Source organism: Panicum virgatum, chromosome 6K (genome assembly GCF_016808335.1).
Source record: "Panicum virgatum strain AP13 chromosome 6K, P.virgatum_v5, whole genome shotgun sequence".
Lineage (NCBI taxonomy): Eukaryota > Viridiplantae > Streptophyta > Magnoliopsida > Poales > Poaceae > Panicum > Panicum virgatum.
In genome coordinates this window covers 30,379,630-30,451,718 of record NC_053141.1, presented here as the reverse complement: position 1 = coordinate 30,451,718, position 72,089 = coordinate 30,379,630, and the positions used below count along the sequence as shown (strand labels likewise).

Here is a 72,089-nt window from a genome sequence, read left to right as displayed (position 1 = left end):
CACAAAAATTGTCTTTTTCAGTCATTTTCATCTACTGGTTCGACGAAATTAGATTTCGTCTGACGATAGGACGAAAATATTGTATTTTCGTCCTGTGGGTAGACGAAATTTAGATTTCGTCTGTGTTGACTGCCAATTCTGGCAGTTTAGAGGCTGACCGGTCGGGCCGACCGGTCAGGCCGGTCTGTCCAGTTGTAATCCGAGTAGGCTTCGTTTTATTTTGGAAATTCTTGTATAAACCGACTTGGAGAGGGGTACGACTTCCCCGGCCTATAAATATAAAGGCTAAGGCTGATTGAGGTATTCCCAATCGAATCAATCAAACTATCGCATTACTTTTTATCTCTCAAATCCTAGTCTTTTCCAACCCTAGATTGCTTTCTTCCTTCGTCTCTACAGCGTTTGAAGACGTTCTGAGTGGCCTGCCGACCTCAGAGCAACCCTAGCCGCGCAAGCTCCGACGGGGTCCCTCCCGAGCTCGTGTTTCTAGGTCTTCGCGGTTCTCTGCTCTACACCGGTCCGCCAGGGCATCGCTGGTTCAGATCGTTTTGACGATCTCCTGCGCGTTCTAGTGCATTCGAGTGTGTTGGCGCGATTCTGTGTCAACACACTTTTTGGCGACTCCGCTGGGGATAGATTAATCTGGTTTTAAAACCGATCTAATCTACTCCTTGAAGAAGATGGGCTCTTCAGAGATCGACAAGGAAATCATCATCACGGCAACAATGGAGGAGCTCACCGAAGAAGAGCGCAAGGCCTATCTTCTTGTGGAGGAGCACGTCAAGGCACAATTCTTGCAGGGCTTCAAGAAGGATCGTGGTGGCCTCATCAAGAGGGTGGAGGAGTTCGTACTGCCATCTCTCAAGCTTAGCAAGGATAAGATTGAGGAGATCCCCAATGTAAACCTCTCTCCCTCTGATATGTTTTATAGAATGTCATCTATGATGGATCAAAAGATTATTGCTGCACAAGCTGCTGCGGGTGATGTTTTAATTAAATTGAGTAGTGATGTTGACGCACTTAAAGGTAAACAACTCATGTCAGATCCTAACTCATTAAATCCGAGTTCGGCTACCCCTGAGTTCACATCTGAACCACTCTATGGTATGCCGCCAAACTTGTTCTCAGAGCAAACCCCGCCACCGTCGACCGTGCACACAGCACCAGCCGGACCGGTCCCACAGACCAGTCAGACCGGTCCGATCGGTCAGACCGGTCCGATCGGTCAGACCGGTCCGACCGGTCAGACCGGTCCGACCAGTCAGACCGGTTACTCAGTACAGTCGCCGACGCCTCTCGAGACAATTCCAGGTTCGGCTGCCCCTAGCCGAACTAATGAATTGTCACTGTATACACCACCTCGCGCTACTACTGTAGCGGGAGGGCCACGAGAATCTGGACCTAACCAAGGACCGATCCCGACTTCTTCACAGACGATGGCGCATGGAAATTCTAATGCACATCATTTTTCTGAGTTTTATACCAGCCAGCATTATCAGGCCGATCTCCTTAAGTTCAAAGAGGATCTGGCAAATGCGATTAAAAGTAAGCTTGGGGTGGATATGGGTACTACACGTTTATATCAAAAACCTTATCCCGTTGAGTTTGATTTTACTCCTTTTCCTGCTAGTTGGCGTATTCCTGAGTTTACTAAATTTAAAAGTGATGATTCTGGTACAATTTGGGAACACGTTAGTCAATATGTCTTGCAATTAGGAGAAGCCGGTTTCAATGATGCTTTGCGTGTGCGTTTATTTTCTTTATCTTTGACTGGAACGGCTTTCTCTTGGTTTTCCTCGCTTGTTCCTAATTCTATTCGCAATTGGGCTCAGTTGGAGCATAAGTTTCATGATCACTTCTTTAGTGGGGAAACCGAAGCAAAATTATTGGACTTAACATCGATTAAGCAAGGACGTGATGAATCTTCTTCAGATTATTTCAAAAGGTTTAAAGAAATTAAAAATCGGTGTTTTAGTTTGACAATTTCCGAAAAGGATTTGGCGGATTTGGCGTTTAATGGTTTACGTTCTTATTTGAAAGAGAAACTCGAGGGCTTTAAATATCATACTGTGAATTTCTTGCAAGTCAAAGTCATGGATTTAGAGTTTAAACTTAAAAATGCCAAATATACTTTCGAGCCTCATCGGTCCAACACACATATTCTTGATCATGATTCGGATAGTTCGGATGATGATAGCAAGGAAGTATATGCTGCTGAGTTTGTTTGGCCATCAAAGGCCAAACCCGGTTCAGTTCCGTCTCTCAAGCCGATTCAAAAGAATCGGCAAGAGGAACTGAATTTTACTTTTGATGTTTCTAAGTGTGATTGGATTTTTGATGAATTTCTTAAGAATGGTAACATCCGATTGTTACATTCTATTCCATCTCCCGACGAACTTAAACGACATGCATATTGTAAGTGGCATAACTCTACATCTCATGCTACTAATGATTGTAATGTTTTTCATCGACAGGTACAATCGGCCATTAATGAAGGACGATTGGTACTTTCTGAGATGCAAATTGACAAGGCTCATTTCCCTGTTCATACGCTAGAATTGAACAATCCAAAGGTGCTCATTCGGCCGGAACAAGCCGAAGGAGCTAAGGGGAAGCATGTTGTCATCGGTGATCCAAGACCGATGAATACAAGTGATAAGATCCTTGCCCGGGAAGTTATCAAAGAGACGACTGATGATGGCAATGATACTCTGAAGATCATTGTCAGAAATCCCAGACTCGGGGGGCAAGGAAGCTCTCCACCAGAAAATCGGTCTGCTGATCAGGCACGATCGGTCAGACCGCTGTCTCCGACCGGTCAGACCGGTCAGAACGGTTCCTCCAGCCGGTCAGACCGCTCTGGTGACCGTCCCCGGACTTTCAAGCCAAAGCATCCGGAAGTGGGTACTTGGAAGACCAACGAGGTGAAGGTGCAGGGAAGGGCTGCTAATCAGAAGCCCACCTTCGACCAGTTGTTGAACAAGTACACAAAGGCCGTTTAAAAAGATCGGCCGCTAAAAAAGAGACCGTGACCGCCACCGCGCCAAGATCGTCCAGTGTCTCCAAGGAGGGAATCCAGCAGGCGCAGAGGTGACGTTGTCACATTGTATCCTCCCCAGAAGATGTATGCTACCATGCCATGGGTGCCACCGGCGTCAAGTGCAACAAATCCGGCATGGGAGCATGAAGGGATATGGATGCAGTGTTTCCCGATGCTTTATCCTCCACATTATCAAGGGGAAAGCTCCAGGGTGCCCGTGCATGACCGATTGGGACCACGCCAATCTGGTCTAGTGCAGCAGGCTGCACCGGGCAAACCGGTCACCTCTGACCGGTTAGACCGGTCTCACCAGAGGCCGGGTCAGGTTCCTGCTCCAAGATTCGAGTATCGCATCAAGGAAAAGAAAGAGGAGCAGAAGCCTGTTGCTGATCTAGAGAAACCTAAAACCAATGTTGTTCAAATCGGTGAAGTCAAGGTGCCCATAAAGGATACGGGCAAAAAGCCGATGGACATAGAGAAATCGGTTGAGCTTCCTTCACAAAAGCCGGTCATGGCCAATGATCATGAGGCCTGTAGCAGCAAGAGCGCAGCAGATAAGTACCATCAGCCTAGGTGGTGCCCTTCGGGTTTAACTCATACACAGAAGAGGAAGTTGCAGCGCCTTCATAATAAGGAAAAGAAGGAGCAGGAAGAAGAGAAGATAAGGGATGAGGGCTTCAACAGATACATGCCCATGTTCCCTCAGATCAAGGTTTGGAAGGTCAAGACAGCTGATCAGCCAGCCAGACCGGTCGGACCGCCACAGTCGACCGGTCAGACCGGTCAGGAAGACCGGTCAGACCGCTCTGACCAACAGGTCAGACTGGTCGAGCCCAGTACGTAGGTAATAGCCGAATCGGTGCCGCCTGTTTTGTTTCCTTCTGTTGATGAAGCCCCAGTAGTTACTCCAACCGCAGAAGACGAGGAATTGGTAGATTTTGAAGCATCTCCGGAGCACACCAACTTGGAGATCAATGTGGTGCACTTATCTTCAGATTACTTCGTGGTCCCGGAGGAAGATTTTGCTCATCTTCAGTTTGGGCCCCGTGAAGCTATGTTCCAGATGCCAAGCGAGAAGGACAACCACCTCAAGGCTCTTTACCTGAGGGGACACATCAACGGGAAGTCGGTGACTCGCATGCTAGTGGATGGTGGGGCCATTATAAATCTTATGCCCAATTCGCTGTACAAGAAGCTCGGTGGCCAAGATGAGGACTTGATCAAGACAAACATGACTGTCAGTGGTGTTGGGGGGAGCGAGCCCCTTAGCGCCAAGGGAGTTGCTTCCATGGAGCTCACCATTGGGAGCAAGACGCTTGCTACGGCTTTTTTCGTCTCGGAGGTGCAAGGTAACTACAATTTGATTCTTGGGAGGGATTGGATTCATGCAAATCAGTGCGTTCCTTCTATCTTGTATCAGTTTCTTGTTCAGTGGATCGGCGATGAGGTTGAGATTGTTCATGGGGACACTTCATCCTTTGTTGCTTTAGCCGATTCGGATTCTATTAGTGCACACGACAACGTCAAGTGTTTATTGAGCGTGGATCTGTCCGATTATGATTTGATTAGTTGCACTAAGGATGGTTTTGTTTCTGCTGTACTAAAGCCGATGGATAATCGGATAAATCATTTAATGTAAATCAGATGAGTACAACAGAAGCTTCAGAAGCGACCGGTCAGACCGCTTGTGCCAACCGGTCAGACCGGTCCAGTCCCGTTCGGTGCACAGAGCCGACCTGTCAGACCGGACACCCCGACCGGTCAGACCGGACACCCCGACCGGTCAGACCGGTCCAACACAGAGTGGTTACAGCAGAGGCTAGATCAATATCGAGCCTGTACGAACGATATGTGTGAAGCCATTGAAGATTCTGATGATCTAGACAAGCTGGGCCAAGGGTTTGCATCGGCCGATCCTTTAGAAAAGGTAGACATTGGTGATGGAACTATCCCTACGCCGACCTTTGTAAACAAAAATTTATCGGCTGAATATAAAACCAATTTGGTTAATTTATTGAAGGAATATGTTGATTGCTTTGCTTGGGAGTATCATGAAATGCCCGGTTTAAGTCGTGATCTTGTTGAGCATCGTTTATCGATTAAAGCCGGTTTTAGACTTTATAAACAACCAGTTAGGCGTTTCAATCCCATTATTTATGACCGAATTAAAACTGAAATTAATCGTTTACTTGATGCTGGATTTATTCGGTTTTGTCGTTATGCTGATTGGATCTCTAATATTGTGCCCGTTGAGAAAAAGGATTCGGGGAAAATTAAAGTGTGCATTGATTTTAGAAATCTTAATAAAGCTACTCCCAAGGATGAATATCCTATGCCTATAGCCGATATGTTGATCAATGAGGCTTCCAGACATCGTGTCATTAGTTTTATTGATGGTAACGCCGGTTACAATCAAATATTCATGGCCGAAGAAGATATATAAAAAACGGCCTTTAGATGTCCAGTATTTGTCGGCTTGTTTGAGTGGGTTGTTATGACTTTTGGTTTGAAAAATGCGGGTGCTACTTATCAAAGAGCTATGAATTTAATCTTCCATGATTTGCTTGGTGTCATCTTGGAGGTGTACATTGATGATATTGTCATTAAATGGGCCGGTTTGGATCATCATTTTGCCGATTTGAGACTTGCTCTTGAGAGGATGCGCCGGTATGGTTTGAAGATGAATCCACTCAAATGTACTTTTGGTGTATCGGCTGAAAAGTTTCTTGGCTTCATTATTCATGAGAAGGGAATAGAGGTTGATTCTAAAAGAAATGAAGCCATGAGGAAGGTTGAAGCCCCTACATGCATGAAGGATTTACCCAAGTTCTTGGGCAAGGTAAATTTCTTGAGAAGGTTTATATCTAACTTGTCCGGGAAGATCGATGCTTTTACTCCTATTCTTCGGTTAAAAGATGAAACCGAATTTACATGGGAGCCAAAACAGCAAGAAGCGTTTGAGAAGATCAAGATTTATTTGTCTTCGTCACCTGTACTCAAAGCACCTAGGAGAGGAGTACCTTTCAAACTTTATGTGACTGCTGAAGACAAAGTTATTGGCGCTGTTTTGACTCAAGAAACCAAAGGAAAGGAGTATATCATTACATATTTAAGCCGACGACTTATTGATGCGGAGACGAGGTATACATTTATTGAGAAGTTGTGTTTGTCTCTTTATTATGCTTGTACCAAATTAAGGCATTATCTACTATCTAGTACTTGCATAGTAGTATGTCAAACCGATGTGATCAAATATATGTTACAAAAATCGATTTTGAGTGGTAGAATCGGCAAGTGGACTTATGCTTTTGTTGAATATGATTTGACTTGTGAACCTTTAAAAACTATGAGAGGCCAAATTATAGCAGATTTTATTGTTGAGCATCGGATTAATGACAAGCATGATCTAGAAGTTGGCTACATTACTTGCACACTATGGAAGTTGTACTTTGATGGATCGATTTGTGATGATGGTTAAGTGATTGGTGCTGTTCTTATTTCTCCGAATGGTGCTGTTTTTGAATTTTCAAACCGATTAGAAGAAGAGTGCACAAATAACCAAGTTGAATATGAGGCTCTTCTATTTGGCTTGGAATTCTTGCAATCCATGGGCGTGAAGCATGTTGAAACCTTTGGAGATTCTCTTCTGGTGGTGCTGCAAGTATCTAAGATATGCCAGTGCTATAATGGTTCTCTAAATGCATATCTTGATAAATGCATCAATATTATTTTTTCTTTCGATGAATTTATTATCAAACATATTTCGAGGGAAGAGAATGAAAAGGCAAATACTCTGGCTCAGCAAGCATCTGGCTATAATGTTACGAAAAAATATTTCAACATTCGCAAGCCGATGCAAACAAAAGCTGAGTGTCTAGTTCTGGATGCACCGGCCCGACCGGTCAGCGAGACTGGTCTGACCGGTACAGAGACTGGTTTGACCGGTAATGCAGCTGTTGGTTCTGATTCGGCCAAGAAAGATGATTCAATTGTCTCGGCCGAAACTCAGGATTAGAGGGTCCCTATTATATCGTATTTGAGAGATCCTGGTCGTGGTGCAGAGAGAAATATTCGGCGTTTGGCTTTCAAGTACGTTTTAATTGACGATGAACTTTATCGTCGAACTGCCGAAGATTTGCTTCTCAAGTGTTTAGACTCGGATCAGGCCCGGGTTGCTATGGGTAAGGTTCATGAAGGTATTTGTGGTACTCATCAATTGGCTCCCAAGATGAAGTGGTTACTTAGAAAAGCTGGTTTCTATTGGCCCACCATGCTGTCCGATTGTTTTAGATACTATAAAGGGTGTGAAGAATGTCAGCGGTTTGGTGATTTGCAATTGGTGCCTGCTGCGTTGATGCATTCTATTATTAAACCATGGCCGTTTCGAGGTTGGGGGTTGGATTTCATTGGACAAATTAATCCTCCATCTTCAAAGGGGCATCGCTTCGTGTTGGTTGATACGGATTATTTCACTAAATGGATCGAAGCGGTTCCTTTGAAGAATATGACACATAAGGAGATAATTGAGTTTATTACTGAGCATATTATTCATAGATTCGGCATTCCACAAACTTTGACAACGGATCAAGATTCTTCATTTATATCAAAAGAGGTGCGTGTCTTTGCCGAATCTTACAAGATTAAGTTGCTCAATTCAACTCCATACTATGCTCAGGCCAATGGGCAGGCCGAGTCTAGTAATAAGATTTTGATCAAACTTGTCAAGAAGAAGATAGAAGAAAATCCTAAGAGGTGGCATGAAGTGTTATCCGAAGCATTGTGGACTCATCATATATGGTCAAAGGTTACTCTTTTTGAGCTTGTGTATGGTCAAGAGGTCGTTTTACCTGTTGAGGTAAATCTGGATGCCTATAAATTGGCAAAGCAAAATGACATCTCCGCTGTTGATTACCATGATTTGATGATGGATAATATTGATGAGGTGACCGACAAGTGTTTGAAGTCTTTGAAGGAGATTGAGAAAGACAAGCTTCGGGTGGCCATAGCTTACAACAAAAAGGTAAAACTTAAATCTTTTCAGGTTGGGGATCTGGATTGGAAGACAATTTTGCCTTTTAGGATGAAAAGCAACAAGTTTAGAAAATGGTCGCCAAGTTGGGAGGGTCCATACAAGATTATTAAAATTATCTCCGGTAATTTGTATATGGTGGAGACGGTGCAAGGTGAGCGTCTACCAAGGGCTATCAATGGGAGGTACTTGAAGAAGTTCTATCCTAGCGTATGGCAAAGTGCATGAGGATGAAGATGGCCGGTATTGGATATCACCCTTAATTTATTTTTAGACTTGTATGCTCTGTGTAAAATATGTACATCAGAATAGTTTTTACTTTTTGGCTTGTGAAAATCACCAAAAAGCAGAGGGGCATATGTTGACAGCCAATTCTGTCAGTTTAGATGTCCAGTTGTAATCCGAGTAGGCTTCGTTTTATTTTGGAAATTCTTGTATAAACCGACTTGGAGAGGGGTATGACTTCCCCGGCCTATAAATATAAAGGCTAAGGCCGATTCAGATATTCCCAATCGAATCAATCAAAATATCGCATTACTTTTTATCTCTCAAATCCTAGTCTTTTCCAACCCTATATTGCTTTCTTCCTTCGTCTCTACGGTGTTTGAAGACGTTCTGAGTGGCCTGCCGACTTCAGAGCAACCCTAACCGCGCAAGCTCCGACGGGGTCCCTCCCGAGCTCGTGTTTCTATGTCTTCGCGGTTCTCTGCTCCATACCGGTCAGACCGGTCTGCGGAACCGGTCAGACCGGTCCGCCAGGGCATTGCTGGTTCAGATCGTTTTGACGATCTCCTGCGCGTTCTAGCGCATTCGAGTGTGTTGGCGCGATTATGTGTCAACAGTCTGCTGGGCAGACGAAAGGGGTTTAGTTTTGAAATTCCATAGATTCGCGATATTATTCCGTAATTACAGTATAATTTTGTATTAAAAAAATAAAAATTCTTCAGCTGAGATCCATCCTAGTTACCTGCTGACGCAGAAAGGATGGGCAACGCGCCCGTGTCGTGTCATGTGCGCTGTTGCCCAGCTCATGCCGGGACCATTGCCGGATGATGGATTTGTCTGGGGTCTCCGAAAGCACATCTGGTGATCTAAAGATGGTGGTTGGTATACCTCCTCGAAACTTTAGGAATCACGATGATATCATGCGTGCAGATTGCAGTCATCGTCTTAATAATTTCCTAAGATGCATGATACAGCATAACCGTGCTGATATATCTCAACTTGACCTTTTCTCCGAAACCACAAAATTAACAAAAGTAGTACTATGTCTATTCCAAATTGTAGATTGTTATGGTAAATTTAAATATATAATTTTTGCTATGTTGCTAGATAAACATTACGTCTAGATAAGAATGCAAGTTATATATATTTTATGTCGTTGGGTCGATCTAAAAAATTGATAAAATAAATTAGAATGATATTCTGCGTAAATAATTTGAGAGCTAGAGAGGCATGCAACATAATTAATTAGCTGGTCTAAACATACTATTGAATACTAACTTGCATCCTTACATCTAGATATATACCAAAACTAGATTTATATCTGTCAAAATAATCTACAATTTATTATAAATTTAAAATGAGGGAGCACTTTTACTTTGGCCGCGGGCCCCCTACTATGTTCCAATTGGTCGGCGTCAGCGAAAAGGACTTGAGCTACGGAAACGGAGCACGCTGCACAGCTTTCGCCTTCTATCATCCATCTTTCCAACGTCAACAGAGCCAGCGGTGCAATAAGGCTTGCTCCCCACCCTACGGCGCACCCTAAACCGCCCCCCAAACTAAGTAGGGGGCTGGGGGAGCGAGCGCTCCAACGGCTCCCCTTACAGCTCCCCCTTATATGTGGGAGAGTTGAAACTCCCCCCACATATAGAATGAGTTCCAATTCTCCCTATATCTTTAATTACACCGTTTCTTCGCGATATTAATCCCGTTTGAGCCCCGTAACATAATGATAATGTGTATTATGACAGTACAAATACTGTATGATTTTTTTAAATTCAAAAACATTAAATAAATAGTTAGTTAATGAGTGATAGTATATAGAGGGACTAGATATGGGGGAATGGTTGGAGAGAAGGAGTTATAGGGGGAGGAATGTTTTGGAGGGAGGTAGTAAAATATAGTAAATAGTACGTTTGGGGGGAGTTGGATGGGGGGAATGGTTGGAGATAGCCTAAGTGGGTGTGTTTAGTTTGCGAAAAGTTTGCGAAAAGTTTGCGAAAAAGTTGCTGTAGCACGTTTCGTTTTTATTTAATATTTTCAAAAGATTCGTCTCGTCATTTACAACCAAACTATGCAATTAGTTATATTTTTTAACTACATTTAATATTCTATGCATGTATCGTAAAGTTCGATGTGATGTGTGTCAGTGAAAAATTTTGGGAACTTTTCGCGGAACTAAACACAGCCTGTAACCTGCTCAAATTGTCCGTAACAAAGCCGACGATGAATGCGGGCCAGTTTTTCCGGCTAATAATCAGCTGATCGAGATTACGCTGATCCGGCCAGCGCGCACTCCATCCGACGGCTGAGATCGCAACCAGCAGCGATCAGAGGGGGGCCACCCATCTCCTCCTGTCGGCCGTCGCTCGTGCCCCGTCCACTCTGTTCAATCTCAATCTCCTATCGCCAATTCGCCACTGGCCTAGGAGTAGTCCTTAGTGTGAGCCCAGCCAGCCGCGCACAGCTCCGGCGGCCGGCCAGATATTCCAGGGCTCCGTTCCGTTCCGTTCCGTTGCAGGTCCGCCCCGCAAGAACACGCGCCCTCCTCCGCCTTTCTCACTAATCCCTTCCTCTTTTCTTTTGCTTTTCGAATAAAAAAGAGCTACCTTTGGAAGATTCTCGTGCCGGATAGCCCCCGGTTGAGTTCTTTTTTGAATTCAAGTACAGGAACCCAGATTGCGGGCGGTGACAGGCTCTGTTCTTGGCCTTCTTCTGTTCCGGCGGAGTCCGTCCGGGGCCGCCTCGCTCGGCTGCTCCCGGCCGCGCCGGCGGCGGATACCCTGATTCGAAGTGGTAAGTGTGTCAGGAGGCTCCGAGCGTTCCCCCGCTTCCTCCGTTACCGTAACATTCTTTGCGGCTTCGTTTCTTCCGCTGATTAAATGAGAAATACTTTTGGGGCAGTTCTCGCAGCGCGGCCGAGGTGTCCGGGAATCGATCTGAATCAGCGCCTTCTCCGTGAGGGAGGACTGAGTTCGTAAGCTCTCCCTCTTTCTATTTCTCTTGTATTCAGGACCATGTTAAAGTACAATTTCTCTTAGCTCCCCCAAAAAAGTACAATTTCTATTTTTCTCTGCACTACAGAAATTAGGTTTAAGTGTTGCTACATGGGAAGTGTTTTCATTTTTTTTTTCCCGAATGAGAGAGGCTTACGAGCTTATTATGATTAGATGCCTTCTGTTGTTTAGGAGTAAATTTGTATGGACACGTGTTTCAGTAAGAAATCTATGTCTAGTTTAGTGGGCATCGGCAGCTGGTGTCAACCAGTGTGTTGCTGTTCATCTTCAAACTTTCCGAAATTTGTATGGAAACACTCCCATTCTTTCTCGAGTAATTAGTCACCAATTGCTTCTATGCAGTTGCATCTGCCCACAAATCGTTATTACAGTGGTAGAGTTAGCAGTGCTCTGCTTCTGCGGAATGGAAGTTTCGACCTTCTCGTTCACTGTCCCCCCCCCCCCCCCCCCCATTTATAGCTTCTGAGCAGACTTATACATGCACTTCCTCAGTTTTGTGGTAGTTAGGTTAACTAAAAAAATGGGTGATTGTTTCAAAATGCTGGCTCTTTCAAGCACTTTGTTGTTTGCCTGAAGCTTTTATATTTTTTTTACAAAACATTAGAACGAATTACTTCGTCCTGAATTGCAAGAAATAGTACCTCAATTGTATCCACCAGTAGCCCTTCAAGTTACATTGGCTATGTATTGGGTTTCATATTCTGTTGAAGGGGAAGTTATCCAATGCTTCAACCAAGAAAGTGTGGTTGCCACTACCTGAAGTTACTCATAATCCTTTCTTTCTAGTAAACCTTAAATGACTGATGCATCTTACCACTAGATTTTCTTAAAACTATTTGGTTGTTTCTGACCTTGCCCTTGCTATGATTATATTGGACTAAATAGTTGTCTGGCAGATTCAATGCCCGTGTCTTTCAAATCTATGTGATGCCATTGAACTGATGTTCTGAATGCTACTAACTTGTGACTTTGGTTCTCTCAATCCATTGTAAATGTTTACAGAGTTTCTGTTTTCTGGATAGTACAAGCTTTATGGAATAAAGTTTTAGTGCTTTCTTAACATTTGAAAAATTAGCAAACTTTAGACCACATGGGAATTCAATCTACTTGGAGATAATTGATTATTTCCTTCTGGTTTCATTTGCAAACTCCTAAAATATATAGCATCTAGAATCCATATATAAGTCTGCTTTTTGCTCACTGTGAATTTCTTTCTTTTGCTCTTCCATTCCAGGGAGAATGGCTGATATCCAGCTAGGTTGCCACACTATAAGGTCCCATGGCACCAAAGTGGCAAGATTACATATGTATGATTGGATCATACTCCTCTGCCTGGCTGTCCTTGACGGACTGCTAAACATAATTGAGCCTTTTCACCGCTTTGTTGGACGGGATATGATGATTGACTTGCGCTATCCTCTAAAGGGCAACACAATTCCATTTTGGGCTGTTCCAGTATGTTCTTGCTTTACTTTAGATTTTCTTATGACTTCATATATTGATTTAACTGTAAGCTATGCACAATTTGTTTCTCAGTCTAGCCTTTTCTTGATTACAGCTGATTGCAATTGTGCTACCCTGGTTTGTCTTTGCTGGAATTTACTTTAAAATGAAAAATGTTTATGATTTACACCATGGCATACTAGGTACATTGCTCTCTCTACATATTGAGTTATTCAACGACACCGTCAGTTTGTGCTTAACTATAAAATTTGTACAGGGATTTTATATTCAGTGCTTATAACTGCTGTGATTACCGATGCAATTAAGGATGGTGTTGGCCGCCCTCGCCCAGACTTCTTTTGGCGCTGTTTCCCTGACGGCATACCTGTAAAGTTCTTCCACCAATGCCATTGTTATCCATATGAAAAATTTCATTCTTATTGACATGTTCTCAAACCTCAAGTACTCACTAAATCCTATATTTGCTTTCCAGAATTACGATAATATCACCACTGATGTCATTTGCCATGGAGAAAAGAGTGTCATCAAAGAAGGTCACAAGAGCTTCCCAAGTGGGCATTCTTCATGTAAGAAACTGAATAACTTGGTATGTTATGTCCATTGTGCTCCTAAAGACAATTTGTAGCTTTGTAACTAATTTGTTCATTGGTCGACTATCTTGGCATGCAGTTATCATGACTGTCTGAATTCAGGCGTGTGATTGTTTCTATACATTAGACACTTGCTCTTCTGAATCCTTGTACTAGTCGATCAGTTTATTTTAGTCTTTCATTATTTTTTATGTTCTACTATTGCATTAGCCAATATTTGTTCTGTTGGTTCATTCTTATTATAAGAATTTCAGCATTAGTTTGGAGGAAAAAGATAAGGACTTCTGACTTCATTTACGTAATATCAAATCTCTATTAAATACCTTCTAGTGTAGTTCCATCCTTTTCTAGAGGAAAGGGAACACTTAAATAGTTGCAATGTATGGTAATAAGAAATGAGAAATCAGCATACAACTAATCAGAGTAAGCATTAAAAAAAGTAAAGTTCAATGATTTTAACACTGTGCTGTCACAATTTTTGTCTACATTAATACCTCTAGCCTGAATATGCCGTTAGATTATAACTGAAGCTCTCCTTTAATTTGATAATGTCTTGTGATTTCTGTCTAAGAATGATTTAGCTACTGTGCACTTGAAATTGCTGTTCTTTTCATCCTAATGCATGACAATCAGATGATTATCCTTTTCATCATCCCTGTCACACATTATACATTACACGATTTCCATGGCAATGTGAACAATGCATATTAGCAACCTATGGTTTCAGCAATTCAGCATATCATTTTCAAGCATAGATCACCCACTGAGCAGGTTCTTCACATGTTCTTAATCTCAATACAGCTTTGAGAGTTTCTGTTTGGTTGCTCTGTTAGCCACAATATGGTATTCCCCCCTATTGTTTCAACAGATGACCTGATGAACCTGTTCCTATCCTCTCTCATCTTCTTCAGGGTCTTTTGCTGGTCTAGGTTTTCTGGCGTGGTACTTGGCTGGCAAACTTAAAGCTTTTGATCGCAAAGGTCATATTGCAAAACTGTGCTTAGTATTTCTGCCTCTACTTGTTGCGTCACTTGTGGCGGTTTCTCGGGTTGATGATTACTGGCATCACTGGCAAGATGTGTTTGCAGGAGGCATCTTAGGTTTGCTACTTTTATGCCATTTTTCTATCCAACATTTAGAATACCCTTGACCCTTCGCACTCAGAAGTCATACAAGGAGTTCCAGTCTAAATCTTCTTTCTTATTTTCAGGTCTTACAGTTGCTTCATTCTGTTACCTGCAGTTCTTCCCGTATCCCTTTGACAATGATGGTACCTTCCCCTTCCTATATAATATACGCTGATAATATTTTTCAGACTTCTGTCAATATATTTTACCAAGTGTTTATGTTCCTATGCATTTGCAGCTATATGGCCTCATGCGTACTTCCAACAGCTAGCTGAGACACACAGCAATGGCAATGCAAACTCGTTTGAAATAAGACCTACAGAGTTTGAAGATGAAGAAGAGGGACATGGCGGCATTGCCCTGAGAGACACCAGCCCTATCTTGGAGTCAATGGAGTCTGGCAGGAGACCGTGAAGCACTGCACTGCAGGTATCTCCAATGTGCTAATTCTTCCGATCTTTCCGAGCTAGACAAGCTAACTTGCATGGCGACTTGTCAAATTGCGTGGTTGGATCATGTACACGGCCTGAGTAAACAGCATGTGGAGTTATGTCTACCACCTTCCTGCGATCATTGATGCTGGGCTGTTTCTTGTATAGAGCAGCGGGCTTTAATACCATGACATAATAACTGTTGTGGTTAGATGTAAATGACAGTGAATGTTTATGTTTTCAGTGACAATGTGAATAGTTAGTTTTCGACGCTTGTTGCAACCCTTTGGTGTAATAAAATCATTGGGTGGCATGCAAATGGTTGCATAGTGCTTCAGAAATCAGTATTTCTCCAGTTGTTGTGTGCTGCTGCTGAAGGACCCTAGGCCTTTTTCAGTAATAGCATAATTACACTTTGTATAATTATGTACAGAAGCTTCAACTTTGTTCCTATCGACTGTTTGTCTGGTTTGGGCATGCCATTTATATATGAATAAAGCCCTAAAGGTGATTGGTAATAGTTAGTTTTCGACGCTTGTTGCAACCCTTTGGTCTATAGATATCTGTTTTATAAACTGAAATGAAACCCTCTAGGCTTCAAATTTTAGGGATTGAGTTAAGTTTCAGTTCCAACAAAATCTCCTCTTATAAGTGAGCCTACAAACTCGTTGCGGTGTCAGACGACAGTAAAACTCGTAGTTACGCTGGGCTTCACATTGATGATCGATGAGTTTCGCCATTGTGGAGAATGGGCAGTTGCAATGTTGCAAATCGTTGCAACACATGAATACATGAACCATCCGAGATCTAATGCTATGCACGAAGCCCTGTTGAGATCTCCTAGCAAAAGAACAATATACTAAAATTCTACTATTGTCCCGTTAATTTGAACAAGCATACTACCCTGAGATCTACACATCAATTTAGCTTCAAAACGTACATACATGCCGAGCTGCAATTGAGCCAGCCAGCTTTATCTCCCAAAATGTACATACATGCCTATCCTCCTGAACTAAAAGGGCCAGCTGAAGTAGCTAGTGATCCACTACAAAGAACAAAGTAAGCCAGAGTGAGTGACTGAAAAACCAGGCTACCTCACCAAAAGCACTGCTAACCTCGCAGGGAGGCCTAGCTAATTGTGCGATGGATTGGAGCTGCTCTTGGGCATCTTCTTCAGGCTCTCGAACACCGTCGATGGCGCCTTGAAGAACCGACTGAATCCACTCACAGGCGTCGGGCAAGAGCTCGTGCCGCGGCATTGTGTCGACAGAAGCCTCCTACTCCTCATAACATAGGGCGGCAGCTGATGAGGTCGCGATGATGAAGATGAGGCGCAGAGGAGGACGAAGAGGAGGATCAGTAGAGCTGAAAGGGTGGTGGCCACAAGTGCCTTGGCAGTGGGAGGCCTCATGGTGTTTCCTTTGATTTGTGATTACAGAAGATGAGGAGAGAAGGAAGGAGGTTGGAATGTTGTGTGTGGGTAGAGTACTTATAGCTTGTATTCTGAGGCATCTTCTCATCAGTCTCTCACACACATTCTCATGTGAATGTCATATGTGTGTGGCTTGACCATCAAGTACCACCACCCCAATTATTCTAAAGAAAGTTGCAGCTAGCTCCTGATATGATTGGGACGCGGTAATGTTACAGCTTTTGCGTCCTGATGGTTTTGTCAAAAAGCTAAACGAGTTAGCCTTTTATTTCCTAGGCCGCCGCAAGGGATCGAGTAAGCGAGATCAAAAGCGCACACAAGGACAACTAGAGGGTGGTTGTAAAGGCTAATGAGACAGTTGAGCTGATTAGTTTAAGCAGAGCTAGAAGGTGAGAAGGATGGAGTGGTCATGCTTCCACATGAGAGCTCTGAAGGAACAGCACGGCAATTGTACCACATGGATCGATCGATCGTGGATCCACGCATGCCTACCAGCGAGGCCTCGCCGGCGCCGCTGCCGGTCACCGCCAACCAACCCGGCGTGCGCGTCCGGCCGGGGGAACAGGAGGAGGAAGATCCGGGAGCGTGCCGCGCCGCGCCGTGCACGCAATACCATACACACGTGACGGCGATGGGCAGGAACATGCGTTCGCCCACGGGCTCGCGCACTATGGCCGTTTGAATGCTCGGCTAGGGTGTGATTTTTGTACAATTAAAGGTTTTATGGTGTGTTATTAATGTTTTTCTTTTCCTATTGGACATTGACATTGTTTGGTGAAATCATTTTTGTTCCCCCTAAACATTAATTTGTTTCTGCTTGAAGGTGCAGTGCTTGTTATTTTATTTGGTTTTGTCTCAATTTTGAACCACCTGTTTTTGTAGAGATCTTGACATGGATCTCTCATGATGCATCACCATCACTAAACCGGATTCGGATCAGCTCCCTCAGCGACGAGACCGTATGAAGCTGCTAATAATACTGCAAGGACAAGAGAGCAGATGTGGCTGACTGGTCATAAGATTCCTCATTTGACCATCACGCTCCCTTTGTAGCCTAGCCTAGGCAAACACCACAAAAGCTGGTGCTCGTCAAAGATGCATGTGCTTTGAGAGCCACACATGATGAGAGTGGAAGCAGCACGACAACTTCAGGCACTGCTCACATGATCTTCCATTCAGCATGTGCCGTTTTTGTTTTCAGAAGCTGCAGTGTCAGTCTGCATCAGTAGATGCACGGCTGCTAATTTACTGTTATGCTTATGCTTCCCAGTGAGCAAACCACGCAGGCTCCTGACATTCCTTCCTGTAAACCTGCTGCCGATCCACCAGGACGTCCTGCTTCTGGAGTTGGGCCCAGAATCATGGGTCCTAGATGCAGCACAGAAAACATTCACCAGATTGTCGTCTGGTAATAGTATTTGTCATCTGCTCTGTCAGTAACCTGGCCTACCAGAAGAAGGATCTACTGTTGTCAGTGCTCAGTGCTGCCTAGATCCAGATCCTGGAATGGATTGATTACGTACTCTTCTGTGGTCCTTAGATCTGTTGCGGCAATTCTCTATATTATTCACTGATGTGTCGATCCTTCGCTGAAATGTTTCACTCCTCTGCATGTGGATGCAGGAGAGGGGTGAACCACAACACATGCTGAAGTACAGCATTATGTATGCTACACCAGTGAACAACATTACAGATTCTAGTGTCAAGAAACAATGTCTGAACTGAATATATCCTAATATCCAAATGCTCTGCTACTGCGTTCCACACAAATGCAGAAAAAAAAAATACATGGCATATTAGAGAGATGGATGTGCCAAATCCAATGTTATTCAAACTTCCTGAAGGGTTCCATGGAAAGAAAAAGCTAATTACCTATCAATTATATGGACAGCAACCCCAATCAAGTCCATTTATACCAATGTTTTTAGTGACCGTGCCTAAGCACGTTTTTCATTAAGAGGGAAAGTCCATTTATACCAATGTTACAATAGCTTTTTCTTTGCACAAGCCCATTGAGTGTATGAAAGTGCTAGGTTGCAGTCAGGAGTCAACAACCAATAATAGCTATCAAAGCTGAGAAGCCAAAACAAAAAGAAGGGCAAAAATATATCACTATTAATATCATATATATGCAAAATCAGTGGATCAAAGAAAAAGCAGAAATAATTTTAGTTTGTATTTGAGGAATGTTTCTAAGTGGTCTCTGAGATAAGACGAACTTCATATAGATCACCACCTTTTCCTGCATTGGTACAATAATGTTGCAACAATGGGTGAGACAGGTAAACAGACTTGATAGTATTCTGGAGCAATACAAAAATTAGAGAAACTAACCAATTTCCGCCTTAATACCAGGACCAAAAAAGGAGGTGAATTTTGCCTGCAGACAAATATGTGCAAGGAATCAATACTCATATAATCTTACACACCTAATTCTATTATGGATTTTGAGTAAAAATACAAGATATGTTTTATTCTACAACATCCTATTATTTTCAGGTAAATTGGGGTATCCACTGTCCAAATTCTGGTATACTGGAAATAGCTCCCTACTTGGTTTAAGGAACTGAGCTAGGCTTGGTGGAGTTGTGGTTGGTGCACACCCCCAACCACCCATGTTCGAATTTTCTTCCAACTCGAATTTGGGTGCCTATTTCTTCTTATTTATAGCACCTAGTTTTTTTTATTTAAAATCTGCTTCTAAGGTATGTTTTTCTAATCCAGTTGATTATCCAAAAAAACTCATCTATTTCAAAACTGTTTCTAATGTCTGTATGCTTATAACACAGTATTAGTATTGTTTCATGCTTCAGGCCAGAACAGGTAACTAAAGGAGGCAGTTTCACCTGTCTCTTCTCGAAATCAGATAGCTCCAGAGCTTTGGCTTCAAATACCAGAACTAAACTGTATTTCCCATCCTCAGTTACCTACATTCAAATATTACTGTGAATCCTGTATACAGAAATGCATCGAGGGAATTGAGCTGGCCATTTGGTAATTCATGCAGATAATTTGTAATGTAACTAAATATCCTTGGACTGAAAAAACAGAAGATGGCAATCAGAAATGTAATCCATTGGAATGTCCAAAAGTGTTACACCCGTTGCCGACGAGATCCACCGGCGTGAGATAAACAAGGGAACAGAGACGAGAGATACCGCACAGAGGACAGGTTCCTCTATTCCATTGATTTCAGAATATTTTTCGTTAAATGTTTCCTCACCCAGGGTGTGGCTTATATGAGCCACCCATACACTGGCCACAGGCCAAATCACACACGCCTTCTACTTTACGCCTCTCACCTATAATACGTCTTCTCATGTTGGCACGTGCCTGACATCTCCCCCGGCCGAAGAACTTGCTTGTCCGCAAGCAAGCGCATCCGGAAAACGAGCTCTGAGGACATTGTAATCTTCCCAGGTTGCCGCATCTTCTGGTAGGTGTGTCCACTTGACTTTGACCTGTGGAACAGCTACATTGCCTTTCTTGACAAGCCTGCGTTCAAGAATCATCTCAGGAGTAGAATCAACAATGGACAGATCTTTTACCTTTGGTAGTTCCTGGTACACTGGAGTGTAATCTGGATGGAACGATTTGAGTTGAGATATGTGGAAAACGGGATGAATAAGACTATCTGCAGGAAGCTGTAACCGATAGGCTACTAGACCCACTTTCTCTAGCACCTGATAGGGTCCATAGTACTTGAAGGCCAATTTGGGGTAAGGTCGGTGGGCAACTGATGTTTGGACATAGGGTTGTAGCTTGAGCAGAACTTGATCCCCAGGTTGAAATTGAAGCTCAGACCTCTTCTTGTCAGCCTGAAATTTCATCCTGGACTGGGCACTTGCCAAATGTTGTTTAAGAGATTGTAAATGTATTTCTCTGTCTTTGACCAATTCTTGAACTGATTGTTGCACCTCCTGATGATTCACTGGTGCCAAGCTCAAATTGGGGTCATAAGCATACAGAGCCTTAAAGGGAGTACAACCCAAAGCTGTGTGAAATGATGAGTTGTACCACAGCTCTGCCAAAGAGAGCCAGCTTTTCCACTGTTTTGGGGAATCTTGGACAGCACATCTCAAATACATTTCTAAGCACTAGTTGATTCGTTCCGTTTGGCCATCACTTTGTGGATGATATGCTGTACTGAAGGATAACTTCACTCCATATAGCTTGAATAATTCCTTCCAAAAAGTACTCAGAAAAATTCTGTCTCTATCCGACACTATGGACTGTGGGAAGCCATGCAATTTAACCACTGTGTCTAGAAAGATCCTGGCCACACCAGCAGCTGTATATGGGTGTTTCAAAGGTAGGAAATGAGCATATTTGGTTAGCCTATCCACTACCACCATGATCACCTCATAACCTTCAGATTTTGGCAATCCTTCTATGAAATCCATTGACAGGTCTTGCCAAGCCCCAGCAGGAATGGGAAGAGGTTGTAATTTCCCAGCAGGATGAGTGTTTAGGTGTTTGGCCTTCTGACAGATTTCACACTGTTGCACAAAGGACTCCACATGCTGCTTCATACCTTTCCAGTGAAACAACTGCTTAATTCTTTGATATGTGGCAAATGCTCCTGAATGCCCTCCAATGGCTGACGAGTGCAATGCAGCAATGACTTTGGTTTGAAGTGCAGTATTCTCTCCAATCCACAACTTCCCATGATATCTGATCACCCCATTATCCAGACTGAACCCTGCTGCATCTGGTGTGTGAACAGCTAGTTGTACCAACAAATTCTGTGCTTGGGCATCAGTAACATATGAATTCACCACTTCTTGTACCCACATTGGTTGAACCTCTGAAATGACTTGTAGTGCCATGAGATGAGCAACTCTGGATAAAGCATCTGCTGCCACATTTTCTTTGCCCTTCTTATACACAATTCTGAATTTGAGCCCCATCAACCTAGCCATGGCCTTCCTCTGCATGTCAGAGTGCAAATTTTGTTCATTTAAGTAGGCTAAAGACTTGTGATCAGTGCGAATTATGAACTCATGTTCTTGGAGATATTGCCTCCACTTCTCCACTGCCATAAGTAAAGCTAGAAATTCCTTCTCATAAATGGACAGGTGCTTATGTTTTTCACCCAGTGCTTTGCTTAAGAAGGCTACAGGTTTTTCTCTTTGCATTAACACTGCACCTATTCCCCCATCACAAGCATCAGTCTCGATGACAAATGGCTCTTTGAAGTCAGGTAATACCAATACTGGGGTGGACATCATGGCTGTTTTCAGTGACAAGAAGGCCTTTTCAGCTTGCTCTATCCATTGAAACTGTTTCTTTTGGAGGAGTTGTGTCAGGGGTTTAGCCAACACACCATAATTCCTGATGTAGCGAAAATGGCCTCTCATGCCATATTTCAATATAATGTTTTGGCGATTGATGACACACGCAACACTTGAACTAATGTGTTTGCTTAGATGATATACTCAGGCTTTTAGGTTCAAGTGATGACAAAGAGAAGATAGGCGTAGCTAGGCCCAAAGGGCCGCCCCTACGGGGGTTCCGCTACCCGGTTAGCGGACGGGGGTCGAGGGGGAGCCGCCCCTCGCGGGTCTCAGGGCAGCGCCCTGAAAGCTCTTCGATTCAGGAGCACCGGAAGAACCGACGCCAGGGCATCGGAGCATCCGGTGGTAGTCGGAAGAACCGACGCCATAATACCTTGGTGCAGAAGGGAATCGAAGCCAAGTCAGCCTATAGGCACCGGTTGAACCGACGGTCCAAAATAGGGCATCGGTGCATTGGGCGTCCTATGTACCAGAGACGATGTCAAGCGCCCAGGAGAAGTTTCTTCAGCACCGGTTCAACCGACGGTGCATCGGAGCATACCGTCGGTGCATTGGCCGTCCTTTGTACCAGAGACGATGTCAAGTGCCCAGGAGAAGTTTCTTCAGCACCGGTTCAACCGACGGTGCATCGGTGCATACCACCGGTGTAATGACGTCAGCGTCCAGGAGAAGATTCTTTCAGCACCGGTTGAACCGGTGAGGCATCGGTGCATTGCATCGGTTCAACCGGTGGTCTCTGCGTCTACTGTCAGGACTTCAACGGCTACTTCATGTTGTGAGTGACCGGATGAACCGACGCTACCCCACCAAGAGGCATCGGTTCTTCCGGTGATACGCAGTTTTTCAGCTGACCGTTGGAGCAACGGCTACAAGACTTGGTGGCCTATATATACGCCTCACCCCGTCCATTTGAAGTGTGCTGGAGTTGCTGAACATCCCAAACACACCCAAGAACATCTCCAACCACCATAGAGCTTCATTGTACATCATATAGGCTTAAGCACACTTGTGAGAGTGCTTAGTGCTTGTAATAGGGATTAGTTCTTGCGAGAGCTCCCTTAAGAGAAGTCTTGCTGCGGCAAGCAACTTGTGATCCGTCGTGTGACCCTCCGTCTTGGTGTGGAGTGGCAACGACACTTTGTGCAGGGGAAGAGGAGGCCCCTTCCTTGGTGGAGAAGCTCCGTAGTGGATTTCGGCCGGGTGACCGAGAGAGACGGTGGCAGTGCACGAGACTCAGTGTCTTGTAGGCACTTGCCTTTGCTTGCCGGCATCGCCATTGGTGGCGTAGTGCAAGACGGTGATCGGAAGAGCCTCGGTGTCCCGTGGACGTAGGCGTTTGTGCCGAACCACGTTACATGACCGTGTCTACTCGGGAGTTTGCATCCCTCTTGCACTTACCTCTTTACTTACCGCATTACGTTTCCGCATTTACTCTATCTTGCGTACCTTTACTTTCCTAGTTAGTATGATTAGGATTGGCTAGGTTGCAAGTCTTTTAAGAGTAAGTAGAGAGTAGCATAGATAAACCTTAGTCATAACTAGCATGTATAGGACGTGTTAGGTTTATCTTATGCAAGTAGTTTGAGCCCTATGTTAAAAAGCGATTAGCGACCCTATTCACCCCCTCCCCCTCTAGGGTCGGACACCCCGGTGATCCTTTCACCTGACAAACTTCCTATAATATCCAGTTAGTCCTAAAAACCCTCTTACTTCAGTAATGGACTGAGGTCTGGGCCACTGCAGCATGGCTGTTGTTTTAGCTGGGTCTGTAGCTACCCCATCCTTAGATATGATGTGACCCAAATATTCCAAACTGTGCTGAGCAAAAGAACACTTGCTTGGTTTCAGAAAAAATTTGTGTTGTCTGAGGGTCTCAAAAACTTGCTGGACATGTTCCTCATGAAGTTCTAGAGAAGGGCTATATATCAAGATATCATCTAGGAACACCAAAACAAATTTCCTGAGAAATGGCTTTAACACTTCATTCATGATGCACTGAAAAGTAGAAGGTGCATTAGTGAGTCCAAAGGGCATTACTTTGAATTGGTAGTGCCCTTGATGAGTCTTGAAGGCTGTTTTATACTCATCTTGCAAGAGCATCCTCACTTGGTGGTACCCCGATCTCATGTCCAGTTTGGTAAAATATTTAGAGCCTGCCAATTCATCCAGAATCTCTTCAATTATTGGCATGGGGAATCTATTCTTGATTGTAATGGCATTGAGTCGCCTGTAGTCCACACAGAACCTCCAACTGCCATCTTTTTTTTTGTACTAACAGCACCAGTGATGCAAATGGACTTGTACTATGGGTAATCAGACCAGCCTCCAATAGACCTTTCACTTGTCTTTCAATTTCAGATTTATGTTGGGGGGAATACTTGTAGGGCCGAGAATTTATAGGCACAGCATCAGGCTGCAATGGAATTGCATGATCATACACCCGGTTGGGAGGTGTACCTTTGGCTCACTGAATATATCAGTATATTGGTGTAATAGATTCAAAACTGACTCAGGAATATCTTGGAGTTGCTGTTCTGGTATGAAATTGACAATGGCAAATGCCCATATGTCATTAGCTTTATAACTCTTTCAAACTTGCTTTGCTGACATAGCTTCCAATTTAGCAGGAACTGGTGTGACTCCCTGAATCTTGATTTGTTTTCCATCTTCCATAAACGTCATGGTCCTATTTTCCCAATCACAGGTCATTGGACTATGAGCTTCCAACCAGTCAAATCCCAGAATTGCATCATATGTGCTCAGATCTAAGACTCTCATGTCAAGTGTCAGTGTATGTCCCTGACACAGCCACTGTAATTGGGGTACCATCCGGTTTGAGGTTAATATCTGCCCATTGGGTAATTTAACAGGTTTGGAGGTAGTAAGAACTGTCTGTAGTCCAGCATCAGCTACAAATTTGGAACTCACAAAAGAATGTGAACTGCCACTGTCCAACAACATCAACATAGTCTTCTTCTTAACTTGAGATTTGATTTTGAAACATCCCACCCCTTCTGTGCCAGCCAAAGCGTGCAGGGATAGCTGTAAGAAATCCTCAGCCAAGGAGTCCTCTACAGCGAGTTGGTTTAAGACCTCATCAGTTAAGTTTTGATCTAGGTCATTTACTGCCAGCGTGTGCAGTTGAGCCTTGGTCCTCTTTGTACACACCTCCACATGACCTGGGTCAAATTTGTCGCCACAGTAGTAACACAGACCATTTGCTTTCCTGTAATCTCTTAACTGCCTCTCCCTCCACAATGGATTGTTACCCTGCTGCTTGTTGTCCCCTTTACTGGTACTCTGTCCAGACCTTGGGAAGGTTGCAGAAGAGTGCATCTTGCTCTTGTTTCTCTCCACAATCCTCTGTTGTATCCGTGCCAACAAATAAGCACGATCAACATCCTCAGGCACTTGGCCTTGCACAGAGTATCTAATCTCCTCCTTGAGTCCATTCACAAACTGAGTTGTAAAGAAAACCTCCCCATACTCTGAATATGCAGACCTGAAATTGCAGAGACTGAAAAGCACTGTAGTACTCTTCCACAGAACCAGTTTGGCGAAGCTCTAAGAGATCAGTAACAGCTGTGCGATAACCATCTTTACCAAATTTCTGTTCTACAGCTAAAGCAAATTCTATCCAAGAAGCATTCTTATGTTTCTTCTTGTAGACCTGTAACCACTGTGATGCAGGGTCATCAAAGTGCAAAGAAGCCACGCTCACCCAATGCTCTAGCGGAACATCCATTAATTTGAAGTAATTCAGGCATTTATCTTTCCACACGATGGGGTTTTCTCCATTGAAACGGGGACAAGACATCTTGGGCATGTGGTAACGAGAGATAGGACCAGAGCGCGTGTGCTCACCTCTGTGCGATTGATGGACGAAATCACCATTAGAAGTGATAGAATCGCTGTCCGAGGATGGCGAAGTCTGACGACGGTTCTGCTGCATTCGTAGCTGGGCGATCGCCTGCCCCGCTTCACCAATCTGACGGGACATCAGCTTTTGCTCGGCCGTCTGCAGGTCGATGGCTTGGGTGTTGAGTTCCAGATGGGTGCGCATCTTCTGCTGAGCGATACCGATGTCGGTAACCCTGGCGAAGAGCAGATCAACACTCTCCAGGATCTGATCCAACTTGCCAATCTCCTTCTCTGCATCCGCTTCCATGGCGTCGAGTATGAATTTGGTCTGGACGGATGGCTTCGGAGGAGCCGTGACTGACGCCGCCTTGGGTGAGACAGGAGAGGAACGGATCCGGACGGAAGCGTCGAATCGAAGAACTATCCTAAGCGGCGCGTGGTCGGGTGGTCGACGGCGCCGGAGAGGCTAACCGGCGATATGCGGTGGCCGCCGTCGACGAAGGTCAGAAGGCGGGGCGTGGACGCCGAGATCGGATCGGATCGCGGCGGAGCAACCAGGCCGTCGAGGAGACGTACCAGGAGGAACTCGACGAAGATAACTGGACGTAGAGGCCGATAGCGGCGGATCGCCGGAGGAGAACCCGAATCTGATACCAATTGTCACCCGTTGCCGACGAGATCCACCGGCGTGAGATAAACAAGGGAACAGAGACGAGAGATACCGCACAGAGGACAGGTTCCTCTATTCCATTGATTTCAGAATATTTTTCGTTACATGTTTCCTCACCCAGGGTGTGGCTTATATGAGCCACCCATACACTGGCCACAGGCCAAATCATACACGCCTTCTACTTTACGCCTCTCACCTATAATACGTCTTCTCATGTTGGCACGTGCCTGACAAAAAGGTATAGGGATGACAGCAAAGACTATCTAAATTTTCCTTGTGCAATACCTACTTCATGAATTCGGTAACAAGACATATCAGCATTATATTCATGGAACATTGATTAACCTGTAGCAAACTTTATTTTCGTATTATGTATAGCAGTGATTTCATTAATCGTACCAAATAATCTTTTCTCGAACAATGTACCAAATAATATTGTTCCATTTATTAGATCGGAGAAAACCATGTGCCCCCCTGGCTTGGTCTTAAGAGAGGGGAGTACCATGCATTTTATCTGTGAGCACCTAGGTTCGTGTCCTCTCAATTGGATGCTCTATCATTTGTCTGGTAGCAGAGAATCAACTTTGGCATTTATGGCTTGTTTCAAAAAGAAAATGAAGGTTTAATTCAGAATTTTGAGAAACCTTAATCTCTCTTAAGTTCCACGTAAACCACGGTATCCATTTCCTCATATGAATTTCATGCCTCTTTGATATTCACCATTATGTTAACTGATCACTCAAATAAGGAGTTGATTGGTTACAGTACTAGAACACTAAAGTTAATTGCCTTTTATAGGAAAATATTTTTTCATCATTAAATTTTGGTTGAAGTAACCACATAATTCTTTCAGTAACAGTCTATAATGATGCCAATGTCAACTCCATAATTATTTGTACTACACAAAATGTGTGCAGTCTGAATCTGAAGTCATCTTGTACTATGTAGTTGATAAAATCCTGGACTCATGAATTTTATTCAACTCTTAAAAAAAGTGCAAATACATAACCAATAAAATATGCTATTTACAATTCGCAATATATGGAGTGCCACTCCAAAGAATAAAACAGACAGACAGTGAACTTACTTCTTCTCGAATTTTTTGTAATATAGGCGCATTACGTCTAGGAATGCCACCACCCTGTCATTTAGGCCAAAAAAAAAAGAAGGCATAAGAGGAAGCAACAAAAGTCCTTACTATGAAGAGAGACATTTTGTAAGACATATAGTACCAATGACCATTAGCTGAATTTTGAAAATAGTCGATATGAATAAAGTAAAAACATGTTAATTTCATGCAAATGGACAGAATGAAGAATTACCAAACCGTATTGAAAGATTCGCTGTAGCGCTTCATCCAGGTGCTGCTCATCACCATATCTAAAACGTGTAACGTCACTCCTGACCTAGAGATAAGCAATGATGTCAGATTAACAAATGTACTGTAGAAAATTTTCTGTTATTTGATTGTATGCTTGATCCCTTCCCAAATTTTCCTGTGCAAATGCACAGCAATATTGCCTTAACCACAAGGCACAGTACAGGTTTGAGTGCAAGAACTTAGAAGGAAATGCACTATTAGCTCAAAAACATGTGCTGGATATTGTGATAATGAAGTGGAAGATGTGCACAAATGGAGGTTTGAAGCATCTGGCCAATTGTCTACTAAATCAGCTTATGAGGCTTTCTTCCACAGAGCAGTCCAGTTCCAACCAACCAAGCTAATTTGGGCCGGCACGTGGGATCCGAGGAAGCTAATCTGGCCAATCCTTAGATCTTCCCAAATTTTCCTGTGCAAATGCACAGCAATATTGCCTTAACCACAAGGCAAAGTACAGGTTTGAGTGCAAGAACTTAAAAGGAAATGCACTATTAGCTCAAAAACATGTGCTGGATATTGTGATAATGAAGTGGAAGATGTGCACAAATGGAGGTTTGAAGCATCTGGCCAGTTGTCTACTAAATCAGCTTATGAGGCTTTCTTCCACAGAGCAGTCCAGTTCCAACCAACCAAAATAATTTGGGCCGGCACGTGGGATCCGAGGAAGCTAATCTGGCCAATCCTTCTAAGTTTGTCTGTTCAGGAAAACACATGCCACTGTTGGCGGACGGCAGACAGGCTCGCAAGACGGGGCCTCCCTCACCTCGTGCGCAATTCAACACCTACTGTGTGCATGTGTTTTCTCCAGGCAATTCTGGTTCCAGCTGCTGCGCCGCTTCAATCTACGTGACTCACACCCCAAACATCCTTGGCTGGTTTTTCTGAATGGTGGCAGCAGGCTGGTGCGTCACTCAACACTGAAACTCGGCGAGGTTTCAACTCATTGGTCGCTATAGGGGCCTGGATGCTTTGGAAGTTGAGGAACGATGTAGTTTTCATTGGTGCCCTGCCGAAGATTGATCATGCTCTCCTCCTGTCTAGGGAGGAAGCCAACCTCTGGATGCTTGCAGGCACCAAAGGCCTTAGCTGGCTGGTAGCTGCTCAATCTGATGGTTAGCAGTTTTGTGGGTAGGGCTGGTCATTTTCTGTCATACCATGGGCGTGTGTGTAAACTAAGAGCTAAGGGTGTGGGTGTGGGTGTTTTGTAAGGCTATTTTACCCTCCCTCTGCCTCTCTCTCCCTCTCCGGCGAAGCGGCCCGGCCTGCCTCTCTGCTCGAGCGCGCTGGCCGCTCCCTCCACTCGCGCACGCTGGCGCCGGAGAAGGCTCGGCGCCTCCGCACGGAGGCATGGCACGGGCGGGGGTGTTGAGGCATGTGCGTTGAAGACTCCTCAGGCTCATTGCTGGCCTTAGATTTCAATGTTGTCATTTTTCTGGGTACAATCCTTTGGGTACAGAAGGGTTTAGCTGTCTCTGTGGGGTGCGCAAAATGCAGGGTGGACACAGGGTAATTTAATCCTTCCTTTAGTACAGGGATGATTAAGTATGTGTAACAACTTAATCAATGGTCTAAGGTACCATAGTGTGTTGCATCAGAATCAAATAGATCATCAAGCTCTGGTCGTAGTAACTATCTGGGACTGTGGTTGTTAGGAGGTAAGTTTTAAGTGATATTGTGATGTCAAAATTTTGTCAATTTCACTTATATCAGTCAATTGCATCATGATGTAACTAAATAAGTGATAGTCACAATTTAAAAAGTACAAATTAACCAAGGAGTCTATTATTTGCCATTGTTAGATAGATGCCCCATGTAGATTTCCAGAAATTAACTAAGAATCCCAGTGTTACGCATTTCTACTTTAATCGTCAAGACTGAAATTTGTGACATCATGCGGTATTATGATGGTATAAACATCAGGTGGGGTTGGAATTGTGTCAGTTTCGTTTCCAGGACCTCTCTTTCAAACAAATTTCAAGTTTGTCTCATGTTTGAAGTTCTAACTTCAGCAAATATTTGGTTATGTAGCCCAATTATGCTTAAGATGAAAATATAATGGAATACAAACAGTTCACCACATCATACTAATAGTCATGTTTGATCTGAAGAATAAAGATTACCTGCTTCAGAATGGGGGTGGTACACTTTTCTCTTAGAGCAAGAGCATCAGCATAGGTTATGCAGGGCACTGGTTTCAGTTCTGCATACTGCATATAGAAAATTCAGAATCAAAACATACCTCAGCAAAGAAATCATGTACCTTTCAACCTAACTTACTAAATCATTATCATTCAATTGAGATTCTCGGCGCAAACTGCATCTCAAGATTTAATTTCATGCACGAAACCTCAAGGCACATGATTTAGAGAAGACGAATGAGCCTAGAGGTAACGGGATAGTCCCTAAAGCTGTTACCCAGTAATGTATTATTGTACATGTACATATATAGGGAGAGTTCTTGCCTTCAAGGCCATGCCAATGATTGTGAGAGGAAACCCGTAGGTTAGCAGCAGCGCTGACCACTCCGAGCCGGGAAGCAGGTTGAAATACGAGCCGAATCCATACCTAAAATGCAAGCACACAAGGCCTCAATAACAGGGCGTTCTGAATATCTTATTGGACGGATAAGACTGAGGAAAATTTCAGAACTCACGACAGGAGTGAAATCCCAACACCCAGCCCAATCACACCGAAGGACACCTGCAAATGAGCAGCGATTCAGCACCCAAGGACTCAATTGCTCGGTGTGCCTACGGTCAAGGCGCAGCGATCATGTTCCAAGAAGCAAGAAATGGCCGGGGCTGTGCACCTTGGCGAGGGAGAACTCGTCGTCCGGGACGGCAGCCTTCCCGCCGGCCAAGGTGCCGGTTGGCTGCGCGGCGGGCGCCGCTGAAGGAGGTGACGATGGCTCCGCGGCGCGTATGGGCGCGACGGCGCGCCACAGCCGCCGGGGCGGAAGGGGCAAGGACACACAGGTCGCCCGGCGGCGAGAGGCCGGCGCCGGGAGCACGGCGAGCGCCGGGACAGCGTGCGCCGCGCACTGCACAGACATCCCTCTCTTTGCTCCGTCTCTGCACCACGCGTCACATCAGTAGTGAAGTGATTCTTGAGGCTTCTCGCCGCAAAATAATAATTTTTTTCCTCCTCGGCAAATTTTGGACGGCGACGAACGGGAGGAGCAGGAGGGAGACGGTGGTCGGGTGGTGGGCTGGTGGCTGGGTTTTTGGCGCGTGTGGGAAGGAACGAGTGGATCACCCACAAGCGAGCGGATCCGAGGGATTAAGGCCAGAAATAAAATAATAAAAATCGAGCCGGTGTCTAGCGAAGTGGAAAAATGAACAAGGGATTAAGGCCACTATATTGACCATGCTGAACACTAATTTCTGAGTTTTCTGATCACTTTGTTACAAAGGTAGTACTTGATAGCCACATTGTACTCTTGTATGGAAGTTCAAGTGGATTGCACACATGCATTATACTCTTGTTAAGACTGTTATCCTCCACTTCCAACAAGTGTAATTAAAATTCCAAATGAAACACCCAAAGAGCAATATACATCATAAAAGCATGATTGCTGATTACAAATGGAACGATCGTACTCATCATTGCACCTTGAATGTACTATCAAAAAAAAAAATTGCACCTTGAATGTTACAACTCTTTAGGACACTGGATGCCACGAGACGATCAACAAAAGAGTCATCAACTGTGAGAACATGAGTGGTCGTGCATGCTACCGTCTATTTTAGGTCGACTATGCAAACCTTTGATATTGGATTGTCTTATATGAAGTTGTTCTAGGAGTGAAGCTAGGTGTACTTGTATATATAATTAGTTGTGGCCTGGGGGTATACTGTGTAGCATTTGAATATCAAATACTACTGCGAGCGAGCATAATTAACCACATGTTTTGAATATAAATCTTGCGGTTATATTGATAATATCTTTAGATTATGAATAATTAATAGCTGTACTTACAATAGAGCAATATGGTGAACGAGCGTATCCGTAAGCTATAGAATATATCCACAATGAACTCCCTTCATAGATGATGCAAAAATTAGATACTTAAGAATTGCCATGCATATCCTAACATGTCAGGCTTGTAGACATATCTAGTGAAAACACACAATGTGGGATACCTAACCCATTTTGATATGGTCCAGTAGAAGTCCACGAGTGCTATATACACATGTGTTAGTACCAATCCACGAGTGTGTACCAATCCATGAGTGTTTTGTACACATGTGTTATTATCAACTTACTAGTAGGGGAAGGAGGGGTTAATCTGGGTTAATCTTTTTACACGAAGTAAGACTTGAACTATAAGTGGGGTGCAATGTGTACAATCCTCGTGGTTGCGTGTACGAGTTAGTGTGTGGGCATGTGACACATGATGCATATGGGCTTAGGAAGGAACACATGACATGGCATATGACAACAACACTAGAGGTAGGAAGTGCGCCATGATGAGGCATCCCTATATATTTAAACTGCACGAGGAGGTATTCGGGGCTCTCAAGGCCTGTATATCACCCTGCAGGGATGAGCACTAGGTGGATCTTTTTTATATGGTCCTTCTAGCCATGAGGAATACATTTGGGTAAGAATCTCTCAGTCTCACCGAAGGCTAGTCGGCTGGGTGGGTGCAACGGAGCCACCTCCTCATAATACATCAATAAGATTGTGGAGAACGTAGGTGCCCATTACGGTGTGGAAAGGACTACTATATGTGTGGAAAAATAAGAAGGGGTCTCTATTTCAGTTTTCATTCTTCCTAGTATTTTGTGCTCCATTGCCCTAAAAAAAGTATTTTGTGCTCCATTCCAACAGGGCCGAGAATGCTCGATTCTAGATCATGTGGCATGAGTTACACCCAAAATTAGATATGGTTATGTTGTTAGAATGATGAGGATGTCTTTCTCCTTTGCGCGGTGCATATGTCCCAATCTTGATATGGTCTATTAGTGGCCCATGAGTATTCAGTTAGCCCATTAGTGAGATGGAACCAACTTGTTAGCCTTTTTAACTCCAACCATGGAGCCTCTGGTTAACCTTTTTTACACGAGACTGAAGGCATAAGTGAAATACAATGTGTGTAGGCCCACCCCTTGAAGGGCTGAGCAATTCAGTTTTGAATGGCGAGGTGTTTCACATGTTTGCAAATGCCTATGCTATTGAATAGTTTTCATAACTATAAATGAATCATTAATGATAATAGGTTTTGTTCTAATTGTAAATAAATTTCATGGGAAAATTGACTTAATGTGTTGGGGTCATCTCCAGAAGTCAGGGTATGAGTTCCATATATCTTTACTTTCTTATAAGACTTTGCTTATTGAATAAAATGTTCTTTTTTGTATTTGCTCTTTTCAAAGTTACTTTTCACTCTACTTTCTGGTGCCTAGATCGAGAAGAGGAATAGTTATGGGTTAAGTAGTCAGGATGTGCTTTACTTGTCTCTTTTCGTTTATGGTTTCCATGCTTGTGAGAGTAGCTTTGTTGTACTTCGATTACAGCTACTTCTACTGGGCATAGTACAAACATAGTGTTTATACTAGAGATGAACCTTGGTTTGGGTCCTACCCCACAAAATTCTAGTGGTAGGCGTCAGGTGATGATAATCCTATCCGTCCTTTATAATCCTTCATGTTCGGTAGTTTCACAGGGGACAGTGATGAGTCCTATAGGCCCCTTCTCATCCTTGTTTGTGGCTGCCTACTATAGTCTGCGATGTCAATAAAGATCACTAGTTGCTCATTTCCTCGATGTCTTCATACATTGTAGTATATGTAATGTCAACTACACTACCATACTTCTTGAGCAACTAGCTCATTTTTCTTTACTGCAACTTGGCTTGATGCAAAGGAATGATGCTTCATAAGAACCTAGCCCTTGACTCGGTAATCTCCCGATCGTCTTGTATTCTTTGGGTGTGCAATATTGTACTATTAGCTTTCCTTATCACTTTCATCATTTGTTTAGAATAGTTGGTGAGATTTCGATAATCTATATATTAGTATCCATCGCTGCACTGCTTCTCTTGAGAAAATACAGTATTTTGGAATGCCCTTGAGTAAAATGCTACAATGGTGTTCGTGCGCTTGTGGATTTATTTTATACCCATCGGGTTAAAGGGTACCCATGGATCGCCGATTGGGTTACACCTATACTAGTACTTCTCATAATCAACAAGTTCAGCATAGTGAGTATCCAGTTCATAAGGCACATAAATACATAATGAACAAGAAGTTTGTAGTTCACTATACAATAAAACTATAAATAACAAGTCCTATATTTAAGTGACCAACACCATAAACATACATGAGCACTAAAGGCTACAGTACTAACTAGCAACACCCCCACCTGCCACCAGAACATTCATGATTCACCAAAGTAGAAAGTAAAGGAGGAGGTACATTATAATTTTGTGAAATAAAATTATAATGTGGTCTTGAACTAAGTTTAAAAACCCCACATGTTTACAGGTTCGGATATTATAGGAGTGAACCTGTACCTATAACGCAACAGATAGGACTTTGTGCCAATTAACAAACTCATGGTAAAAAAATGAGCTATATTATTTGTACCCTCATGGACTAAAAACCCATTGAGTATCCGATTTTGGATACCCATTTCCATCCCTGCCTATGAGGTAGTATACATGGGGCAGCAACCTCTATTTTGGGTTAGCTGGCACTATTGTGGGTGACAATTGTAGTTATCAGGCTGCTGCAGGCTGGTGCTCATGTGATGTTTTTATGGATTGATTTGCAAATTACCAACCCTATCCTGTACACATGGACTCTATTGAATGTAATTAGGTATATATTTGTACTCTTAAATTACATGTTTATTAATTTTTTATTAGCATTTTGTGTTTACTAGGTTGTTAATGTGTTAGAAAGTGATGTTCATGATATATACTCGAAACTATAAGTAACCTTTAATTTATACTGTTAGAATTTAACATTTGCAACTGTACCTATTATCCTACTTAGCATTTGCGACACTGTCTATTGTCTTCTATCTACTTACCTGGACACCAATCCGCTATTTATTAGCTTACTACTTATGGCCCAAGAGGAAAACAAAGTTACAATGTTCTCTTGGAATTCAGATTCTGTACTTTTGCACTTCAACTCATAATTGATTCATATTTACATTAGGAAACAACGAAAGAACATATGACAAAAAAATGAAGGTCTATGTTATAATTAAACCAAGCCTTTTTCAATTACTTTACGATCACACTACACAAGCTTTGTCTTCAGTGTGTCTTTGAGCAACCACGCTCAACTAGTAATACCATCAAACAACTATTTTACTCCAATAAAAAGGGAAGTCCAGGTAAGCATGGTTACTACAAGGGCACAAACAGAGAGAACTGCAAAGCACAATCAACAACTTAATCAATCAATCAAGTGTATATTTTCCTCTAATACAAAGCACAACCTAATGATAAATCTAAACACAAATCACAAAGGGGAGAATAATTTCTTATTTTTTCGAGGGGAGAGGGCGGCCGAGGGGGGGGGGGGGGATGATGGTAATACCTGGGGAGGCCGAAGAGCTTGGCCTGGTTGGCCTTGATGAATTCGGCATCCTAGTTCATGGGGTCCTCTTATATTTTCCTCTAATACAAAGCCCAACCTAGAGATAGATCTAAACACAAATCAGAGAGGGGGGAATAAATTCCTATTTTTTTGGGGGAGAGGGCGGGGGAGGGGGAGGGGGGGAGGGAATGATGAAAATAACTGGATGAGGCCGAGGAGCACAGCCTTGTTGGCCTTGATGAACTCGGCGTACTAGTTCTTGGGGGTCCTCGAAGCTGCATCAGGCGTCGTTGGATCTTGGATTTGATGTTGAGGAGTAGGGAGCTGCAAGCGGAGGAGACACATGTGACAATGAATTGGGTGGCGGCTCAGTGGGCGCCGCCAAGAAGAAGGAAGCCTAGGGTGTACAAAACCACAAAACCCTAAGGTTTGAGTGGTGTCATCATTTGTGTGATGAGGGGCCCATTGGGTCGTATCCTTGGGCCATATCCATAAATTGCCAAGTTGGCTCACACCATCCCTATCTTTACTCACAAATGAAGGGACACCAAAAATAAATTTGAGTCGACCACCCTTTGTAACGACTAAAAAAGTGAAAATCATATCAAGGGGACCATGAAAAATATATTCACATGCTATGACATGTAACAATCACTAGCATAGGTACGACTAGAAGAAACCAGAAATGGAATCTCCGCTGGTCTGAAAATATTAGGTGAATAATTAGATTGGATAAAACTAGTTGAACCACCCTTTTTATAGAGATCCGGAAGACAACTGGGGATAGAGCTGGGACTTGGGCCGTGCCATTTTTGGGCGGGCTGCGGCACGATCGTTTGGCACAGCTCAAAGAACGACACAGTATGAAATATTTTGGGCCACGACACGAACACGAGGGCCATGCCGTGCCTAAGATCTCAGCACGACGGGCTGTATGGCATGGCTCATATTTTGGGCCGTGCTTGGGCTGACACAACACGAAAATAGCCCATCGACCAGTATTTAGCTCGTTGTTTTATTATGACAGTTAATCTTGCTTTCTAATTAACAACAATCGTGAAATTTTTTTTATTCATTCAAGAAAATCATGTAATTTTCTTACCATTGATAGTTTATGTGCTTCCTAATTGCAATAGTAATATTTCTGCATCGATGCATATAAATCCAATTGCAAATATGCGAAGGGCCGTGCTTGGACCAGCACGACACGAAGATGTGCCGGTGTGCCACGGGTCGTGCTTGGGCTTGATAATAGACTTGTCATACTAGCACAGCACGGCACATCATGCCTAATATTCTAGACCCGACACGGCATCGCCCAAGTCCCAGCTCTAACTGGGGAGGAACAGGTAGAAAACCACTGCAGACCAGAACAACATAGTGTGGAGCTTGGCACACAAATTAGTGGCGGAAAGTGTAGGGATATGGGCGGCTAAAAACAAAATTTTTATTCCCCATAAACCAGGAATTACTACTATTATAAGGAGTTTATCACTAGACGCACATGTGCGGAACTTCTGAAGCATGTCGGTGTCTTGCAGATGGAAGCTGTCAGTGCAGTTGCGAGAACCTCCTCACGTGCGGTTCGTCCTTGTGCAGCAGATGCGGCACCTCCAAGGTATCCACATGTACGGCGGAGGAAGCGTCACGCTCCGGACTGCTAGGTCCGCGAGAGCAAACTAGGGATAGGGCGCATGGGCATGCAACGGGCACTGGCACAAAGAGAGAGATATGTTCCCTCTCCATGCGCCTCACCCCTTGTATATATAGCCCCGAGAGCGCCCCAGTTGGGATTCCATGCCCTAAGTCCAAATCCAACTCGGATCTCATTTTTTTTGGGCTTCCATCCCCTCAAGTCTGTGACCCTATGGGCTCACGTGCGAATAGTCATGGCCCGAGAACTCTTACTTGGTCCAATAGTTGATAGCAGCCTCTAGTAAGACATGTCAACTCCTAAGCGCAAGTAAAGATCAAATCAGACGATCCCTCACAATATGCGAAATGCCCGAAGTTTCCGAACCTATACCCAGAGTTTCCGGGACACGTGATCGGACGTCCGAACCCAAGTCCGGAGTATCCGGGCTTATACCCGAAGAATCCGGATCACCGGTTCGGACATCCGAACCCACTGATCAGATCCAATTCCGGTCAGACTGGTTCCTGCTCCTTTCGCCATAGATATTTGGTATAGCTCTAAGCTGACCTCTCTTTCTTGATGTTGTGATTCAGATCTTTGGTTAACACTTAACCCTTGCATGGCCATGCACTTTTGATCTGACGTCACTCGAGGGGCCAGAGATATCTCTCTCGAACAGAGAGGGGCAAATTCTATCTTGACTAACCATGTCTCATAGCATATTTCTTGACAAACCTAAAAGCCATCTTTGTAACTACCCAGTTACAGAGTAGCGTTTGATGGCTCCTAAATAAGCTAGTTCATATCTTGAGTACATACGACGATCTCAGGTCTAAGGTCACAGCATACATATTGTGTAATGAGAAATCACCATCTCTCGTATCGGGTCAGTCCGGTCTTATGTCCTACATGAGCCCACATTATTAGTTTGACATCTTCATGTCCATAGCCTGTGAAACATAGTCATCAACTAATACATGTGCTAGTTTAATATTCATGCGTGCTTTTTTCATGAACTCCGACTAGGAACATCTTTACAATAACTATACAAGTAGAGAGTCTCACAGACAATTCACATAATTTTCAATTAATATAAGTTGCTTTTTATGGATATTCGAAGAATACTATATTAATCACGAATATAAGGAAATATGATCATCTTTATGATTACCTCTAGGGCATGTTGGGTGTATTTCCAAATGAAAGAGCTGCGCCATGTATAATACCAGTGGAGTGGATGCATGTGAGAAAACTTCTTGCTAGCGACCATGAAATTTCTAGGCTATTTGTATATATGCTGAAATGTCTCATTATTACTTCTCATATTTTTAATTTTTATAAATCTAAACTTTTGAGTTTTTTTAAACCGCCTCGGATGGAGAAACATTCAATAATGAAGTTTAGTGTTCGATTATATCTTAAACTTTATAATTTACAATTTTTTCAGTTGAAATTATTTAGACATTGCACTAGTTTGGTCGCTGTTTTCCCAATCTAGACCTTCTTCTTTATTAATAAATGAGTAGCTCTCTTGCTTGATTCTTTTCAAAACATTATTTTGTTCTCTGTCCGCCACTGTAGAAAGAGGACAACGGAAGACAACGGAAACCCCACATGGGGAAGGAGAGATGATATATAATAAATAAATTCTCCTTTTAAAGAAAAACTACGCCTTGCTTTTCTATTTATATTAAAAAATAATAAAAGGGATATGTAAAAAACATAGGATACGTACAAAGAAGTGAAGAAGATAATTTCAGTTTTGAAAAGGAAAAACTGTGGGGCTAGAATACTTACATGTGGAGGGACAAAAGCATGAGAAATTTAGGATGTGATCACAATATAATGTCCTCTCTAACGTACAATAATAGTGTGCCACCTATTTATAGATGGCCAAACGGGTGGCCCGACAGGCCCACACACACAACCAAGCACGGGGTTTGTGCATCCCACAATTAGCCACGGTTAGCTAATCGTGCGGTGCTGTGCTGGCAAATCGTGCCGCCTCCACGGCCTAGGCACGACATGACGATTGGCATGTCGGCCTGCGTGTGCCGTGCCGGCTTGAGCCCGATCCTGCCGGCAGTGTAGGTTGGGTGGCGACGGCAGCGATGGTGAGATGCGCAAGGAGGAGGGTGGTGATGGGGAGGTGTGCAGGGAGCCCGGCGCCGATGGGGAGGTGTGCAGGGAGACCGACGCAGGGATATGGAATTCGGTCCGAATTGATCGAATCTCACTGAAATTTACCCATCTCGAAAGGGTCCAAAACGAATTTAATGCTTCATCACAAAATTCGAATATTCTCAGGAATCTATCCGAAAACCTACCGAAATTGACCAAAATTCGCCCAATTCGGTTGGGACCGAATTTTTCCCGAAATTGAATCCCAGAACTCCGCCGACGACGATGGAGAGGCACGGTTGTGGAGGCCAACGGCGACGGCGTGGGACGTGGGGGAGGAGGACAACACCTACAGCGAGAGGTGCGGGGGCTGGGGATGCCACCGCCAAGGGCGCCGGGAGGCCTGGGAAGATTGCCATGAATCCGCCGGAGGCTGGGGAGATGAGGCGAGGCCGCAGTGAGGTGAGGGCCGCATGCTCAGGAAACTATGAAGTGTGATGTAGTTCTGTAATTGTGTAGGTTATTATTGGATGATGAAATTATCTAAGAATACGCAGTACAAACTGCAAAGTGTAGATGATAGGAACGGAGTTATACATTCTCTGCATTATAGTAACATGATAAAATAGTTCTTAACTGCATGGAAAATATCAATTTTGTATGCGCAAATTAGAGCATCAGAAAGATGCCGCCCCATATAAACTAATGCAACTGGAAAGGAAAACTGAGGTAAGGAAAGGGAGAAGATGGGCGTTTGCTGAAAGCCTGAAACAATCTACAAAGCAGCAGTTTTATCTCTGATGCATACGTATGTTGAGACTACCTGCATGATCTACTCCCTGGCATCTGCGCAATATTGCAGCTATCTACGACCTTCAGATAGTCAGATAGCAGAGTCCTCTAAATCCGGTAGTACCACGAGAGTCTTGGCAGCACCCAGCAGCACTCTTCATTCTGTGATGGACCTTCTGCACCTTTCGGCTGAACTGAATCTGCAAATAGCTCAGTCACGGCAACAGAAGAGCCTGACGATGCACCATCTGATGATGCACATCCTAGCTCGGCTCTCCTTCAGAGCTCTTATGGACCTTCTGTCCCTTTGGCTCCTATTCCCCTTTCCTGCCCCCATGTCACATATACCTCTGAAACTTATACTTGACTAATCGCAGGATTAGAACTAAACAATATAATGGATGATGATGATGAGATCTGCGGATGCTAAGCTCCTTCTTTTGGTTTCTCTGAACTGGATATGGGGCTTTATATACAGTCATACAGGTACGGATGCTGCAGCATCGTCGTGGGAGGGGAAGGTCAGCTGAGTAAACAGTGTCCTTGTTGATGATACGGTCTGAACTATTCTTATCCACGCAGTAGCAAGAATATCTTGAGAGGAGCGAGGTTGAAACGGGTGCTGATGGTTCATTTAACCTGGCTAATGGCTCCCACGAACAACCCATACCAAACGTACGGATCGTGGAATTTTCATAACCCAACGGTTCTCTCTGGCGGTCTGGCCATGCGTCCGTGGTATTGGTCGCAAGATTCATCCGTACCCGACAGCAGCGACGACGGCTCTTCTCGATGACGATGCAGATCGTATCAACAGAATCAGTGTCAGGTCTTTTGCTTTTGGGAATGCACATGCTGTCGTGTGGTTTTTAAGCTCTTAAGGGATACTTCTTCAGCCTGTGCCGGCGCTGCTGCGGCCGTTGTTTTGATCATGTCTGTGGTTGCGGAGGAAGGAGACGATCTCTTGTTGTCTCCTTGGACGGATCGATCTGCACGGAACCGATAGTGCTGCTCATTTAGGCATCCCATAGTTGGAGGCAACACGTGCTTGAAACGAACATGGCACCATTTATCCCATTTCGAGTGATTTTGGTTATTGAATGACAACACAACACTTGGACTAATATGATTGTTAAGATGATCATTCTCAGACTTTTAGGTTCAAGTGATGACAAAGACAAAGAGAAGATAGGCAAAGTTAGGCCCGAAGGGCCGCCCCTACGGGGGTTCCTGTGATACCTCCGGTGTTTAGCACTGTTTAAAACATGCAATTAACATAAAATGACACGTTAACCCCCCCAAATTCTCAATTACTTAAAAGCCTGATATCCGTTTAAATGAATCCAAAAAGTCAACTCTCACACCTTAGCTCAAATGAACTTTTGCTCAAAACGAAAGTTGTAGAGTTTGACAAGGTTAACAACTTTCGTGTTCAAAGTTTTTCAAGTTCTAACATGAAATTTGGAGTTAGCCCCGAAAAACAAGTGGGTGCATTAAACTTGAATTCAATTTTAAACTTTCAAATCATCGCTCAAACGACTTTTTGCCTGAAAGGAAAGTTGTAGGAAATTTAATTTTGAACAACTTTCGTGTTCAAAATTTTTCGAGTTTCAATTGAAAATTTGGAGTTTGAACTAAGTCAAACAGTGGACTTTTCTTTCTCTCTCTCCACTCCCTTTCTCTCTCCCCTCTCTCTCTCCCTCGCTGACCCTCCCCTCTCTGCACGCGCAGGCACTTGAGCGCGCCCACTCGTGCGCTCGCTGCGCCACTGCCGCGAGCTCGCTGCGCCTGCTGCCACCGCACTGCCTCGCCGCGCCGCTGACCCCCACCCCCGCTCGAGTGCGCACACGCCCGGACTCCGCTCGCTCCCGCCCGCCCGCACGGCACCCTCACCACCAGCGCCCTGCGTGCCGCGGCGCCATTACTGTCTCGCCGCCCGGCCACGCCACCGCGCGCCCTTCCCCGCCGTTGACCCCGCGCACGCATTCAAGCGCTCGCCCGCCCTCGCTGTGCCCCTGCTCGATTGTTGGCACTCCGCGACGACGGCTTCGCGACGAGCCGACGGCCGCCAGTGCCGCCCGTCCTTAACTCTCCCTCCTGCCGAGCTCCCTCTCCCTGTTTCACTTCGCCACCTCGCGTTCCAGCTCCTCCCCTCTCCATTCCACCCCAAGCCAAGCCCCCACTTCCCTCCCCGCGACCTGGAACGCCGCCGCGGCCACCATTGCCGCCGCCGAGCACCACCTCACCGCGGAGCCCCCTTCCCCGCCCTTCCTCGCCTCCAATGGACACCCTAGATAGCTTCTACTCGCCTCCGTGAAGCTCCCAGACCCGCTCGCCTCCGCCCCGGACCGCCGGAGCGCCGCCGCCCGCTAGAGCCGCCGCCGCCGCTCCCTGTTAGCCGTGGCCGGCCCTCCACAAGCCACCCCGACCCCGATTCGACCCACCACGGGGTAGCTCTCGGTCCCCTCACCCTTTTCCCCGCATCTCCCCCACCTCCGGGGAGCTCCCTCGCCGGGAAACAGGCCGCCGCCGCCTCCTCTGTCTCCTACCTCCGGTCAGGGACCCCTACGCGATTAGTTTTAGATTTCCAGGGGGTTTTGTGAAAGTTCCAGGGGCCCCTTTGCAAATCTGTGTTTATGTTTTCTAGTTTTTCCAGTGAACTTGTAAAATCGATGTAAATTGGTAGAAAAATCGGAAAAATTCAAACTCAACTGTTCTGAGTTCCTTGTGACTAGATCTACGACTTTCGTTACATTCACTTTTTCTTTTTCTCAATAGTTTTTGATATATTTAAAATACAAAGAAAGTGTATCTTTTATTAGATCTCAAGTTACAAGCATGAGCTGTTAGCCATTTTTAGTCAGTGGGTTACATGTTAGATGAATGGCCTTGTGTAAAAGTCTGGTGGACAGTTGGCATACCTAGCTAACAGTTTCATTAAATCTTGGTGTATGCCTAGGATAGATAGTTTTATTTATCGAAGTTGTTATGGCATGTTTCATGGGTTCAAACTTTTGCAATACCTGTATTTTAGTTCCCAGAGTCTACAGAAAAAGTTTGATAATTTTTAGTTAAATCCAACTGGACCAAATGATTTATGGAGAGGGTAGATACATTAAATCATGAAAAATAGTTCTTGCGCATCAAAAATTCTAATAATTTTTCTAAGTGTTAACTTTGAATTTACAACCATTCTGGTAAAATATGAAGCTCTGGAATCTTCTATTTTTGTCTGTAGATTTTACACTAGGTTGTTGTAGCTTTATTTTGTCCTATTTAGCATGCCCTGTGTATTGCTCTTTTAAATCTGAAACATTTTCAGTATACTCACCATCAGTTTAGGAGTGCTTAGTAAAAAATTTAGCATCTTTACTTGTAGGGTCTGTTCTGTATAAATGAATCTTAATCCTAGCAGTGGCTATTTAATGTATTTTTAATAATTAATATGCTCAGTGAAAATAGCTGAAAATTTTATGACACGTTTGTAATTAAGTAATTGACTCTACATAAAAATTTCATCATCAGAAGCTATACCCTTTAGTGGATTTAAATATTCCATGCTTGCACTTGAAAATAACTTTTCTAAAAAAAATAACAAAACACCCACTTACTTAATAAGAAATAGTTAATCCAGATAATACTCTATAAATGATTGCCCAAGGAGATGTTAAGAAAATATTTTACATCTCTATTGTGAATTAAATTAAGATTGTTACCATCACCACATCTCACGCATATGCATTCGTGTAGATTTGACTACTCTCGCCGACGGTACATACGAGCTGGTGCCGGAGTTCGAGAGTGAGCAGCGTGAAGCTCAAGTTAACCTAACTGAAATCACTGAAGACCTGAACTAGAGTTCAGAAGAGCCCAAGGCTAGCTCTGCTCAGGAAGGCAAGCCCCGGAGCATGTCCTACCTAATTTAAATTTATGCAACTGCTTATATTCCTATTTTATTGTGCATTTAAGTTTGTAGGAATTGTTTGGAACCTTAGTTGCATGATCCTAGGTACCTATGCTTGAACACTAGTATGTGTAGATCGCTAGTTGGCTATGCTAATGGTTCGGTAGAAGTCGAGTGATTTTCTGTCACTCGCGAGCTTATAGGAGTTGAATGCTTACTACACACTGCAATATAAGGTTTACGGGCGGGGTCGTTGTACTTGTGATACCCCGTCTGTTTAGTGAAAATGGATAAGGCCGCGGTGTGTGGTAGTGGTGGTTAAGCGTTTGAACGTACTAACCACATGCCGAGAATATGGTAATCGGTAAGCTTAAGTACCTAATGGAACCGGCCATGGAACATACTCCCCACTGTCTGGTCTTTGGTCACGCACGGGTGCAGGGCACCCTAGGGCGGTGGGCCTATTTCATGCCCGGGGAAAAAGGGGAAAAGTCGCGTGGGTGATTTCATTCCCATGCGTGTGTTTAGGTCTGCCTGGCCAGGTTAACAAATTCGATTCGAATCGTCCGTCTCTCACGGATATTGAGACTGCTTAACCCTTTTGCCACATAGAGTAAGAAGTGGAACATTGATTATGAGGAATATGGTTGAATGATAAAGAATAATTGTCTTTTACCATGCATGCTATTGGATAGATGCTAATGTAGAATGGTTAATCAAACTAGAACTTGAAAGCTAAAATCTGAAAATAAGGACTTACTCTTTATCGCTTTTCGGCAAAACAAACCCCTCAAACCAAAAGCCTTGCATGTCTAGTTAGAGGGTTAAATATATCCTAGTCGGGTAAGCCTTGCTGAGTATTAGAATACTCAGCCTTGCTTGTGGCTCCACTTTGTTTTCAGGTGATACGTTTGAAGATCAGATAGCTAGTTTAACCTGGCCGTGTGTTTTACCTCCTGGTTGGTCGGTGGAGTGGGATACGACTCCGGCCAACGATGGCAATGCTGAGTGATGTCATGTACGGGCTTCATCATGACATCATGTATCGTCGTTTAGAACTCGTTTTATTTTCGCTGCAGTGAACTCTGAACTACTTTCAATTCGAACTTCAAGTACTGCTCGGAGATTTCGAGCTTGGTTTGTAATAATTAAGTTAAGACTCTGTAATGTAATGTATCTATGAAATGTTGTACTCTCTGGACTCACCTTCGTGTGGGTTGTATGTAAGCTTTGGGTTCAATCGACGCTCAGGTGGATTCTTCGGGACTTTACCCGACAGCACTGCCGAATTACTCCGATTGAAGTGCGTATTAGCCGGAATTATCTTTAAGATGATGGTTAGCGCACTTGAGCCGGATTAATTAGGGCGGTACTGCCACAGTTCCGCTACTCGGTTAGCGGACGGGGGTCGAGGGGGAGCCGCCCCTAGCGGGTCTCAGGGCAGCGCCCTGAAAGCTCTTCGGTCAGTAGCACCGGAAGAACCGACGCATGAACATCGGTGCATCCGATGGTTGTCGGAAGAACCGACGCCATGGTAGTTTGGTGCAGAAGGAAATCAAAGCCAAGTCAGCTTATAGGCACCAGATGAACCGATGGTTCAAAAAGGGGCATCGGTGCATTGGGCGTACTGTGTTCCAGAGACGATGCAAGTCGCGCAAGAGCCAAGTCTTCAGCACCGGTTGAACCGGTGAAGCATCGGTGTATACCATCGGTGTAATGACGTCAGCAGAAGAGGAGGATGCTGTGAGTGACCGGTTTAACCGACGGGAAAGCATCGGTTCAACCGGTGGTCACTGTGTCAGCTGTCAGGAGTTCAACGGCTACTTCGGGTATTAGAGTGACCGGATGAACCGACGCTACCCCTGCCAGAGGCATCAGTTCATCCGGTGATACGCAGATTTTCTGCTGACCGTTGGAGCAACGGCTACAAGACTTGGTGGCCTATATATACGCCTCACCCCGGCCATTTGAAGCTTGCTGGAGTTGCTGGACATCCCACACACACCCAAGAACATCTCCAAGCCATACAAAAACATCAAGATCATATCCTTAGCCCTTAGAACACTTTGAGAGTGTTGTGTAAAGGTTAGCTCTTAGTGAATGTGATTGCAAGGCCTTGAGCCTTTGTGCTATGGTTCTCTAGTGAACCAAAACAAGAGCTTGATGCGCCGGCACCTTGGAGCTTTGAAGCTCGCCGGCAACGTCATCGACCCTCCGACTTGGTGTGGAGCGGCCACAACACTTTGTGCGGGGGACGTGGAGACCCCCATCCTTTGTGGAGAAGCTCCTTAGTGGAACCCGGGGCCAAGGTGACTGTGATTGTGTTCACGGAAGAGACTTGGTGGCCGAGTAGCAATACTCTTAGTGAGTGCTACAACAACGTGGATGTAGGTGTGCCTTTGTGGCTAACCGAACCACGGGATAAACACCCGCGTCAAGAGTTTGCTATTTCCTATCCCGCTCTTTAAGCTTCCGCATTTCTTACTAGCAATTTGTGTGCCTTTACTTTCATAGAATAGTTTCTTGATAGGAAAGACTATATGTTGCTAAACTCTTTTGGGATAGGGGTTTCACATTAGAACAACCTAGTTGCACATCTAGAAAGCATGTTTTAGTTTAAGTTTTGTGCAATCTAATTGGAGCTATAGGTCTTAGTTTTATTAGTGCCTAATTCACCCCCTCCCCCTCTTAGGCTAGAGCACCCGATCACTTTCAGTGCTTACGTGAATTATTTGTGTCTCTATCTCTGAACGATCGGTAGTGGGTGCTCTATGCCTTTTTTATTTTTCTGGTTACAAGGAAGATGCACAAACATAGGCTAGGAAACAACAGTTTGATTTTCAATAAAATAGACATCTGGTAGGTGCAGAGAACCGATGGAAACATCGCAGTCGGTTCACAAATGTTGCAGTCAAGTTTAGGTTCACTAAATATAATAGACCCCTTTAGGACCACCATCAATTTTTTCTGGTTGATCATAGACTGCTTTAACTGTTTACCAATGTGTACTGAGAATATTTATCAGATGGTTTCTTAGTTGATAATAATTTATTATTACTTGATGCATACATCGGTTTCATCATCTGCGGCATGAGGCGATATGGCCGACTTTGTCCAGTACTTCATCGTGAAATATAAGGCATTTTTCTTTATTCTAAGTTAAAGTAGTTTAAGTTTGACCAAATTTGTAGAGAAGAATATTAATATCTAACACATCAAATAAATAAATCATAAAAATATATTTCGCAATGGATTTAAATATTATCATTTAATATTTAAAATATTATTATATTTTTCAATAAATTTGGTCAGACTTAAAATAATTTGACTTAGGACAAACCAAAATACATTATATTTTTAGAATGGAGAGAGTAGACTATAATGACACAGTCACCAATCTGAGAATTGAGTTAACGCTCGCCGCATTAAAAGATCCTATTTACCAACTTCTCCACGATCACTAACTCACGCCAAGAGTAATATTCCATCCCACATATATAGACAAGTAAGTGAAGCATAGAATTTCGTATAAACTATATAGAGTGTAATAGGATAAACAAGATAATTGAGTACAAGTAAGGCTATGCAGGTTCATCATCATGTAAAAAGTAAAGTTTTAGTATACTAGTTTGGTATTGGTTCCTCGGTGCACCTCATCGGCAGGTCCTAAAACATAATTATAAGAATAACAAGGGTCTAGTTGCAAATAAACTTCAAAAAGATTCATAGAAGATCCAAATTAAACTAAATCCTATAGTAACGGGCTGGTCATGGTTTTAGAAGAATTATAGAACAAATTTCATATTTTACTTTTTCAATAAGGGAAACTTTATTTAATTCAAAGTTTTTTACATTGAGTTGATACAAAAAACTTAAACATTCCCAACCTCTGCATCATGAGGATGCACACAACTAGTTTCATATTTTTCTAAGCTCTATATTTAACTTTTTTATAATTTCTAAAGGAAAATCTATTTCTAAATTAATAAATGACTTAAAAAAAAGATAGTGACATGTGTCAGCACCAGATACCCCCACATGATATCAAAAGTAATTTCCGTTTTTTTGAGGATGAAGCTCAAAGAACCAACAAAAAGCATCAGCGGACAATGTACCCCGAAGGTGAAATACATCCCAGAAAAACTTGGACAATTGAATGATAGCATTAGGTGTGAGTAGGTGCAGCTTCCCATTGTATTGGTTTAGTATCTCCGATCCGGAAGCTATGTGTCGCAGGGAATGCGAAGCCCAGCCACAAACAAATCACAAAATACGATTGTCTCACCTCACCATCATACGTGAGGCTCCGGAGTAGTTTCATTGGCAAGGGGCTGACCTACACCTTCATGAATATAAGCCTTTGTGGACATAGAAGTCGATAAGGTTGAAACTAGTAAGATGGGAAGGATCGATCGGCTTTCACTGAGAAAGATCTTCGCTAGAGTGATTAGACTTCGATTCGGAATGGGAAAGTGATGGCTCTTCTACTAACTTAGCACAAGTTTTAACACGAGCCATGCCTATGGCCGGGAAGATACGATACAGAAATGACAAAATGCAAACAAAAAAAGTAGTGATAACTAAAAGGGTATGGTTTGATGGTACTTGCTGTGAGAGAAAGGGGGAAGCAAGGATGATTGTCGCAATTGGCAAATCTGAGAGCTACACCGTGCAGCGAACCAGAATAAATGAAGGGTGGAGGAGTCACGAAGGTAGGTGTGGGAATCCCCTTCCAGAATAAACTAGGTGATACCCGTGCGTTGCTGCGGAATTTCTTAAATCAAATTTTAGCGTGAAATTTGAAAGTAGAAAAATTAAGATGATTGCATGGCAACATTCACAAAAAAATCGGTGGACGGTGATGTGGCATTTGATATAATGGGTTCCTATATGATGCGGATAACTTACATGTTAAGTGAAATAGAGTTAATGACTTTAGTAGGTGTCATCTATATATGCTATATAGATGATATGAATTTTACTTGCATATTATTTTTTATTAGGATCCAGCAGAAATCGATAAACTAATAGAATAAACATCAATAGAATATTTGATCACATTATAGAAGAATATGTGCTAAAAAAAATAGAGTATGTATATGACTTTACATTAAAGATTAAAAGTATTGCAAAAATAGAGTATGTCTATGACTTTCGTTAATAGATTAAAGATTAAAAGTATTGCACATAGTAGAAATGATATGGACATTTTTTTGTTTATTGAATCTCGTAAAAATCGATAAGCTAATAGAAGAAACACCAATAGAATATTTGATCACATTATAGAAGAATAGGTGATGAAAAAAAGCGTATGTATATGACTTTACTTTAGTTAATTAAAGATTAAAAGTATTGCATATTGTAGAGATGACATGAACATTTTTTTAATTAATAAAGTAGTTGAAAGTTAGTGGGACACTTAGTGGAGAATGATGTGGACACCTTGCATGAAGATAAAAATAGTTAGTGGGTGCCATCTATATAGGACATATAGATGAAGGGTGCATACAAATCGGACTTGAATTGTTTGCCAACTAAATTACAGCAGAGGCTGTTACAGTGCCGGACATTAGTAAACAATGGTGTTGACGCCAAGCACCTTTTCTTAGTAGGTGATCGAACAAACGAAAATTCTCCATGGACGCTAGCGCTATCTTGTTTGCTTTGTCAACTGAGGTCGTAATGTAGTATGCATTCGAGATCAGCTCGGCAATACGAGGAAGAGAGAAGTCACATGAGAAAAGGGTAAATAAACGCCCAAAACTCTAGCCATAGATATTATTGAGCTCACAATTTACTAAATTATCTGAACAGATAGGCTCACAATGCAGCAATTTAAGCTACTCGCTAGCAGTATAGTGAAATGGAATCCAGGGAAGGAGGAAGCAACATTAGACCCCATTTGCCACTATTTGTCATTGTGTTGAATGAACTAAATGTGATATTGTATTGTTCGATTTCTCCTCACACAGCTTTTAGTCAACAGCATATAGAATAAATATGAAAGGAAATGTTGCCTAGGGTGTGCTAATGAATAGAATGCAACTAACTGCAGGTTTTGTTATATGCACTTAAAGCGATTGCTCTGTCTCATGAATGTCCATAGCATGTTAAGTTTGTTGTTCCCAAAGCCCAGCGATTTGAGTATTTGACCTATAGTCTTTTTAGTCCGATGCCTCTGAGATTCTCAGTAGTTGTAATTTTAAAGTACCTGGATGATTTTAAAATGACAGCACTAATCAATAACTGAATGGATAACTTTGTTAGCATTGCACAGTAAAGTATGAAAAGTATATCTATGCATCTAAGCTTCTATGATCAGAGTGAACAAAGTATAGTACTGAGCATTGGCAGAAGTTTTTGATACATTATGCTAAAGCTCTTTTGATCTAAGTTACTGATTGAGGTCAGAAACAATCCTTTTATGCATGGAAAATACCAAACATAGAACATATTTATCTATGGAATGACTTTGTAGTTGCACTCCTGGACGGCTGGGCCAACTTCAGTATGCTTATGAATAATAATGCTATCTCCTCAGAAATCAGGCAGAAAAAGTAGTTTGATTTTGGAGCCTAGCCAAGCATCGAAAGCATTAATCCGCAACAAAGAGTAGCAGGCAAGGTCGCATTAATCCAGCAGCATAATCACAACTGCGGATGGAGGTAAGCTGTAGCCTAGTAGTAAAACACTTCCAAACAGAGAAGATGTACTGACTGAGTTTAGATTGGTGCGGCGGCCGGCTAGAGCTAGGGGTGGTAATGGGCCATGGCCCTAGTGGTCTCCTCACAGCTCAAAGACACTTAATTTCTTAGTTCAAAATTGTATAAGATTAGAGCTCAGCCTTAGAGCTCAGCCCTTTTAGGGCCATACTCTTAGATTTTCTAGTTCAAAATCTTGGATCCTTTACCACCCCTAGTCAGAGCCATGACCGGATGCATGTGGGGCGGAGGAATGATCGGAGCTGTGATTAGATTCTGGCGAGCGATGCCGTGGTGTGAGGCAACAACATTGCTGGATTTGAGCATGGAAGAAGCCGTAGCAGCAGCTGGCTGGCTATGGAGTTCGTCCGCCCCTGAGTTGCCACGAAACGATGTGGCCGCCACAACCTCCTCCTTGTTCTGGTGGGGGTCAGACGGAAGAGGAGTAGTGAACTGGCGGGGAGGAGGAATGGGGAAGAAGGATGTCCGCGCGCCGCGACCCGCGAGGGAACCGCCGCCGCCCTGCCGGAAGCATCTAGGAGATGGCCCGTGAGACTCGCGAGCGACATGATGAGATGAGTGGTTGGGCAACTGGACCATAACTGGACCGCCCCATTTCAATAATATATATTATAGCACTCCAATCCACTCCAACTCGCTATCTTCCAAAACCAAATCAAACCAAACTGCATGCACTATTTAGACCAAACCGGACCAGCCCACCTTCCCAACCCACAGTTTCACACTTCCATCCCTGTTTGTCCGTACAGCACTACTACTCCTTGTCCGTCCGTACAACACTACAGCAGTAGGTATGGCAGCAACCAAATTAGTAGCTATACAGTTCAATAGTTCATACGACACTCAAATAAACTAACAAATGCAAGACTAGTTCCATTAAGTACATATGAAGTTCACACAGTTCAATAGTTCATACGACACTCAAATAAACTAACAAATGCAAGACTAGTTCCATTAAGTACATATGAAGTTCACGTGACACTGAAATAAACCGACAAGTTGATTTCAACAGCAGCATAACATTAAATAAGTTAAGACATATTGTAGGTCTATTTCCTCCGGTGCCGCCTGAACAACAGCCTTGCTACTCCAATAGATCATTTGTCAGTCCTCCTTCCATTGAAACCTCTGTAAAAAATTTAATTAGCACAAAAATAAAGGCTATAAATAACTTAGTAGCAAAATGTGTTTAACAAAACTGAACAGAGATACCATACCTTCACTTTCTGAACAAAATTCAGGAACTTTAGTCTTAACTAGCCAATCTTTTGTGCAGACAAGAGCCTGAAGCATTTCTGGAGTCAGTGAGCTTCTACGGTCTCCAAGAATCCTTCCCCCACAACTGAAGGCAGATTCAGATGACACAGTACATGAAATTTTTCTGAATTATTTTTCCACCATGCTTGCACATCGAAACCTTTTACATCATTCTTAGACTCTTCTTCTTAGTAGACATCCATCTCAGATTTTGGTGGCCGTGCAACCCTCGCTTGTGATTTGTACTGAGCAGACTCAGCTTCAAGCTTCCTTTTCCCGAGAACCGGTGATCCCACAATGGAGACTTCACTAGCATGTGTCCTCATGCTTACCCTTGAATGTTGTTGCTCATACAATGTGAAGTACCTTGTCATCCACACCATGACAAAGTCCACACGCATACCAATTTGATCTGCATTTTTGCACACCATCTGAAAAAAGAAATCCAAATAGAGTGCTTTTTGTCTTGGATCTAATACGATGGCAATGACTAGTGCAAGGTTAAATGCAATCTCTTTGTTCCTTCTACGAGGGATATCTTCACTTTGAGGGTTATCATCATCTAGGTCCCAATACTTCTAAAACTTAGAACACATAGCTGCTGCCAACTCTTGAAGCAAGTTAGTTGTTTTCAAGGCTGTGTCCTCCTTCAGTGCATACATGATGCAAAGAACCAGGAGAAAAAACTTATGCGATGTTGGTTTCCTGTGGGCTGAAACAGCAAGGGTAAGTTCTTCAAAGGCTTTAAGGAACTCGGAAATTGCTTCTGCTTTTATCCACTCCTCTTCACTGGGACCAACTTCCACAAATTTAGTAGCATAGGTATTTAGAACAGCCTTGTATAACAATGCTTCTCTAATCATTTTGTATGTCGAGTTCCATCTGGTTGGGATGTAAAGATAAATACCAAATCTTGAGGCAAGACCTTTCCCATTTGCAATTGCATTGAACACTTGCAGCCTTGATGGTGAAGAATCGATGTGCTTTAGTAGCTCATGAATTTTTTGGATTGCTGAATGTATTATCCTCATCCCATCTTGAACCAAGATGTAAAGTATGTAAGCACAACATCTAACATGTAGATGTTCTCCGCCAAGCATTAGATCATGCTTGCAATCTGCTACTAACAACTCACATGCAGAAGTGTTTTTTTGCTAGCGTTGTCTAATGTCAAGGTAAAGATCTTTTCTCTTATTTCCTAGTTAGCTAGACATCTCAACAACTCCTCTTCGATTGCATAGCCTGAGTGAGGATACTCTAGTTCTTTGAACCATATGATTTTTTTATCCTAAACTCTGCATCAATGTAGTGAGCAGTCACAGCCATGTATCCTAAGTTCTGTGACGATGTCCAAATATCCGATGTCAAGCAAACATGAGAATCCAAATTCTAGAGTTCAACTTGAAGCTCTTTTTTCATCTCTACATACTTCAAGCAATCATTACGGATTGTTTGACGACCCCTAACTTTAAAAGTTGGATGCAAGGTCTTGAGCCATGAATGGAGGTAAGGGTCTTCAAACTTGAGAAAAGGAATTTCAGCATGAATGATATACTTGATCATCTCTTGATGACACATTTGAGGGTCAAATACAAAAGGTTCTACTAAGGATTGCTTATTGAGGGTGGCTTTGAATTTTTGTCTGATAGGAGTACCAATCGCTGGGCAAGCGTTAGCAATATGATCTCTTAGACTACTAGTTCCAGACTTGGCGTTCAAGTGTATTCCACAGTACTTGCAAACAGCCTTTAGATCACCATCCACATTAACTAAGTTTTGCTCATAGTGTTCCCAAACAATGGACCTTGTGCGGCGTGGCATTTCGGATGTGAGTAACTCCATTGAATCATGATTTGTTGAACTACCAGATGTGGTGGATGACATGTTTACCTACTTAATAATAAGATATGATTGTCACCAAAATGAAAACTGTGCACAACTATATCAAAGCTACTCTTAGAAAAATTAGAATTGGAACAATTGAAACAAAGCTGAAAATTAGACCAGGACCAAATATGCATCTTAGCTGAAAAACAAGGGTATCTATCTAAGTACAAGAGTGTATATCTGGTCTATGGAGAAGTTGCAATCCACTTTGTTATACTGCTATAGTGCTATACAAATTGAAAACATTTCCATCTATTAGCCAGATTATGACAGTTAAAAGACCTGATGAACCAAGCATTGATATATTACCACTATCCAGCACATCAGGCAGTTGAGAGGTAGCAAAAAAAAAAGCAATTAATGCAACTGATATAGGAAGCGCTACAGAACAGAAGTCCAGAAAACACTTGTGCATGTAGCAATGACGGCATAGATATACAGACTAAAAAAACAACTGCAAACGGCAAACAATTGGAGTGTTTGAACATTTGGGTTTAACAAATCAATTTTCTAGATCTGAATGCTCATGACTCTCTCTCTCTCTGCATTGCAAGGTATTCGGTGCTCAAAATTTTCTAGCCTGGTTCTTGGAATTCAGGGTTTGTATCATTTAGCAAGCTAACTCTGAATATTGTGGTCTTTTGGGTGCCAAGCTAGCAAAGCATGAGAAATTCTGACAAAGCCCAATAAGGGAACAAATCAATAGATGGGAGAAGTAGAGGAGGATGTCGTACCTAGCGGATTCAGCCGAATAGGGCCGCAACGATGGTGAGCACGCTAGTGGCGGCATCCTCTGGGTGGTGGGAGCTTGGAAGGAGGAGAGACGGGTGGTGCGGCACCGACCTTGCCGCGGCCGCCGAGCCGATAACGGCGACGAGGATGAGACAACGGCGACGACCTTGTCGCCGCTTTTGAGCTGATAAAGGCGACGACGATGAGGTGACGGCGCCGATCTTGCTGTTGCCGCCGCCGCCGAGCCCGATAAGGGTGACGAGAGGATGAGACGATCGAACCAGTAGCTAGACCAGACCTAACCGCACCAACCCATTCTAATCCTCAATCCAAACCGAACCAGCCCAGTAGACTTTTCAGCCCAGTTAGCACCAAACCATGTAGGCCCAAATGGAAAGAAACCAAACTGCATACACCGGTTTTGATCCAAACCATTATCAGATTGAGCTGAGCGTTCGTGGAGGCAGGCATCATGATAAGCCAGACAACCAGTATGGATGGCACGATCGATGTAGGCATGTAAAACTTGGCGACGTGGCCCAATATCTAGCTAGAGCTCAGTGCAGATTTCGTTACGAAGAGATGGAGTGTCACCTAACCAAGAAGTGACGTGTGTCACAATTGTGGTGACTTTCAGCTCGTGCCAACTCCAATGTTCAGAGGTGATATTTCCTACTCCCTCTGTTTCAAATTATAGGTGACCGCAAAATTTAGAGTAAAAAAAGTCAAACGATTTTATGAAATAATACGTGGGGGTCAAAAGAGTCAAATAACATAATTTGGAACGGATGGAGTAGTAGTCCGCATGGAATCTATTTGTTACCGGTTCAAGCCAATAATGAAAACACACCTTATGAGATAATACACCCTTAGTGAGATAATACATATTATGGCTTATACATGGATAAATAGGATGCATAACAGATAGCCCCGTATGGAATTTTTTTTCCATATTTGTTTACACCCTCTATTTTCTACATCAAATGTAGCTTAGAATGCTAGCAATATTAGAAGAGTTGATAGTCTTTTGGATGTAATCCTTAGCTCCTCCATCCATGCACCTGCACAAATACAGGTTTGACTACTAATATAACAAATATGCAACCAATAAAAATTACAAATGATCTTGTTTACTTACTTTTTGACCCTATCTGGGATTATGTTCTCGGAGGTAATCACCACAGGGAGGTGGTTTAACTTTGGTGATTTCTAGGCGAAAGATAACATATTTGGTCAAAACTGAACAATGTACAAAATTTAAAATATAATGGTGAGAAAATACTTTTCAGCAAACAAAGAGAAATCCAATGAAAAAAAATTAAAGCTTAGACATTTTTCTCAAATGGGTGTATACCTTCATTTCCATTAGCAGATCATATCCATTCATATGAGGCATACAATCCAAAATTAGAACAAGGTTCACAACAAGTTCCTGTGCCGAGAGTTTATACAGAGTAAGGGTCAAACGTTAGCATAGTTCATAGGCATATAATTCACTTCAAACAGATGTTGAGATATAAAGGTAACTAATAACATACCGAATTCAAGATTTCTAAGGCTTGCCTGGGGCCTTTAACAACAGTCACTGAAAATAAATCAAGCACAAAAAAACTTAGGGATACATGTACGTCAGTAAGACTGACCGAGAATTATAAATATATTTTCCAAAATATCACTATTTTTAGGATTCCTCCAAGTCAAACCTTCTAAACTTTGACGTTGGTGGTAAAAGAATCCATAAAGATTGACAACATAAAAGTGATATTAGTTTATTCACAATAAAACCAACTATCGAAACATGTAACCTTTTCTATTTAAAATTAATTATTTTTGAAGATATTATTGGTCAAAGATGAAAATATTTGACTGAGTCTAAGGTTGTTATATTTTAGGATGGAGGTAGTAACATGTAAAAAATATTTATAGACATGGTTCTAATATAATGGTTCTAACTTCGTTGATGCTACAGTTCATGTTGTCTCTGATCCAAAATAGATATATAGGTGCCACAGAATGCATTTTAAGTTGGCACAAAAGCATATATAGTTGTTAAGTGTACTAGCTTTGAAAAAAAAACTGTCTTCAAAGATTGTTTTGCATGTTAAAATACATAGAAATTCATAATAGGAAATTGTGAATACCTAGAACGTCATGGCGCCTTAAGTAGATGGATGTAGTAACGCAATCAGATGGAGAATCATCAACTAAGAGCACACGAGGAGCAATATTGATGGCAGTCTCCACAGATTTGCCCTTTGGGTCACTTCCATCATTGGAGGCCGACATTGCAAACCTTCGGTATAACATGTGTTTGTGCGCTTTTGAGGAAGGTGAAGCCTGACCTACCTATGTATATATAGCGTAACTTGGGACACGAAGATATGCTTAAGATACAGTATTGTGGAACATGGAAGATATATATCAGGCTAGCTATGGCATCTATCTATAATATTGTAGCAATAAGGATCATCAAGATGTAAGAATCAGAAGATAGAGATGCCAGCCAGCTATCATATGCATGTCCCATAACACGAGGCGATGATGAGATATTGTATAACACTTTAACTACATGTTAGAGATAATGTGATATTTATCTTCTGATTATGGGCTATCATCTCTATGGTTATGTGCTATCATCTCTGAGGTTAGGGCTATCATCACGAAGATGTCAGAATAAGGAGCAATAACCCTTTAAATATCTAATCATCTCTAAGGTTTTGGGCTATCATGTGAGAATCACATCAACTTTAACTATTTATATCGCAACCCTACCAACACCATTTCTCTCCCGCTTGTAGCCACGCAAATAGGCGACAACGCGCCAATTCTCCCCGGTGGTCGGCCCTTCCCCAGTGGCAGCCCTCCCAAGAGCATGGTGTAAGAAAAATGGCCCTTTAAGCCATTGTTTATGATTTTGGCGATTCAATAACAAAACAAGTACTGGGACTAATGTGTGCCTTAAGATATATCTTTGAAGGTGTTTGTTAGGTACTAAGGATGTAATGGAAGCCATTCAAATGATCAAGTATGAAAAGACTCACAAAGAAATGAAGCAAAACAAGTGCAGAACACAGACCAACGCAATTGACCAATCCATTCAGTATGGAACAGAAGAAGCACCGATTCAAGTAGTGATCAAGAGTAGAGGAAGGTGAAGTATCTAGTTTGAGTGATTCATTCGGTAAGGCTGATCAAAGGAAGCACCGACTCAATCGGTGACGCTGTAGAGAGGAAGGACGACTCTGGAATGACCGATTCATTTGGTCATATCCAAAAGAGTCTGTTGACATAGATTAGGTCAACACATAAAGTGTTAGAGCGCACGGATCACAATGATCCACACCAGTGAGGTTCTCTGCGCCAACCGATCAGACTGTCTGGCTCAATCGGCCAGACCATTTTTTCAAGGGACGCCGCAAAAACCTAGAATAATGAGCTCGGGAGGGAGCCTTCGGATCTCGCGGACCTAGGGCTGTCCTGAGGTTGGGAGACACTCAAGACGCCCTCAAATGCCGTAGAGACAAAGGAAAGACAAAGTTAGGGTTGAAAAAGCTAGAGTTTGAGAAATAAAAAGTAGATGACAATTGTTTGAGTTGATTGTAGATAAAACCCTCAATCGTCCGCAATCTTTATTTTTATAGGCTGGGGAGGTTATACCCTTTCCAAATCGGTTTAAAAATGCACCCGAAATTACAAATCTAAACCAACTCAGATTCTATAGGCCCAGATCGGTCTAACCGGTTGGCTGATCGGTCAGACCGGTTGGCCTCGATATTTGCCAATTTTGGCTGTCAACATATACCCCTATGGTTTTTTGGTGAGTTTTGCAAGCCAAAAAGCAAGTATCAAAACCTAGTCTAAAAAACATGCATTACACAGAATAATTGGGCTGAAAAATAGTGCTAAGGCCAATACTCAAATATCGGCTATCTCCATCTTCAAACATCTTGCCACACGCTAGGATAGTGTTTTTTCATGTACCTTCCATTTAAAGCCCTGGCTAGACATTCTCAACGTCTCCACCATGTATAAATTCCCAAATATAACTTTGACAATCTTGTAAGGCCCTTCCCAACTTGGTGACTGATGGTGGGTGAGTACCCAACAGAGATTCGAGGGAACCCCATTTAGAGATTTGATCATGGGTGTAACACGCAGAGGGATTCTGTTGTCGGTCAAAACCCACCGGCGAGTAGCGACAGGCAACACGAAGAGCCGGGAGGTCGCCGGGGCACTGGCAGGCACTGCTCCCTCGGTCAACGGCCCACAATCTGGCACACGCCTTTGTTTCGAGGGTCGCGGGGCGTTCCACCTGACCTATACCTGATCAGGAAGGTGCGAAACGTGTTTCAGTGATTTACCTGCATGCACAGACATATGTAAATGTAAATCCCAGCCGTGATCGGCTCCCCAGGATGACTCTTGCATCGGCTGTAAAGAGCCAATCGAGTCCTGGTGTCGGATCAGATCTGTGTATCCGGATATTGATAGATAAAGCAAATAGCTGTAAAACTTACTTCAATTGAATCTAGCTAATCCAACCCACGACGGTAAAAGCCTCACCGCTAGATCGGAACATCCTACACGTAACTAGGCCTAGCGAGTATAACAGATAACTAAACCATAACCAAGACAGAGGCCTAAGAATTAGCAAGAGCCGATTCCCGGAACAATCCCTACCGAAGCTAAAACAAAGCATCAATTACATCACCGGAACATCCAATCTGTTTGCAAGGCCTAACCTAGCAGATATTGAGCCAATCCTTATGAAATAAGAACAAACCATAACAGATCGGATCTACTAGATGAAATGAAGCAAGGTGTTACTCGTGCACGACTAATCCTACGTAACAGGAATTAGCATAAGATTGAAACTGACCATGCAGAGATAACATGATATTCGTAGATGGTAAGCAAATACACGCTTGATGAATCTACTAAAAGTCATGCTACAAATATCAGGATAACTAGCATTACTCGCCATCAAAAACGCTTCAGCACGAGTAATACCAAGGTAAAGGCAAAAACAATGCTGCCCTGATCACGCGAAGCGATCAGGGCAGCATGTTCCTTACTTGGATGAAACCCTAGAATTAGGGGTGGCGGTGCGCCGAGGTTTGTTGTGGTGGAGACACCCGCCGTGTGTAAACGAATGCCGTCATCTTTATTCAATAGCATATGGGTACATATTTATAGTCCGGAGACTTCTTGCCGTGCAAGGCAACTTCAAACACTTTCTAAAATAATGGATTACAAATTCATAAGGATTGCTAAGACTAAATAATGTGATCTGGACTCTTTCCTCCACCGGTCCAGATCTTCATGAAGCTTCCAAATATCAGCCGAAACATGCTGTATAATTGTGGCAGATTCTGGTCATCCTATTGTTTCGGCAATTTCCGTCGACTCCAAAGGTATTTTGACGTAATTCCTATGACATTGGAAAGCTTATCTCCTTAGCTTTCCATCCATATATAGAACGCCCTGAACGGAGTCCGTATGTGGCCTGGGCGTCCATTTTCGTCCGGCCTCTTCCTGCAGTCCGAACCAGCCTCGCGAATAAACTGGGCTTCAACATGGATTAGGCCTGTAACTCCATCTTGGCTTGATCCTTGAGTGCACAGTTATCATCATATTTGGCCAAACTTATGATATAAGCCTGACTAAGTAGGCTCCTTCACCGTGGGCTTCTTTTGACATTTTGGCCTACTAGTCATGGTCAAATTCCGGCGGCAACACATGCCCCCCCAAGTTTGGCCAAATATGACAGAATTTTTTAAGCGCCAACCGCAAACCACACAAGAACATCATCTCTTCAAATCACCTTCTCATGCTACTGATGGTCTTGTCCCTCGAGCCGATAGATCGGCTATTTGTCCACTGACTTTGTCGGTCTTTGCCTTGAATCGTTAGTCATCATTTTTTTTATGAGTGGCCAATTGCTTGAACCGGCCTCACGCCTTAATTGACCAATCCTAATATTGTTGCAGATCAGTCCTAACTTTCATATTCCGTGGATGGCGCTAACTTACGGGATCATCCTCGTGCTTCATCAGCTCAGCATCAACATACTTGGCCTCTGCAAAACAATCACTTGCCGGACCGGCTCTACAAAGATCATTGTGAATCGGCTAAAAGCCGATGGATCATATTTAGTTAGGCAAAAAGTCATGCAAGCCGACCCAACATCAAAAAATCTCTTCCCCCACAAAAATATGCTATGTCATGCAAAGGGTGAGTGAAAGCTTCCAAGTATGTCTCAACGCATTTACAAGTGCCAGCATGTACATACAGTGAGGGTATAGCATAAAGACATCGTATAGAAAAACTCAAGAGAATATATCTATATCAGAACATGAGCAAGTAATTTTTAGGATTTTCAAAATAAAAAGCATCACCACTTAGCCCAACCAACTAGTACATTAAAGCATGATAAGCAAAAGCTAGCAAGTATCTACACCAGTGAGCTCTTTCCAATACAAGGATCTTTTAGCAAGCTTGATTACTCATGCCCCCAGGTCTTGCAGGTAAAACATATTGAATTTGAATTTTAAACAAGCCTTTCGTTATGTGCCAGGGGTTATTTGCTTGTCATGCCACTCCTTACCAACCAATGCTAAGCCTAGGTCTATTGAACCATCAGAAGCTTAAAGCAAGGTTTTGGCCATTCACAGCCTAGTCCAAATTCATGCCAAAGTACAATAGCAAGCAATCTCGAACTAGATCAGTGAGACAAAGCAAACCCGCCTGGATCTTTTCATTATAGCATAAAAATGGACATCATTCAGATTTTAATGTAATTCAGCTCAAGATTACCATGTAAGCATTGAGACTCAAGCTGCATAATTGATTCCAAGCAAATGATTTAGCTACCAAGTATGTACAAGATAGCAAAAGCAAAATCACCCTACACATACTAGTAGCCGAGTAAAGCGGTGACCATATTTCAGATTTTCAAAGAATAAAAGCCATGCTCGGTATCGGATATTCAACACATTCAAATAAGCCTAACTATACATGGTCACCAGCATCCACACCTCAAAATATATACACGAAGCACAAGTAAAAGCTACTAAGCACACAAGGAAGCTAGTGCAAGTGACACGCGCATATACTATATGACAATGCAATGGTGGGTTTGAATATTACCAATCAAATCGGCTGTTGATGAGCCGATGGTTAACATCCCGTCTGGTCCGTACTTGCCATAATGCATTCTCATCACAACTATCGGCTGTTAGAAAGCCGAACATCTAAAGTCCAATCAGCACATCGCAATCGTAGAGAGCTCTTCAAATGCTTTGTCGACGTGGATGAAGTAACCGATGTTGATCGCATCGAAGGAGCACAGAAGCTGAATCAGTCGGCTGATGTGACGAATGCCCTGACCCTCTATCTGTGGGGGTCGGGCAAGACGGACCCCGTCCACAGGGGTCGGGCGAGGCGGACCCGTCCGTAGGCGATGAATGCCCTGACCGTAAGAGCTGAATTTGCCGATGTCGATTTGCTGGATCGGCTGATGTAACAGACACTCCCTCGCCCACGTGGGAGTAGGAGTATCTGATGTCGATGGTCGGAACTGCAGAGTCGGGCGAGGGAGCGGAAGTAGCCGATGGCGAAAAAGCTGTAGGAGCACCGGCGGTAGTTCTTCAACCGGACGAAAATTTTTGTATGGGTCTCCATATTTCATCACCAAATCTCCGCTTATGCCCCCCCGAGCCGGATCCTTCATGTATTGGAAATATCGGCTCTCCAGTCTCCGGGTTCTAGAAACTGAACCTCTACATCGACCCCATCGGCTGTTTCCTTGTATCCGGAAGCCATCTGTGCCAAGTCATTGGCTTCACTGTTCAAAGTCCTTCGTATCCAGTGGAAATTAATGTACCTGAATTGTGACATCAACTCACGGCACTGCATCCATATTGGAAAAAGAGGCTCGCTCTCACATTTATATTCTTCCGTGAGCTGAGAAATCACCAGTTTCGAATCCCCAAATATTTCCACTGCTTCTGCACCAGCTTCCAAGAGTAATTCCATCCCCTTTCGAATGGCCTCATACTCTACTAAATTATTGGTGCATGGAGTAGCCATCCTGATGGAAAAAGAATAAGTCGCCCCATGAGGCAATACCAAAAGAATTCCTACACCACACCCATTATCACAAGCCGATCCATCGAAAAACATGGCCCAGGCACGTACAAAAAGTGCAGACACGTCAGTGTTGACCCTGTCTGCAATGAGATCCGCCAATGCCTGTCCGTTGACTGCCTTTGCAGGTTGATATCGGATATCGAATTCTGACAACGCAAACATCCATTTCCCTAGTCAGCCTTTTAGAATAGGAGCCGACAGCATATGCTTGATGACATCTGATTTACATATGACGATCGTTTCTACCGAGAGCAAAATATGTCGAAGCTTTGTACATGTAAAGAATAAACAAAGGCAAAGCTTTTCAATCTCAGGATACATGGTCTCGCGCGTCCAACATGCGCCTGCTGAGGTAGAAGACAACCCTCTCCTGATCGTCATGTTTCTGAATCAGAACTGAGGCGATGGAAGTGTCACCCACGGACAGGTACACGTAGAAAGGCCTGTCCTGTTGAGGCGGAACCAATACTGGTGGCTTCGACAAATATTCCTTGATTTCATCAAGAGCCTGCTGCTGTTCTGCCCCCTAGTGAAACTCATCCTCGGACTTGATCTTCACCAGGCCCATGAACGGCTCGATACGCCCAGACAGATTGGAGATAAATCGTTTGACAAAGTTGATTTTGCCGATGAGCTTTTGTAACTCCTTCTTCGTAGTAGGTGGCTTCATTGTCTTTACCGCTTCTTGACTCTTCAAGCCGATCTCGATTCCTTGCTCATGTACCAGGAATCCTAAGAACTGACCAGCCGATACGCCAAAGGCACACTTCTTCGGGTTCATTTTGAGCACAAACTTCCGAGTCCGCTCCAAAACCTTACACCAATCTTCCAGATGCCCCCCAAACGATGTGGACTTGACCACGACATCATCAATGTAGATTTCTACCAACTTGCCGATGAGATCATGAAAAATGTAATTCATGGCGCGTTGATACGTTGCGCCGGCATTTTTTCAATCCAAAGGTCATAACCAAGTACTCGAACAAGCTGACCGCGCCTGGTACTCTGAACGCGGCCTTGCTTATATCCTCTAGGGCCATGAAGATCTGGTTGTAGCCGGCGTTACCATCCATAAAGCTCAGCATTTTGTGACCGACAGCGGCGTTGATCAATGTTTCTGCCACGGGCATCGGATATTCATCCTTTGGCATCGCTCTGTTGAGGTCTCTGAAATCCATGCAGACTCTCCATCGGCCATCCTTCTTCTGTACGGGGACCACACTGGAGATCCATTCTGCATACCCACATGGCCTGATGAACCCTGCGTCCAACATCTTTTGCACCTCTTTCTTGACCTCCTCTAGGACTTCAGCCTTCATCTGCCTTGCTCGTTGTTGAAACGGCCGAAATCCTTTCTTAAGCGGGAGCCGATGTTCGACGATGCTTCTATCCAGACCAGGCATCTTAGTATAATCCCACGCGAAACAATCCCGGTATTCCCTCAACAGTGCTATCATCGGCTCACGCAGACTCGGGTCTAGCTTCTTGCTGATAAATGTTGGTCGCGGCTTATCCCCGGGACCGATATCAACTTCCTCCAAATCATCAGCTGATGTAAACCCGTACCCCAACTTGCCGTCGCCTGTAAAATCGACTGTGGACGCATGCGACTCTTCATCATCTGCCACGTCGATAGCAAACACGGGGAGATAACAAAAGAAAATTTTTGGCCGACCGCACAGGCTGGCCGTCTCTATATTACCCCTCGAAACTGAATGCTCATTAACTAACCAACTACCAGAGCAGGCTAAAGTCTGTCCGCAATGTAATAGTTTCGACTCTAAACAAGAATTGTCTATTTTTTGGGGCCGGTCGCTGGGACCGGCCTCTCTAAACCTGCTAGGCTCCGTAGCGTGCCAGGATGTATTTATTCTGTGAGGCCAGTGGATAAGACCAGCCTCAATCTATTTTTTTATTGCTTCGATCCGATCACAGTCTTCCAGCGCGATCCCTGAGATCGGCTCTTGCCCTTCCGCATCCCAGGCGTTCATGTCTGCGAGCGAAACCTCACTAGAGTCATCTGCACGGACCACCTCCACTTCATCGCCATCCCATTAGACCAAACACTGGTGCATCGTTGAAGGAAGACAACAATTGGCGTGAATCCAATCCCTCCCAAATAGCACTGTGTAAGTACTCTTGCTGTTGACGATGAAGAACGAGGATGGGATGGTCTTGCGGCCAACTGTCAACTCCACATTGAGGACGCCCTGTGCCTCTGACGGCTAGCCGTTGAAATCATTGAGCATCACGTTGGTCTTGATAAGATCAGCAGCAGAACGACCCAATCGGCGCAATACTGAGTATGGCATTAGATTGACCGCGGCGCCAGTGTCGACCAGCATCCTGTTCACAGGCTTGCCGTCGATGAGGCCCTTGAGATATAATCCCTTCAGGTGCTTGTAGCTTTTCTCCTTGGGCTTCTCCAAGATGATCGGCTGTGGGCCAGGATCCAGCCGCGCGACGGCCAAGTCCTCCGGTTGGGGTGCCCGAAACTCCGATGGGAGCACGAACACCATATTCACATCAGCCGATGGCTTTTCATCGACTCTTGGCTGCTTGGGGCGCCACTCCCTCCTTGGAGGGCGCCTTTCCACCCTTCGCGGGTGCCTGACCTGCCCCGCGAGATTCGGACGCGCTTTCCTCAGCACGTCGAGGTACCTTGCTTCTGCCACCTCGAGATTGCGTAAGCGCTGCACTCTGCGCTTCTGTGAGCGGCTGAGCCCGTCAGGACACCATCGTGGACGATGATACTTATCTTCCCCTTCTAGCTCAAGATCATCCCTGGATGGCTGCTCAATATGGTCGTCGTGACATACTTTGGGCCCCAAGCGCTGGAACACCGACGTCTCGCCTGGCTGGCGTCCCCGAGGCCTGCACTCCAAGCAATCATCGATAGTAGGCAATCGGCTCATGCCGGAATTCCAATAGTACCTGAAGAACGGGCAATGACAGTGGTCGCGTATAGCCTGGCGCCTCCCCAGCGTCCTCCCTGTGCAGTGCTCATACTCCTCCTCTTCCGATTCATATCGGCGGCGCAACTTGTACTGATACTGATATTTTTCCAGAAGCCGATTGGAAGCTGGGAGTTGATTGCGGATGTGACGCACTTATTCTTCAGTAACATGTTGCTGCTCCGGCTCATCTTCATCCTGGGGCCGTTTGCCATAAGCGGCCTCTTTCCTCTGTTCGTCACAGCGGCGCATGGGTCCCGCCATGTTAATCTGGAACGCCAAGTTCTGGCCCTCAGGTCTAAAATCCGACAGCTCCACCATGTTAGCTTGTGGGAATGGTTGACTGTCCACCTTCATCGTGTGTTGTGCCAGAATTAATCGGCCTTGCTCGATAGCCGATTGGATCTGCCGACGCAGCTCCTTGCAATCATTCGTGGCATGGGTGAACGAGTGGTGCCACTTGCAGTACAGCCTCCCCTGCAGCTCTTGCGTCGTTGGCAACTTGTGATTCTCTGGGAGCTTCAACTGCTTTTCCTTGAGCAGTAAGTCGAATATCTGCTCTGCCTTGGCCACGTCAAAATCAAAGCCCTTCACAAGCCCCTTCTACTTAACCCACTTGCACGGGACGGGGTTTGCCACCCGGGTCCACTCTGCCACAGCCACTTATTGTTCCCCGCTAGAATCATCAGAATCATATGCTTGGGCCATATTTACATGGCGCTTGAATTTTTCCTGGTACAGCTCAGGGTGATAGTGTTCATACGTCGTGAGCTTCTGTACCATGTGCGCCAGAGAGGTGAATTCCAATTGAAAAGCCAGATCCTTGATCAGCTTAGCGAGCCCCAGAACTGCCAAATCGACTGCCTCCTTTTCTGTGATGCGCGATGAGTAGCATCGATTCTTAACCTCTCTAAAGCGCTGCACATACTCCGACACACTTTCCCCTCGCTTCTGCTTGAGTTGGGCGAGGTTGGCAATCCCGGCTTCAGCAGCCTCTGAGTGATACTGGGTGTGGAACTGATCTTCCAGCTGCCTCCAAGTGCGGATCGAATCTGGGGCCAATGATGTGTACCATCCAAAGGCTGAGCCCGTGAGAGACTGACAGAAGAACCGGACCCTCAGAGGATCCGATACTGAAATCATCCCGAGCTGAGTTAGGTATCGGCTCACATGCTCGATGGAGCTGGCCCCTTCTGACCCGCTGAACTTGGTGAACTCCGGGAGCCGATACTTGGGTGGCAACGGGATCAAGTCGTATTCGCTTGGGTACGGCTTGGAATAGCCAATCGCCTTTCTCTTGGGCAGAATGCCGAATTGATCCCTTAGTATTGCGCTGATCTGATCCACACTAAGAACTCCTGGGGCCGAGGGCTCAGCACTCGGCCCGGTAGCGTACTTCGCTAGCCATGCCTGTTTCTCCGCATCTGCCCCTGAAGCTCCTGTACCTACCAGATGTCCCGCGCGTGTTGGACTGATGCTGTCAGGTATGTACACGCATGTGTAGCCGTGCGGGATCTCCTTAGGCGGCTTGTTCAGGAACTGGCCCTCCCCGGAGTCACCGCCGATCTTGTAGACGACGTAGATCGGCGAAGCCTGCGGACCTGGATTTGTGAGCGAATACGATATTGGTGGCCTAGACTGAAGTGAGTCCTCTCCCCTGTGACTCCCTAGGATTGGTCTTGATGGGGAGTACTGGTTCTTGATCACTTCCTGGACGACACGATGTGCCACATGCTCGAGCTCATTCACTAGGCTTTCTGAGTGCCGATGAAGCGTGTGAGCCACCATGTAGTTCATCTCCTGGCGCATGGCTCTGGTGCGCTCCTCTGATGGTACGGACAAGTCAACGTTGTCGAGAGCGCCTTCGGGTGAGAACCCCTTCCACCTGATGCCGTGGTAGCGGGTCCTCTCAAAAGAGCAGATGAGATTGGCTTCGAACTGAGCTTTGACCTCATTGTATTTCTGCTTGTGCTCGGGAGTCAGCTCTTCATACGTGACAGGGCTGGTGACCGGCGCTTGGCTCTGAGGTCCAATCATTCCGGCGGTGGACGTTGTTGCTGATGAGGGTCCCACCGGGCGTGCCAAAATGTGTTGTCAGTCAAAACCCACCGTCGAGTAGCGACAGGCAACACGAAGAGCCGGGAGGTCGCCGGGGCGCCGGCAGGCACTGCTCCCTCGGTCAACGGCCCACAATCTAGCACACGCCTTTGTTTCGAGGGTCGCGGGGCGTGCCACCTGACCTATACCTGATCAGGAAGGTGCGAAACGTGTTTCAGTGATTTACCTACGTGCACAGACATATGTAAACGTAAATCCGAGCCGTGATCGGCTCCCCAGGAGGACTCTTGCATCGGCTGTAAAGAGCCAATCGAGTCTCGGTGTCGGATCAGATCTGTGTATCCGGATATTGATAGATAAAGCAAATAGCTGTAAAACTTGCTTCAATTGAATCTAGCTAATCCAACCCACGACGGTAAAAGCCTCACCGCTAGATCGGAACATCCTACACGTAACTAGGCCTAGCGAGTATAACAGATAACTAAACCATAACCAAGACAGAGGCCTAAGAATTAGCAAGAGCCGATTCCCGGAACAATCCCTATCGAAGCTAAAACAAAGCATCTATTACATCACCGGAACATCCAATCCGTTTGCAAGGCCTAACCTAGCAGATATTGAGCCAATCCTTATGAAATAAAAACAAACCATAACAGATCGGATCTACTAGATGAAATGAAGCAAGGTGTTACTCGTGCACGACTAATCCTACGTAACAGGAATTAGCATAAGATTGAAACTGACCGTGCCGAGATAACATGATATTCGTAGATGGTAAGCAAATACATGCTTGATGAATCTACTAAAAGGCATGCTACAAATATCAGGATAACTAGCATTACTCGGCATCAAAAACGCTTCAGCACGAGTAATACCAAGGTAAAGGCAAGAACAATGCTGCCCTGATCACGCGAAGCGATCAGGGCAGCATGTTGCTTACTTGGATGAAACCCTAGAATTAGGGGTGGCGGTTCGCCGAGGTTTGTTGTGGTGGAGACACCCGCCGTGTGTAAACGAATGCCGTCATCTTTATTCAATAGCATATGGGTACATATTTATAGTCCGGAGACTTCTTGCCGTGCAAGGCAACTTCAAACACTTTCTAAAATAATGGATTACAAATTCATAAGGATTTCTAAGACTAAATAATGTGATCTGGACTCTTTCCTCCACCGGTCTAGATCTTCATGAAGCTTCCAAATATTAACCGAAGCATGCTGTATAATTGTGGTAGATTCTAGTCATCCTATTGTTTTGGCAATTTCCGTCGACTCCAAAGGTATTTTGACTTAATTCCTGTGACATTGGAAAGATTATCTCCTTAGCTTTCGATCCATATATAGAACGCCCCAAACGGAGTCCGTATGTGGCATGGGCGTCCATTTTCGTCCGGCCTCTTCCTGCAGTCCGAACCAGCCTCACGAATAAACTGAGCTTCAACATGGATTAGGCCTGTAACTCCATGTCGGCTTGAGCCTTGAGTGCACATTTATCATCATATTTGGCCAAACTTATGATATAAGCCTGACTAAGTAGGCTCCTTCACCGTGGGCTTCTTCTGACATTTTGGCCTACTAGTCATGGTCCAATTCCGGCGGCAACAGATTCTTTCTGTGATAAGGATCGGTGGACACGGTGGTTTAGACAGGTTCAGGCCGCCCGGAGGCATAATACCCTTCGTCCTGTGCGAATGTTGTTTAATTACAGATAAGACCAATTGCCTTCCATGAGTTCACTGGGAGACTAGTGGTTCGGACTAGCCGAGATAGTCTGCCTTTACATGTTATACTATTGTCCTATTTATAGCTTGTCCTTTGGCTCGGCGAGCACACCTTCCTGACGGTGTGAACACTAGCTGTGGAGGGGGCCCCGCAAGTGGCTCCTGTAATCCTGTCAGGGAGGGGGCCATCTGTCGGGCCTTCCTGACGCATCCTGGGTCTCTCGCCAAGGCCCCCCGGGGTAGTTCTTGTGCTCACCCCGGGGCCTGCGGTCTCCCGAGGTCTTGTTTTAACCGCACTCCAGTCTCGCAACTCGGAGTGTCCTAGGGTGGTGGTGATGGGATGGAGGAGATAGAGGCAGGCCCTCCCCCACCGTCCACCGCCAGGTTGATGGGATTTGGCTCGGGGGTGCGCCTCCCCGAGACGGCTTCTGCTTCGTCTATGGACATGGCTCCTTCGTAATCATGTTGTTTTACCGGGAAGCCGCACCGCCCTTGGTCCCCACACCATGGTGGAAGTGCAGTGCAGTTAAAGCCCATGCCACGGCCCACCGGGCGATTTCTTCCTTCCGAAGAGAAATCTCCTGCCTGGTGATGACGTGCCCCTGGTCATCGAGCTTTACCAGGGGAGGTCCGAAATTTTTTCATTTTTATATTTTTTAAAAATTAAAATTTCAAAAATATATGTCCATTTTGAAATATTTCAAAAATATCCCCGGTCGCCCCCCCATAGGGCGACAGGCCTTAAGTGAATTTTTTTTTTCAAATTCGCAATAAGGTCCCTGGAAATAAAAAAAAACCTGTCGCCCGTTGGGGGGCGACAGGGGCCTGTCGCCCAGCCCACGGGCGACCGCCGCTGGGCCCAGCCCACGGGCGCGGCAGGGGGCCTGTCGCCCCCCCCCCGCGGGCGACAGGGGGGCCTGTCGCCCCCCCGCGGGCGACCGGGGGTACCCCCTATATAAGCTCAAGCCCTCCCCTTCCCTCCTCATTTGAGCCCGAAAATTCCACCAAAAATCCAGAAAAAAAGAGAGGAGTGAGGAGAAGGAAAGCGGCGAAGCCCTGCCGGATTCAGCACTTGTGATCTGCAGGTTAGTACATTTAGTTTAAATATTGTTATATTTAAGTACTATGTATTTTAATATGAGTTTGTTTCGGAGCTCGACATGCTGACGCCCGAGGACGTTATCTGGGAGCCTTACAGCCCAGAGGCTGTGGCTAGACGTGCACCAGCAGGCCTGTCTTCGCACTGCTCCGCGAATGCGAGCCTGTGGCTTACTTCCGCCGTCCTGGTTTATGACATCGCGGTTGAGGCATATTGCCCCTGGAGAGTCAGGAGACAGTTTGGGCAGCGCCAGGAGTTTCCGGTGCCCACCGCGTTGGAGTGTGTCAGTCGCCAGGCCCACAGGTAATTATGAATGAACTTGGCTCATACATTCGTGTCGAATCTAACGATTCTTCGTAATCCACTTTGTAGGTTGTCAAGGAGTGGCTTGCCGTGCTCTGATGATTGGCTCACCAAGATCCAGCCGTGGGTGGACCAATGGGAACAGGCAGACGAGCTCTTGGTCCATGCAACAGGACCACACACAGACAGCTCCTTTAGGGCTTACCTCACCTGGTACTTACCCCGGACTCGGGCTCGTCTGGTTTTTGTTGACACTCACCCGCAGCCACACCAGGCGAGGCCTCAGGATGGCTATGGCTGGCACCACGTGGAGGCACTAGCTGGCGCGGTGAGTCTCTTGATCATATTTGCATATATATATAATCATATTCATAAGATAATTCATGTGTTTGTAACTTTACTGAATTGATGCAGCTTCGCCTTTGCGACATGATGGAGACGGACTGCTCGACTTACCTGACGAGGGTACGTGCCGGATCCCCAATGACCCAGTTTGAGCAGACAGAGGCATGGTCGAGACAGCGTGATCAGTTGCGTCAGGTAGCGCACAACTTCGGAAGCCGTGTGCAGTACGAAGACAGCCACGGGTCGTCTCAGGCCTCGTCGTCGTTCCCGTGTCCGTCGACCATGCACGGGCCGACGTCGCAGTTCTTCCCAAGTGCAGGTAACGTACATATCTCTTTAAAATTACATCAAGTGTTCCTACATATTTACTCATATCATATACAGGATACGATCCAGCTACTGCGTTCAGCCATACTGGAATGTTTAGAGGGACAGCACCAGTTGGCGGACCGTATCCAGGGATGGTACCGGGGCCACAGATACCGGCGTACACAGGTTAATTTATGTTTCGTATTTCGGTTTCTACATGTCATTACGAAATATACGAGCGTACGCTAACATCCACATTTTTTGCGTAGGATTCTACCCCGATGCGGGCGCCGGACCTTCTTCTTCCTCCTTTCGACCAGATAACGAGACATTCACCTTAGACGACTTCGACAGCTTGAGTCCAGAAGAGCCTGCCGCGCAAGGTGACCCCGATGTCTTGGGGTATTCACAGCTAGGAGGAGCACCACTTGGGATCTCTCAGCAGCAGACACCGCAGCCCCTTGCGCGTCCTGAGCGACAGGTGAGGTCTCCGGATGTTCTCACCTACTCCGAGGGACATGTCCGTGCCCAGCAGAGGGCTAAGAGGGTCCGATGCCCTAGGGGTGGTTAGATGTATATGATGTTTATTTGTAATGAGATAGCTGTGGACCGCTTATTTGTATCCGATGTTTATGATTGTGGTAGGTTACTTGTCATTTGTTTCTATAGATATTATTGATGTGAACTTATTATGTTTGTGGGTTCCATAATACTCGTGAAATAAGGGAAGTTCTTGCGATTTTTCCCCGTGATTTAATGAAGGACAAGTTACGTGCGGTAGGAGTTAGCGGCCGAGATCTTGCCGACGATGATGACGAATACACGCTCGAATAGCTCAAAATAAGTCCCTGGAAAAATAAAAGTCCCTGGAAAAAAAGGGGGGCTCTGTCGAAAAAAAAGGGGGGACCTGTCGCCCCCCCAACGGGCGACAGGGGCCTGTCGCCCGAGGGGTGGGCGACAGGCCCCTGTCGCCCGTTGG

At 44.4% G+C, this 72,089-nt stretch overlaps 2 protein-coding genes and 1 long non-coding RNA gene across 4 annotated transcripts; 1 reads left to right on the top strand and 2 right to left on the bottom strand.

Annotated features, from left to right (window-relative positions):
• Positions 1-10,650: 10,650 nt before the first annotated feature.
• Positions 10,651-15,374, top strand: LOC120712187 (lipid phosphate phosphatase 2-like). The gene is made up of 10 exons (XM_039997903.1): positions 10,651-10,815; positions 10,965-11,090; positions 11,199-11,271; positions 12,546-12,766; positions 12,870-12,957; positions 13,032-13,141; positions 13,248-13,341; positions 14,277-14,465; positions 14,576-14,635; positions 14,731-15,374. Exons 4-10 carry the CDS (start codon positions 12,551-12,553, stop codon positions 14,904-14,906), a joined length of 933 nt encoding a protein of 310 aa, XP_039853837.1. The 5' UTR covers positions 10,651-10,815; positions 10,965-11,090; positions 11,199-11,271; positions 12,546-12,550; the 3' UTR covers positions 14,907-15,374.
• Positions 15,375-18,264: 2,890 nt separating this feature from the next.
• Positions 18,265-30,824, bottom strand: LOC120712186 (thylakoid membrane protein slr0575-like). The gene is made up of 9 exons (XM_039997902.1): positions 30,374-30,824; positions 30,218-30,264; positions 30,027-30,129; positions 29,685-29,771; positions 27,506-27,589; positions 27,271-27,324; positions 19,202-19,282; positions 18,690-18,735; positions 18,265-18,597 (listed from the first exon to the last, which is right to left on the bottom strand). The coding sequence occupies exons 1-9, from the start codon at positions 30,614-30,616 to the stop codon at positions 18,548-18,550; spliced, it is 795 nt and encodes a 264-aa protein (XP_039853836.1). The 5' UTR covers positions 30,617-30,824; the 3' UTR covers positions 18,265-18,547.
• Positions 30,825-51,143: 20,319 nt separating this feature from the next.
• LOC120712185 lies at positions 51,144-54,469 on the bottom strand. 2 transcript variants are annotated; one of them, XR_005690746.1, is made up of 3 exons: positions 54,174-54,468; positions 51,513-53,442; positions 51,144-51,423 (listed from the first exon to the last, which is right to left on the bottom strand). It is a non-coding gene; the product is annotated as an uncharacterized LOC120712185 (long non-coding RNA). The 2 variants fall into 2 exon arrangements; XR_005690745.1 differs by having other exon boundaries at positions 51,513-54,469.
• Between the last annotated feature and the right edge of the window lie 17,620 nt (positions 54,470-72,089).

What these genes read in the sequence shown, in the direction of transcription:
- LOC120712187 (XM_039997903.1), top strand. Translation starts at nt 12,551, where the DNA reads ATGGCTGATATCCAGCTAGGTTGCCACACTATAAGGTCCCATGGCACC. An exon ending in GTTTCCCTGACGGCATACCT is followed by an intron (nt 13,142 to 13,247) that starts GTAAAGTTCTTC and finishes TTTGCTTTCCAG; the next exon opens with AATTACGATAATATCACCAC. An exon ending in CCCAAGTGGGCATTCTTCAT is followed by an intron (nt 13,342 to 14,276) that starts GTAAGAAACTGA and finishes CATCTTCTTCAG; the next exon opens with GGTCTTTTGCTGGTCTAGGT.
- LOC120712186 (XM_039997902.1), bottom strand. Translation starts at nt 30,616, where the DNA reads ATGTCTGTGCAGTGCGCGGCGCACGCTGTCCCGGCGCTCGCCGTGCTC. An exon ending in GTTGGGATTTCACTCCTGTC is followed by an intron (nt 30,130 to 30,217) that starts GTGAGTTCTGAA and finishes CTTGCATTTTAG; the next exon opens with GTATGGATTCGGCTCGTATT. An exon ending in GAATCTTTCAATACGGTTTG is followed by an intron (nt 27,325 to 27,505) that starts GTAATTCTTCAT and finishes CCTAAATGACAG; the next exon opens with GGTGGTGGCATTCCTAGACG.